The 72,089-nt window shown below is 37.3% G+C and overlaps 2 protein-coding genes across 2 annotated transcripts; one reads left to right on the forward strand and one right to left on the reverse strand.

Annotated features, from left to right (window-relative positions):
- The first annotated feature begins 16,799 nt into the window (after positions 1-16,799).
- Positions 16,800-28,907, forward strand: LOC145094108 (K(+) efflux antiporter 2, chloroplastic-like). Its single transcript, XM_079032389.1, has 21 exons — positions 16,800-16,967; positions 17,874-19,473; positions 19,588-19,759; positions 19,853-19,943; positions 20,115-20,251; positions 20,642-20,701; positions 20,821-20,940; positions 21,131-21,199; positions 21,285-21,350; positions 21,729-21,818; positions 22,913-23,017; positions 23,087-23,215; positions 23,591-23,800; positions 24,502-24,651; positions 24,939-24,992; positions 25,128-25,186; positions 26,237-26,303; positions 26,426-26,602; positions 27,787-27,843; positions 28,364-28,438; positions 28,519-28,907. Exons 2-21 carry the CDS (start codon positions 17,948-17,950, stop codon positions 28,639-28,641), a joined length of 3,537 nt encoding a protein of 1,178 aa, XP_078888515.1. The 5' UTR covers positions 16,800-16,967; positions 17,874-17,947; the 3' UTR covers positions 28,642-28,907.
- A 1,850-nt stretch (positions 28,908-30,757) lies between these two features.
- Positions 30,758-36,091, reverse strand: LOC145094109 (transcription factor MYB17-like). The gene is made up of 4 exons (XM_079032390.1): positions 35,782-36,091; positions 33,169-33,325; positions 31,878-32,007; positions 30,758-31,590 (listed from the first exon to the last, which is right to left on the reverse strand). Exons 2-4 carry the CDS (start codon positions 33,299-33,301, stop codon positions 31,002-31,004), a joined length of 852 nt encoding a protein of 283 aa, XP_078888516.1. The 5' UTR covers positions 33,302-33,325; positions 35,782-36,091; the 3' UTR covers positions 30,758-31,001.
- Between the last annotated feature and the right edge of the window lie 35,998 nt (positions 36,092-72,089).

Below are 72,089 nucleotides of genomic sequence, written 5' to 3' on the forward strand. Positions count from 1 at the left end.
GATTTTGTAGTCTACTGTGACGCGTCGAATCAGGGCTTAGGTTGCGTTCTCATGCAACGTGGAAGAGTGATAGCATATGCGTCCCTGATAGTTAGTTTTGTTTACTTCTTTTTATAGTTTATTTTAGCATATTTCAGTCATAATTTAGATAATTTCTATGCATATTTTCCCTTTTGTTATTTTATGACTATTTCGGGTACTTTCGAATCTTGTGAGCATAATTGCAGGTTTTCGGGCCTAGCGGAGCGGGAGTGTTCGGGACGTATGGGAAGCGATGAGATTTGGTAGACAAAAAGGATGTTAGGCTTGGTGATTGTGGAGATGATGCATGGAGCGTGCTTGATGATTATTTGAAGGCTTGGAGAGAAATAAACATTTAAATTTGCAAGATGCGGGAGTGTATTCAAGCATGCATAGATTATTAATCGGGCGAGTTTACGAGCTATGAATCATTTGGAGAAGCCAAATTGGGCTTAAATTGAAGAAAACTTGAAGAAAAATGGGCTAGAAGCTGATTGGGCTCGCACTGGGCCAAGTGGGCTAAGCTATGGAGGCCCAAAACCTCAAAGATGCTACATTCAGGGACCACCCGCGCAACCCACCCGCGCAGCAGCACGCGGGTCGCGCAAGGCTCTGCAGGGGTAATTTCGGAAATCCATTTGGAAGGCTATTTGAGGAAGGTTGGTGCCCATCTTTTGGATACTCTTGGACATCCGATTTTTGAAGATTCTCTCTGGAGTTTTGGAGACTTTTGAAGGCCAAGAACCCTTGAAGAACATCATATTTTTACCTCTTGATTCTTGCTTAATGTTTGGTACAAATTTCTCTAACTTTGTTTCTTTGTGTTTAGCCATGCTTGGCTAAACTAATCTTGGTTGACTTTTGGTTAATCCTTTGAACTTTTGTTGAATGTTGAAGAATCCATGAACATGTTCTTAAATCTTTATGGGAATGTTTTGTGTTTTAACATCTTATCACTACTTGTATGTTTTAGTTCATGAGTTTAAATGTGTTTGTGGTGATTAGTTGGCTAATTTCTTGATTAAGTAAAGGATCCTCAAATTAGCAAGCAACAGATGATTTTTGTGTTGTTTTTGCTTCACACAATCATAAAAACATTTCCTCCAACATGGTGGTGAAAGCATTTGTCCCCTCTTGGATTTGGTGACTTTTTGGTTCTTAATGCTAGTTGACTTTCACTAATTACATGCTATTTGGAATTAGTGACTTTGACTAAGGAAATTGTTATGAGCTTCTCTAGCCATTTCAACAATTAAGAAAAGTCTAGGTAATCTCAAGCTCCTTGGATTACTATAGCCAAATTAAGGATTTAAATCAAAGTATTGCACCATTGGATTCTAATGATATGTTCATCAAAAGTCAAAGTGAGGAAACTTTAAGTCAACCATCTCTCCCTTATTGATTTTACATCAAACTCTTATTTTTGTTGCATTTGTCTATTTAAATCATAGTTAGTTCTAGTTTGTTTCAAGTATTTCAAAACACCAAAACCCCCCATTTTTTTTATTGTCATTTTACAAGTATTTTTACAAAGAGATTTTTCATAGAGTTATAAATTGAACCAATCTCCGTGGATTCGATCCCTTTACCACTATACACTATTTTAGTGTGTAATATTTAGGGTTATTATTTGTGTTGGCCTCGACAACCACCAAATTTTTGGCGCCGTTGCCGGGGATTGGTTTTGATTTAATCAGTTTGTTTCTCTATGCCTACATCTCATTGTGCAGGTACTCTAATTTAAAACCCCGAAATTAAAAAAAAAAGTATGATTTGGAAATGAACACTCCTTGCACCGAAGACCAACTTTCTGAGCTAGCTCAGTTAGTTATGATGATTGAAAGTAACCAAAGTGTGCAGCCCACACCTCTTCTTTGTGATTTTTGCGCCCAAAATGGACATCATTCCGACATGTGTCCATATTTACAAGGAGAATGGGAAGAAGTGCAAGAGAAAGGAAGCTACTACCGGTCAAACCAATGGAGTTATGATCAGCCTCAACATGATCAATGGTGGGACAACAACCAAGTTTGGGGAAATAACCATTACCAAAACCCATACCAAACATGGGGAAATAACCAATACCAACCAACTCCATTGTTCCAAGAACCCTATCCTTACCCTCCTCAACAAACTGAAACGCCAAGCATGTCCTTAGAGGACATTGTGAAAAGCATTGCCACTTCTACCCAAATTTTCCAGGAAACAACTCAAGCTAGCCTCAAAAGCTTAGAGCAACAAATAACACAAATTTCTCAATCATTGAGTATAGTGGAATCTCAACACAAATTACCATCTGAAGAGAGCCCATGTCATAACGCATGTTGCATTCCTTTGATAGATGAGAAAACTTTTGATGGCCCAAGAGTGTTATATGAAGAAGAGGAAGAAGAAGTAGAAGTGGAAGAGGTTTTTAAAGAAGAAGAAGAAATTGAAAAAGCTGACAATGAAACTATAGAGGAAGTGATATGGGTTAATGAAAGAGAGGTTGAGCCACCCACTACCATTGAGAAACTAACTCCATTGGTAGACCAACCACAAGAGCTGGAAGCGATAAATTTATCGGACTCTTCAAAGGTTACCTATCCCGAGAAAGAAGACGCCCAACCGGTCACCTACTCAACCACCATGTCAAAGAGGGAAGAGTTGGTCACCTTACTGAACATGTACAAGAAAGAATATGGTTGGATGATTGCTATTATCAAAGGACTAAGTCCGATATGGTTCTCCCGTAAAAAGAAAGTCAAATACAAGAAAAGAGTCTCAATAGAGGTGTGGAAATTAAAAAATGTAGACATGGGGCAAATTTGCAAGGTTAATGGACATCGATTGAAGCCATTCAATGAAGGTTTTGATTCAAATGTCCAAGATGTCGTCCATTTGGACGCCCCAAAGTGTTAAAGTGAAGTTTGGAGGCGTCTCGCCAAAGACGTTAAAGAAGGGCATTTTTGGAAAACATTGTGTTTTCGTGTTTTTAATTTGAATAAATGAGTTTGGAAGATATTTTTGGGATTCAAAAGAGTTGTTTTTTTAGAAATCAAGAGTTTCTAGGTGTTTGGGGCCTTCCAAAGCAAGAACGGGTGAAAAACGAAGAAAAATGAAGCGAAAATGAAGATCAGCATCAGCGGGTTGCGCGACCCGCGTGCTGTTGCGCGGGTGGGTTGCGCGGCCAGGTGTGATGAAGCGACATTGGCCCAAGACTTAACTGCAAGGTCTGCGCGACCCGCGTGCTACTCTGCGCGACCCGCGCACTGTGCTGGGCAATTTGGGCTATTTTTGGCTATTATTTGATCAAGTGTTGACCAAAGGTTTTAATGAGTTGACCTTTTGACTTTTCTTGACCAACATTGACCGAAATTGACCCTTTTTGACCCATAGATTAAAATGTTCAGCTTCCCTCCTTCTTCATTTAATCATCTTGACCTCCCACTCCATTCCTCTCATATAACCTTCCAGCACCCACCTTGCCGGAAAATTCAAGATTGTCGGAGTTCTACTGGTCGTAATTTCACGAAACCACCGCCACAAACATCTCCCGTCATCCAATCCTCCGATTTAGGTCATTTTTGCCCTTACCTTAAGCATTGAGGACAATGCTTGTTCTTAAGCTTGGGGTGGGGCATTTCATTTTCCTTTTATATTTTTTTCATGCATTTTTAATTAGGTTGCATAACATTTTAGATTTAAGCTAATTTTCATTCATTTTTTTTAAAATCCAAAAAAATTTTATTTTTTCTTTTTCACCTTTTATATTTTTGCATAACATTTAGCTTAGGCATTAACATTCATGCATTTTTGTTGTCTGTTTATTCTCACCCCTGGATGCCATGGAATAGGTTCACAGTTATTGTATCATTATTGGTCCAGGATCTTGTTGTTATCTCACCCATCGAACCGGGACCATTAGCTGCAGTTTGGGATCTCATACTTGGGATCAGATGCTGGTAGCTTAAAGGGGTAAGTGATCATGGACAGGTAGTTTTCATGAAGAATTATGCATACAATACTAATGACTGTAGGATATACTATAGCAATGGATGTCTTAGCCTTGCGGTCACTACCGCCGAGAGGATCACACTTGATCATGTTTGAACCGTTAGGATGAAGCACTAGTGCTTGTCCCCGAGTAGAATCCATATCCGGTCTCTTTACATCACCATATCTTTTTGCGATTTTCTTAGGATTTTAGAGAAGTCTTTTAGTCCGCATGTGGACATTTTCATTATTTTTGGAAAGAAAAAAAAATTCACAAATTTGAAGAGGAGCTTACATTATATCTTTATGCTCCATACATGGTCATTTTCTCGCTGAGACCATTCGGATTATATTACTACCCTTTCGGTTCCACTTACACACTTTAGGAACCAAATTTTAAGTCAAAGGGTTTTCTTGTTAAAAATTCCGATTGTTAGTATATTACCTTCAAGTATGTGTTATCATATTGATACCTCCAAAAAGAAAAAAAAACAAAAACAAAAAAATAATAGAAAAAAATACAAAAAAATAAAATAAAAATCCAAGCGACGATTATCTTAGATGGGCGACCGGTTCAATTATTGAACAAATTTTCCAATATTTTGGTCATCCAACGTTTGATATTCATTTATTTAGGTATGTTTTATTGTATATAGATCGAGTTGTTTTTCGCAAATTGGTGATGTTAGGGAGACTGTCGAGTCAGATACTACGGGAGGTTTGGGCCAACACCAAGTGATCCGATTCCTACAACGATGCCCAAGCGATTAAACCTAGTTACACATGAGAGAAACCGGCAAACGTGAGATCAGAGTGTACATTTAAAGAAGAGCTCCAACCGAGCCCATCCAGCTGCTTTCTCCCTACTACATATATTCTTCATTGTATGCATGTTCCATTGAGGCTGCGACTGCTCATCCCTCCTTACTCACCTAAAGGAGTTGTCCTGGCTATGGTTTATGGTACCATTGTCATCGGATGAAAAATTCGTGAGGTAATAGCAAGATCAATTCTGACCATGTTGACTAACGGTGATCAGGTTCTGCGGCTCTATCCATTCTTTTTATTTTCTCTAGAATAGTTCATCCCAAGTTCATTTTAGTCTTGTCTTACTTGAGGACAAGTAAGGTTTAAGCTTGGGGTGATTTGATAGTTAGTTTTGTTTACTTCTTTTTATAGTTTATTTTAGCATATTTCAGTCATAATTTAGATAATTTCTATGCATATTTTCCCTTTTGTTATTTTATGACTATTTCGGGTACTTTCGAATCTTGTGAGCATAATTGCAGGTTTTCGGGCCTAGCGGAGCGGGAGTGTTCGGGACGTATGGGAAGCGATGAGATTTGGTAGACAAAAAGGATGTTAGGCTTGGTGATTGTGGAGATGATGCATGGAGCGTGCTTGATGATTATTTGAAGGCTTGGAGAGAAATAAACATTTAAATTTGCAAGATGCGGGAGTGTATTCAAGCATGCATAGATTATTAATCGGGCGAGTTTACGAGCTATGAATCATTTGGAGAAGCCAAATTGGGCTTAAATTGAAGAAAACTTGAAGAAAAATGGGCTAGAAGCTGATTGGGCTCGCACTGGGCCAAGTGGGCTAAGCTATGGAGGCCCAAAACCTCAAAGATGCTACATTCAGGGACCACCCGCGCAACCCACCCGCGCAGCAGCACGCGGGTCGCGCAAGGCTCTGCAGGGGTAATTTCGGAAATCCATTTGGAAGGCTATTTGAGGAAGGTTGGTGCCCATCTTTTGGATACTCTTGGACATCCGATTTTTGAAGATTCTCTCTGGAGTTTTGGAGACTTTTGAAGGCCAAGAACCCTTGAAGAACATCATATTTTTACCTCTTGATTCTTGCTTAATGTTTGGTACAAATTTCTCTAACTTTGTTTCTTTGTGTTTAGCCATGCTTGGCTAAGCTAATCTTGGTTGACTTTTGGTTAATCCTTTGAACTTTTGTTGAATGTTGAAGAATCCATGAACATGTTCTTAAATCTTTATGGGAATGTTTTGTGTTTTAACATCTTATCACTACTTGTATGTTTTAGTTCATGAGTTTAAATGTGTTTGTGGTGATTAGTTGGCTAATTTCTTGATTAGGTAAAGGATCCTCAAATTAGCAAGCAACAGATGATTTTTGTGTTGTTTTTGCTTCACACAATCATAAAAACATTTCCTCCAACATGGTGGTGAAAGCATTTGTCCCCTCTTGGATTTGGTGACTTTTTGGTTCTTAATGCTAGTTGACTTTCACTAATTACATGCTATTTGGAATTAGTGACTTTGACTAAGGAAATTGTTATGAGCTTCTCTAGCCATTTCAACAATTAAGAAAAGTCTAGGTAATCTCAAGCTCCTTGGATTACTATAGCCAAATTAAGGATTTAAATCAAAGTATTGCACCATTGGATTCTAATGATATGTTCATCAAAAGTCAAAGTGAGGAAACTTTAAGTCAACCATCTCTCCCTTATTGATTTTACATCAAACTCTTATTTTTGTTGCATTTGTCTATTTAAATCATAGTTAGTTCTAGTTTGTTTCAAGTATTTCAAAACACCAAAACCCCCCATTTTTTTATTGTCATTTTACAAGTATTTTTACAAAGAGATTTTTCATAGAGTTATAAATTGAACCAATCTCCGTGGATTCGATCCCTTTACCACTATACACTATTTTAGTGTGTAATATTTAGGGTTATTATTTGTGTTGGCCTCGACAACCACCAGTCCCGCCAACTAAAGGCGCACGAAGTAAATTACACGACCCATGACCTAGAGCTGGGAGCCGTGGTCTTCGCCCTGAAAATTTGGAGGCACTACCTGTACGGTACAAAGTGCACCATCTTCACAGACCACAAGAGCCTCCAGCACATCTTGAATCAGAAGGAGCTGAACATGAGACAACGAAGATGGGTGGAATTGCTAAACGACTACGAATGCGAGATCAAGTACCACCCAGGCAAGGCCAACATGGTAGCCGATGCATTAAGTCGGAAGGAGTACTCAAATCGCCGTACGAAGACACACTCGATAACCATTCAATCTCATCTGGCCACTCAAATTGCATCAGTCCAGTCAGAGGCTATGAAAGCAGAAAATAGAACTAGCGAGGCATTGCGCGGGATGGAAAAGAACCTAGAAGCAAGGGAGAATGGGGTATACTACTTCATGAACCGTATTTGGGTCCCAAAAATCGGAGGATTTAGGGAGGCCGTTATGAAGGAAGCCCACAAAACACGATACTCCATTCATCCCGGTTCGGACAAGATGTATTTGGACATTAAACAACACTATTGGTGGCCTAACATGAAGGCGGAAATCGCGACTTATGTTAGTAAGTGCCTTACGTGCGCCAAAGTAAAGGTGGAATACCAGAAACCTTCAGGATTGTTACAGCAACCGACAATCCCTGAGTGGAAATGGGAGGGGATTTCTATGGATTTCGTGACCAAGCTGCCCAAGACGTCGGACGGACTGGACACCATATGGGTAATAATCGACCGACTGACGAAATCTGCCCATTTCCTGCCAATCAAAGAATCCTACAAGATGGAGAGACTGACACGTTTGTACCTACGAGAAATCGTAAGACTCCATGGAGTGCCAAAATCTATCATCTCGGATAGGGACAGTAGGTTCACATCGCGCTTTTGGCAATCACTCCACAAGGCAATGGGAACTCATCTCGATATGAGCACCGCGTATCACCCACAAACGGACGGTCAAAGTGAATGAACCATTCAAACGCTGGAAGACATGCTTCGTGCATGTGTGATAGACTTTGGAAAGTCTTGGGATACCCACCTACCGTTGATCGAGTTCTCATATAACAATAGTTACCATTCGAGCATCAAGGTGGCTCCTTTCGAAGCACTGTGCGGGCGTAAATGTAGATCACCGTTATGTTGGGCCGAAGTAGGTGACACCCAGCTAGCAAGAACACATACGTCGGACAAGGCACTAACGGGACCGGAGATCATTCGCGAAACCACATAAAAGATCGTCCATATCAGAGCTCGATTACAAGCATCGCGTGACCGACAAAAGAGATACGCCGACAAACGGCGAAAGCCCTTAGAATTCCAGGTCGGTGATCGAGTACTGTTGAAAGTCTCACCCTGGAAAGGGGTTATACGTTTCGGAAAACGGGGAAAGCTGAACCCGCGATACATTGGACCTTTCGAAATTGTCGCCCGAATAGGCCCGGTAGCCTACAGACTGCAACTACCCGCGGAGCTAAACGGGGTACACCCTGTGTTTCATGTCTCTAACCTGAAGAAGTGCCTATCAGATGAAACCCTTGTCATTCCTCTTGACGAAATCGAAATCAATGAGAATCTCCTGTTCGTCGAAGAACCAATCGAAATCATGGACAAGGAGGTGAAACGTACTAAGCAGAGTCGCATCCCGATCGTGAAAGTACGGTGGAACGCAAAGCGTGGGCCAGAATTCACGTGGGAACGCGAAGATCAAATGAAGCAAAAGTACCCTCACCTATTCTAGCATTCTCAAATCTAGCTTTCAAACAGAATTTCGGGACGAAATTCCCTCTAACGGGGGGATGATGTCACAACTGGAAATTTTGTGTCATGTAATCTATACACTCAAGCTAATGTGAATCAAAAGCTTAAGAACATGTGTAACACCTATGATTATGACATCAAAAACTTCAATCAAATACATCATACAAAGTACTACAAATAGTCATCAAACAATTGGAGACCTTAGAAGTCCTTGTTTAAGTCCATTTTGGACTAGGACTTCCCTATTGGATCCAAATGGACCAATAAGCTTCCAATTAGACTATCATGGGCTTAGAACCCTAATTGGGCTCTAATTGGACCCACACTAATTTATTTCAACATTTTGGGCCATGTTGGGCTTAGAATGAAATGAATTAAAAGCCTTGACACATGAATAACCTAAACTAGTCCAATAAAAATATAAAAATCCTACCACATTCTTTTAGACTTAAAACATACCCAAGATTAACTCTAATATTGGGCTTAGGGACAAAGGCCCAAATTTTTCCTTTTCCCTTCCAAATTCTCGGCCCAATGCCCAAGCCCAAGAGGAAATGGAAGAGTTGACTTAATGCATGCCACCTCATTATTAACCAAAGGGTATCTATGCATGGAACTCATACTTCCAAGCACATATCACTTCAAAGATCACTTCTCTTCTCTCCTCTCTCTCACTCTCGGCCACATTCAAACACACACACAAAAATTTACTCATTCTTCTCTCAAAGAAACTCTCTCCTTTCCTCTCCATAATTTCGAGATTCTAAGAAGCTTTCAAGAGGATCTTTCAAGCTAATCATCATCTTAGGTAAGTATTTACTTATATCCATGATCTAGCTATTTCATTCCATCAAAAATCTCTCCTAAATCTATTCCAACTTGTGATCATGCATCTTAGAAGTCACCAAACTCGAGACCTACCAAGGAAAGGTGCTAAGGCCGAAAATCACTTCATTTTTCCTTCCACTTTCTCTTCAAAACCGAAACCACACTAAGGTGAGCTTCATACCCCCTATTTTCTGTTTTTATGAGTTTTGTGGGGGGGGGGGGGAATACAAGTGAAAGTGTAGATCTATATGTGTTTTGTATGCTTTGTATGATTTCCATGCTTATATGTGTGCTTTTGTGTGTTATAATGTTGGATCTAGCCACAAAACCCCTCAAAACCGAGACATACTTTATGTTAAATGATTCTAGCATCAAATATATTTCTACATACAAAGTGTTCCTAGAAAAATAGCTAAATGGCTTAGTAACATTTTCTTTGGGCTAAAAACACAATTTTTGGACCTAAAATGTGAAAAATACAAAGTTAAGGGCCCAAATTGACATTTCACGAATTCTGATGGATGAGGTGTGTCAAAACAGTTTCAATAAAACAATTTCTGGAAATATACTCATTTGGAGGATTAAAAACATAAATTTCAAGCTTAATGGGCTAAAAATGACATTTTCGGCCCAATGAGGCCCATTATGCGAGATTTTCTGTTTTGGAGGGCCAAAACTGTGTTTTTCTGTAAAACAGTGGACTATAAGTGTTTCAAGTCCTTTTCAAAGGTTTAAAATGTTTTTTTAAATTTAAAAAGGACCAAAGTTGCAAAAATTTTACAATTTGGGCCAAAATTGTCGAAGTTGCGAAAAAGAAGGGCTATTACCGAGAAAACTGCAATTTCAGGGACTAAAACTGTTTTCTATGAAAAATATGCTGAAAAATATTAATTTCAATAATTTTTGGTGTTAAAATGTCAAGAAAATTGATTTAAGGACCAAACCGGAAAGTATTTAATTAAAGGGTTGAAAAAGTAAATTTTACAAACAATGAGGGGCTGAAAACAGAAAACTTCCAAGGCTAATTCAATACACGCAATTTGATCAAATGATGGCACCGCGACTATCGACGAAATACAATACACTACAATATCAAAAGTCGTTGTTAAACGAATTGGTTCGGTCTCGAACCAATGAAATCCGAAACTACTAACACGACGACACTACGACACTACGATTCATACAAGTAACGTTTGGGAATTCAATATACATGCGAGTGTGCACAGACGTCTACGCACCATCTTTGGGCCCCAAAAGTGTAAAATCTTGTTTGTTGGGCCTAGCTAGCCTAATGACCTGATCTTAAGGCCCGAAGACCTCTATCTTACGAAGTGTTGGGTTTTACCGATCTGACACAACGTAAAAGGACTTTCAATGGCTTGTATACTACTGGTCCCCAAGGGTCCTTTGGTATTGCTAGTAAAGTCTACATTTCATGCGAGGCGGGTCTGGGACCCCTCGTACATTTTTATCCCCAACCGGTTAATGGAGTCATCGAGGTCTTCGTGTCCTCTTTCTCTTCGGATGTGGGACTACACATAGTCAGGGCGATTGGATAACGTGATTAATACGGACGACGCCTACGGGGTCGTTAGTATAGCTATAAACTGGTCGTTTGTGTAATGCGTGTTTGTAGCAAATAATCATGCTAAAAAATAATCCAACGTCGCCTGGGACTGACACTACGCGCTATGCAATGGTTTCAATGTGACTTCATGGAATTCAAGGAATTAGGAAAACATCGGGTTTTCCTAGGGTTTTCAATACATACAGATTTGAAATGCATACAATTTCAATGAACAATTTTTACAAGTATAGAAACAAACAAGCATACCTATGGATCTTCACAAACGTTTTCAAAAGCATTTCTTTTCAGAAAATATCGGATTTTCTGGTGGTTTTCAAACGATACGAAACATTGTTTTTCTTCAAATACCGCTTATGAACTCACCAACATTTCATATGTTGACGTTTTTTCAAAATACTTGTATTCTCAGGGAACCAGTGAAACAAAGGAAATCATATTCAGTGATGGCTTGCAGTTTATTTATGTACGAATCGAACAATTTATTTTTGGGAATGTAATGTTTAAACAATGTACTTCATGTAAACTCTACTGGTTGTACTATATTAATGCATGGTGACGAATGTTGTTACGTTTCATATATATTCAATGTTATGGTATTCAATTGAGTCACGGCAGCCCCCGAACGTTTCCGCCGCCTGGTTCGGGGGTGTGACACAGTTGATACCATTAAATGCATCTAAATCATGGTTTATTATACCCAAAAACCGCTTGTTAATGAACCAATAAAAACCGTTCGGTTCTTAAAAAACCGGATTTAACCAGCTAAAAACCGGCTCAATATGTAAAAACTGAATTTTTATGACTGAATCCGGTTTACACCGGGGGTAAGTAGCATGAACCGGACTTGAATTAGTCCGTAGAAGCTTTCTTGAAAACTTGAAAACTAGAATATATATTAATACAATGTTTTTCTTTCTGAGCGATCTAGAACTTTTTCCCACATAAAAGATACTATGCACCCATCTTACATTCAATACATCTCTTTTCATTTATTTTTTATTTTTCTAATTATATTATTATTATTATTTTTAATTAATTACATAAATGAACATGTGTTTAATCATTAATGGCTATTTTACAAAATCTTTTTTTGTTTCACCTCGATTATAAAGTAAAAGTGATAATCCAACATAAGTTTTTTATTTAAATTCATTGGTATTTTAGTTTTAGATGTTTTTTATATATTGTATATTTATTTAATTATGATGTAATAATGATATTATCCGGTTTTTTGGTCCGGTCCGACTGGTTGAACCATAGAGCCGGTAAGACGACTGATTCGGTGACTGATCAGGTTTTCAAAACATTTGCTTAAATTATACACCTTTAAGGTTTTAACTGAGAGTAATTGTTTTAGTTCCATTAATTTTGTCATCGGGTCATCAAATGGAAGTGGATTCATACACAACGTGTGACACCGTAAATTTTCAAACAAAATTTTCATTTAAAATCACATAATTCTCATAACACATTTCACAAAAATCTCATTTACTTAATTTACAAATCGCAACTCCATAATTGTTTGATTGATAATCCAGGATCCTCAAAACATAACTCTTTCACTAGTGTGTTACAATCAAGCTGATGTCTTCCCGCGATCCTGAGAAAAACCTGAAACACATATCACATAACACGGTAAGCATGAAGCTTAGTGAGTTCCCCAAAATACCACACACAGCTCATTAGCCACTCGAGGCTATAACACAATAAGACCCTTCGGTCAATGTGTCTCAGTGGGACCCTTCGGTTCCACACTTGGGTGGACCCTCCGGTCCTAACTTAGTAAGCACAGAATAATACATAGCATAAATCACATATACATAATTGCAGGATATCACAATACTCAATATAAACACATAAGACCCTCTAGTCACACAAGAATTACCACTCTAGGTAAAGTATAGTGAGAAGACTCACCTCAGATGATGAACATCCCCTATAAACACTGATGTTGCATACTAGCCTCTATCTCTGAGCCAAACCCACAATTAACCCAATTAGGAACTAAGTCCAAACTTTCACTCATTAGGTCTAAAGGTAGTCCACTATCCAGCCCGTCAATAATCTAGAACCCATTGGGCCCACCAAGGCCCAATAATAAATGGGCTCTCCCAAGGCCCAACTCTCAAATCTAAATGGAAAGCCTAACTCAAGTGCCCAAAGCACACACACACATACACACACACACACACATATATATATATATATATATATATATATATATTCCTTTGACCCAAAACTCTATTGCAACCAACCCAAATTCCAAGCCCAACACTCAAGGCCCAAAATGACACTTAGCCCAAAAGTCCACAGTAAGGTTATGCGGGGCGTACCTCCCTTGGTACACTCAACGTACTCACGAATCCAGATTGGCCATCGAGGACACTTGGTCAGTACGTGGGGCGTACTGGGATTACACTCAGCGTACGACCCAACTTCACTCTGTCTACTCATTTGGTCTTAATCAGTTAAGACCTTGGCTCATATCATAGATTTGGACTCCCTAACAGCTCTTACTCCATAAATTCAGTGACTTTAAGCCTTGGCATGGCTGATAAGGTCACAAACACACAAAACTCTCACTCTCTTATCTAAAAAGGCTCATATCTCATGCATGGCTTGAATCTAACTTCCAAGTATTGATTTTTATGACATTACACCACGAAATACACTCAAAGGGGCTGATCATAGTCTATGGAGCTCAAATATCACATAAAGTCTCCAACTTTTGGGACAAAACCCTAAAATACTCTACTAAGATGCACAAATCAAAATAGTGAGAAAGCTTGAAGTTTTATACCTCTATATGAAGCTCCCAACATAGATATGCTCAGATCCAAGGGTCTGGACTCTCACTCCTTCTTCTCCAAAGCTTATTCTTCACTCCAAGAACACACAAAAACACTCAAAGGCTCCCAAATGCACTCACAAGCTCCATGAACGAAGGTTTAGGGTTTAAGAGGGTTTTCCATCTGAGGATGGTGGCCAGGAATGAGACCATCTTATTCTTTATATAGGGACACCCTTCAACTAGGGTTTTTCATTCAGTGCCTAGTACGCCCAGCGTACTAGATGGCTCCGCTTAAAATTCGCGCGCATGAGTATGCTAAGTGTACTCACACGTACGCCCAACGTACTCGACTGCCACATTTCTCAAATAAGGGACTTATCCTGCCAAAACTTCAAACTTCCATAGCTTCCTCGATATAACTGATGGGTTTTAGCCATAAGAACATCCTATGTGCTCATACAAACCCTAATGCTTGGATATAGGTTTCTCTATTGTACATGCAATTCATCCAAGACTTTAAACCCTAGATCTAGCATATGATAATCAATATTAACATAACAATGGGTTTAAGATATTACCTTGATTGTTATGTAGCAATAACAATCACAAATCCTCCTTGTAATGACTTTAGAAAGCTTAGAGTCACAAATGTAACTCCTCTAATGGTTCACAAACACCAAGAGTAAGAGGATGAAGAATGAGGAGAGAAGGAGGCTGCCCAAAACATGTACAAACCTTAATGATCTTGTTCACCACGTTTTTGGGGCTTAAGGGTCCTTTATATACATGTAGGCTATTAGGGTTTTGAACTAGGAAACCCTAAACTGACTGCTTAAACCCTAAGCAGCCCATGGACCCTTCCTTAATAAGCCTTGGATGATTTCTAATGGGTTTCCCCATAGAATTCGTCTAACCTTATATTATAAGATTATCCATAGCCTAATTGCAACTATCTTATAATTACAATTCCAGTCTTCTCTTTTAGCCACAAAATTAATTATCAATTAATTATTGACTAATACTAATAAAACAATATGATTTCTCCTTTAATATATTATTCTCATAATATATTAATAAATCATAATTAATCCTCTCTCTCCATAATTCATTCTATCAAGTTGCTTTGGTGAAGGCAACCCAAAAGGACCATGCACCATCGGGTGAAGTATATACCAAAATAGTTATGGACTTAGACACTAATCCAAAAATAACTCTGATTCCAATGAACCTCATACCTACGGAAAGGTGTCGAGATGCCCTACGCTTCTAGCAACTCGTCGCAACCCCGAGGCTTCCTCATGCCCGGGTTGCAGCCCACAAACCTTAATCTCAGACGATCTGAAACAAGATGTTACACAACGGTTTTTCTGTAACACCCATAAAATTCGAGCCAAATTAAAACATTTTAATTCATTCAAAAACCATTAAGTTCATACATTTGTTTTCAAAGTGGTTTAAACATCAGAGTATTTCCCCATAACCATATCACATAAATCATAAAACATGAGGAGCGGTACGATCACGCCTTCGCCTTGCCACGATCTCCTGAAGTACCTGAAACAAAACACTGAACTGTAAGCCTGAAAGCTTAGTGAGTTACCCCCAAAATACCAACCACACATAAACATACTCATAACATATCACAAATAGAACAACCATGCACATCGGGTCTACTGTGTGACTGGTCTCCCCGCATCGGGCCTTTAGTCCACCTGGTCCACCCTCCGAGTCTAGCCATGTACATTGAGTCTATAGTGTGATTGGTCCGCCCGCATCGGGCCTTTAATTCACCTGGATCTAAAATGTTTTAAAATGAATAAAAATAATTTTCTTCGTAAATGTTTTGATAACGTATTTAACATGTTTTACTGGGAACAAATTCCGCAACATTTTTATTAAAAGATGTATTCTGATTTTATAAAGCATAAACAAAAATCGGTATTTTCTAGCCGTGAAAATGGGGATGTCACAGATATACAATAACATTTTTGGTTATATTGTCGTCCTTGTAAACTTGCTTGCACCAATTCAATATGTATGGACAAATGGAAACAATACAAAACTCATAAACCATGATATATTAACCTTTTTTTGAAATTAGATAATCCAATTACACAAAAAAAAACATTAACCAAATCATAAAGACTACATATTCCTACATCAAAGACTACATCAAAATAAGATCAAATCATAAAGACATTAACCAAATCACAAAGACATTAACCAAATCACAAAGACTACATGAAAATAATGCCACTAGTACATTAACCCTATGACCAAGACCACACTTCCTACATTCAGACACCACATCAAACTCTAATCAACCATGTTTCAAGTAACGAATTGCAAAAAGACCCCAAATGAAGAGAAGTATTAACTGATACATCCTTGTTTGCATTGTAACTTGTTGAAGGGATTATTGGAGCTTGTTCATAGATCTAAGTATCCCAAGTATCACTTCCACCGATCTAAGACGTGTGGGCTCATCAAACCACTCAATCTAACCGTACCTCCTCTCATTACAAACGTATGACCAAAATCACCTTCCAGGGTTGCGACCAGACCACGATGTGACGATAACAAGATCGCAATTTCCACATGCGCATATTAGCATTCTATTGCGTTTACTCCGTTCTTTATAAGTCACAGTGGTCGATCACATTAGGGGGAAGAAGAGAGTAATATACCTCTTCGGATAATTGTTCACAAACAATCTTTTTAGGTGAAATGATTAAAATACCCTCATGTGCAAGCACATGGGACATATTAACGTTGCTTTAGACGGACATCCAACCCGGTTCGCGTCAAAGGTACCATCTAAGGGAAAAAAACTTTCGTAAGGACCACTTTAAGAAAAAATACAAACTTAAATGACCATTCGTTTAATTTACTCTAAAATTTATAAAAAAAAAATAATTACTGTTATCAAATTTATACGAGATACAGTACTCAATTTCCTATTATATTAATCTTGTATCCAACACTCACTGCTGTAATCCGTTTATGTCCGACCCGATTAACAAGCTCAGCCCAGATTTTTAAGGCATCTTTTACTCTTTTAGTATATTCTTTCTTTTTAGACACAACTCTCTCCTCCTCTTCCCCTGGGCCACTGACGTCATCATCCCTTCATCATTTCCATTTTTAACCTAATTTTTTCCTGAGAAAATCCGCCATTGATATTTTTCGAGCTCAACCTTCCGGTCTTACTCCACATGTAACGATCGATCAGTAAGTTTTCACTTCATCTGCACAAACGTATACAGTTCTAACTACACACACATATACATGTTCTTTTAAGTTTATATTTCGAAGTAGAATGTAGAACGGAAGCTTGATTGCGGTTAATTTGTTGATTATTTTAGTGTTTTCTAGAGCATATTTAGCCAATATTGAAGTCAACTTATTAGAAACTAGACATTGGATGATCGAAACTTTTGTTATTCGAACACGAATGAGCTGTCATCTGTACATAATTATTTCGAATTTATATAGACATTTTATACAGATGTCGTTCGATCGATACATATACAAAAATTTGAACTGGAATGTACGATGATAGCTTGATAATTGATTAGCTTTGAGTAGGACATGGTTGTGATGTTCTGTAGGGTACTTATAATGAATTATGAAGTCGAGCTATCAAGAATTGACTTGAAATTTGACATGTCGAACCTATCTGCATATAGACATTCACACATGCAGAAAAAAAGTGGTTGTTTTGTTATTTTTGAGTTGGTATGTAGGAATGATGCTTGTTTTTATATAGAAATTGAGATAGAGTATATGTACTATACTTGAGCATGATTTCTGAATGGATATATATAAATATTAAGTAATTTGTGATTGTGTGTTTTTGTTTATTTTGAAGTGAAATTTGCTTAAGTTACAGTAGTAGAGTTTTTAGGTACATCTGAATTCTAATCCAGTTTGTTTTTTAATATTTTTTTGGTGGCAAATTTGACGGCGATAAGAGATTCAACAACTATTGAATCTTTGACTTATGCTTGAAATTAACTACACATATTGTACAAATTAGACTTTGGATGACTGAAATTTGGATTATTAAGCACATGTATATAGCATGCATGTTTGATTCTTTTCTGAAGTATGTGTGAAATCAATTTGCTTCAACAGGTGAATGATGACACAAAAAGGAGAGTTGGTTCTATCAGTAGTTTATAGTTAGAAAGTGAAAAGGGGAGGTAAATATGGATATTTCATGTAGTTTTCAAATCCGTGGCAGTGAAGGTACTAGTTATAGAGCATTAAAGCAGCTAACTGTGCGCTCAAGGTATGATTACAAATTGTTTGGCAACACACGGCTCGTGTTTGTTGGGCCTAGAAAGAAGTTAAAGAAATTGATTTTGTCTAGTCATAGTGGAGGTGAGTTGAAAAGTTGTTTGTGGAGTTATAGTAAACCGAAATCCACTGTCTGTATACTTAAGACATCAAGAGGAGTTAAAGTAGCATGTCAAGGAAATGATTCAATTGCATATATAGATGGGACAGAGAGGGATGTTGATTTTATTGAGAGTAGCAGTGAAGAGAACCCAACAGGGGACACTAATTTTGGTCCAGAAAAGTTAAATGACGAGGGGGAAGATGAGGAAACAGAAAACCCAAGTGTTGATGAATTAAAGAAAGTGTTGCAGAAGGCACTTAAGGAGTTGGAGATTGCTCAACTTAACAGTACCATGTTTGAAGAAAAGGCTCAAAGGGTATCAGAAGCAGCAATAGCACTAAAAGATGAAGCTTCAAGTGCTCAAGATAATGTCAATTCAACTTTGCTTTTGATTGAAGAGATTACAAATGAAGAGATTGCTGCTAATGAAGCTGTTCAGAGAGCTGCAATGGCACTATCATTGTCTGAGGCTAGGCTTACATTGGCTCTTGATTCGCTAGAAGTTGCTAAAGAAAGAACAAGTATGGAAAATGAAAGTGAAGAAAAAAATTTAAATCCATTGAGAGAAGAAGAGGAAGCTGTCTTTATTGCTCAAGAAGATATAAGAGAGTGTCTTTTGACTTTGGCAAACTGTGAAGGAGCATTGTCTCAGTTGCAGAATAGGAAAGATGGGTTGGAAAGAGAAGTGGAAACGCTTAAAGATCTTGCAAAGAAAGCAGAGATGGAAGCTTTGAGAGCTGAAGAGGATGTGGCAAATATAATGCTTTTAGCAGAGGAAGCTGTTGCTTTTGAACTCGAGGCTACAAAACGTGTTAATGATGCTGAAATTGCATTGCAGAAAGCTGAGAAATTGCTTCCCATCTCCCCTGTGGATACCTCTGAAAGTTTAAATGAGGATTCAATGGGTGAGGATGATAAGGGCATTCAAGGAAATTCTGTGGAGATAATTGTTGATGGATCTATTGAGGGTTCTTCCACCACTGAAGATGTAATAGATAGCCAAATGTTTGAAGAGTCGAGATTTTCTGATGAGAGTGAACAAGAGAATGGGAAACCAAGTTTACCATCTAAAGAGATGGAATATGAGGCAGAAAAGACGAAAAGTCAAACAAAAAAGCCAGAAACACAGAAGGATTTGACCAAGGACACCTCACCATTAAATTCTTCTAAAACATTGTTGAAGAAGTCCTCCCGTTTCTTTTCAGCATCGTTTTTCTCTTCTGCAGAGGATGATACCGAGTTTACTCCTACTTCATTTTTTCAATGGCTAATTGATTCCACAAGATCACAAATACCTAAACTTGTGCTTGGCTCTATGCTTCTTGCTGCAGGGTATAAATTTCTTTCTATTTCAGTTATTTAAAAGAAAAAAAGAACTAGTCACTTACTAATATTTGGTCCTGAAATTCTTTTCCTCTTATCATGTGATGACTATATACATGTCAGTTTTGCTTTTTATGCTAAACGGGAAGAAAGAATCCATCAGCTATTTCAACAACCTGACATTATCACCACAAGTATTGATGAAGTTTCATCAAATGCTAAGCCATTGGTCAAACAAATAAGGAAATTACCAATGAGAGTCAAAAAGCTTATTGCGATGCTTCCTCATCAAGAGGTATGCTGCTGTTTGCCATTTGTCTCAAGTTGGGCAATGAATGTATTTAGTTTTGTGCTTTATGCTTACTGATCTCATGTTTAATCTATTCAGATGAATGAAGAAGAAGCTTCCCTGTTGGACATTCTATGGTTATTACTTGCCAGTGTTATCTTTGTTCCTATATTCCAGAAACTTCCTGGAGGTATATTTATGCTAACATTGTTATATGCTTTATCTTTGAAATTGCATGTCAAAATATCAAATGATCATGTCCCTAAAATCTTGTTTATTAGTTATTATGTTTTTTTTTTTTTTAAAATAAATCTTGATCATGACCTAATCTTTTGATTCTTTCATCTGATTGTGTCTCCAGGCAGTCCTGTTCTTGGGTATCTGACTGCTGGCATCTTGATTGGACCATATGGTCTTTCAATTATACGCAATGTACATGCTACAAAAGCAATAGCTGAATTCGGAGTTGTTTTCTTGCTTTTCAATATCGGTCTTGAGGTTAGTATACCTAAGTCTGATTTAAGTTTGGGGCTAAATACAAGAAATAACAACATACCATCATTTATTTGCTTAGTACAGCATCCTACTTTCATTTTTTTCTACTACAACATTGTATTTTCAGTTTTTTTTTATTGAGGCATTGTACTTTGAAAAATATACTCAATTATAGCAATGCAAATTGCTTTATATTTGAATGGTATTGCTATAATTGAGTAGATTTTTCAAAGTACAATGCTGTAATAGTATGAAATGAAAAATAAAATGGTATACATTGTAATAAACAAATAAATGAAAGTACGTTGCTACCTCTTGCATTTAGCCCTTAGTTTATCTTAAGTTTGTGCATCTGTATCAGAAGAAAGTTGATTAAAACCGTAAACTCTGCAGCTTTCTGTTGAAAGGCTGAGTTCCATGAAGAAATATGTTTTTGGATTAGGTTCTGCTCAGGTAATTGCAAGCATTTGGTTTTTATAATTATTAACAAGCCTAAATCATTATTTGTTTTTTTTTTTTTTTTTTTTTTTTTTTTTTGCATTACTTCCAATATTTAAATCCTTGTTACACAGGTCTTGGCGACAGCTGTTGTTGTTGGAATGGTTGCCCATTTTGTTTGTGGACAGCTAGGGCCTGCTGCAATTGTCATTGGTAATGGCTTGGCACTATCTTCCACTGCTGTTGTCCTCCAGGTAATCACCAGTGCTTTTGTTGGTTGGTTTATTAAAGTACAATGGCTTAATAAGAAAAAAAATGAAAATACAATGCTGTAATTGGAAGAAAGAAATGAAAAGAGAATGCTATAATAAAAAATAAATAAAAGTACATTGCTATTTCTTGCACGTATCCCATTAAGTTAATATCAATCTTCTACTTGTACAGGTATTGCAGGAACGAGGTGAGAGCACATCACGCCATGGACGAGCTACATTCTCTGTTTTACTTTTTCAGGTATGTTTTCTTGCTCATTCTCTCTATCTTAAGAAATCATGCTCCTTTTTATTTTTATTTTTTTGATTTGTCTCTTTTTTGTCAGGACTTGGCTGTTGTTGTTTTGCTGATTCTCATACCTCTTATTTCACCAAATTCGTCAAAAGGAGGGGTAAGTATTTTTATCAACACACACCATTCATTTAATGACTATGCTCTTTAAGTCAAAACCAAAACCAAACCTAAACAATCGGTTTCTAGCCCAGTTCAACTGGATCTGTTTTTCATATGGGCATGCAAAAAAAGTTGAAACCTAACCAAAAATGAGAAATTATGGAAACCAAAAAACCCCGAACTGAACGGAAATATTAAATATTCAAAACGTCTGTTTAATTGAATAAGTATGTTAAAAATTAAAATAAGTAACATGCATTTACGGTTTCCATTGAAAATTTATATATGTTATGATAATGATGTCATATTAAGATACTGTTGGGTTCGGTTTTGAAACAAAAACCCGTAACTAATATGTTGTTTCTTATGCTCTCAGATTGGCTTCCAAGCAATTGCTGAAGCTCTTGGATTGGCTGCTGTGAAGGCACTTGTTGCTATTAGCGCCATTATTGCTGGAGGACGCTTGGTAAACTTTCTATACATTTTATGAAATTTATTACAACATCTGCATTTGATTCTTAACATGATCCAACTTGTACCCTTCTTTAATAATTTCATTTGCTTACATAAGGTCATAACCTTTACTCTCTTAGGGGTGTTTGGTTAGAATGTTTTTGGAAGGAATGGAATCTATTAAACAAATTGGAATTTGGAGGATCCATAATCTGTCACGTGTTTGGTTGGCAGGAAATGAAATGGAATTCAATAATAAAAATTAATATATATTTACATTTAAATATTTAATGTTAATGTGTGTGTGTGTGTGTCTATATATATATATATATATAATTGAATCTTTTACATTAAACAATAATGAAGGTACTTTGGTCTTTTAAAAAAACTAATGCATGAAATTAAATTTCCTTCCGCCATCCCTAGGAATAGTTGAATCCATCGAACATGGAATTTAAAGGATTCCAACGGAATTGATTTCCATCCATTTAACTACCAATGAACCAAACATGGAATGGAATCTTAAATTCCAATTCCGACAGATTCCATCAGAATGAGTCTGCAAACCAGACACGCCCTAGTTCCTACACCCTGATCGAGACCCAAAAAAATTGTTGCATGCTCCCTATAAGATCCCATCTCCAAAGTATAAGATGGGTTAGAGTTAAATGCAAGAAATAACAGCATACTTCCTTTTATTTCTTTACATAGCATCTAACTTCTGTCTTTTTCTACTACAACATTGTATTTTCATTTTTTTTCTCATTACAGTATTTTACTTTGAAAAATCTATCCAATTGTAGCATTGTACTTACAATCTTTTTCATATTACGATATTGTCCTTTTGAAAAATCTATCTAATTATAGCAATGTAAATTGCTTTGTATTTGGATGATATTGCTATCATTGGGTGGATTTTTCAAAGTAAAATGCTGTAATAGGATAAAAATGGAAGTATGATGCTATATAATAAACAAATATATTAAAGTAAATTGCTATTTCATGCATTTAATCCATTATAAGAAAACATGGTCAAAGTATAATGATAGAAGTTTTGATGCATTTTATGGGCAATTGTTAGCTTATTTCCCCTCTTGCTACTTACAGTTGCTTCGACCAATTTACAAGCAAATTGCAGAGATGCAGAATGCAGAAATATTCTCTGCAAATACTCTCCTGGTTATCCTGGGAACTAGTCTCCTTACTGCAAGGGTGAGCACACTTAATTTAACTATCTTTATATTTAAAAAATCATTTTGTCATTCATATTTATTTTCACAGGCTGGGCTTTCCATGGCACTAGGAGCATTTTTGGCTGGTTTGCTACTTGCAGAAACTGAATTCTCTTTGCAAGTTGAATCAGATATTGCTCCATATCGTGGCCTTCTATTAGGCCTCTTCTTCATGACGGTATACCTTCTATTGAACTGAATGCCACATCATCAGTTGTCGGACTGAATGCCACGTCATCAGTTAGTTAGTTCCCTTGTTTGTATCTTGTATAAAAATCCTGAACTCGACATCTCAGGATTCATACAATATAGTGATATACAAACAAGGAATTAACAAACTGACTGATGACGTGGCATTCAGTCCCAATGAATGAAAAACTCTATAATTAAGCTTGTACTTGCACATGTATTCCAAAAAACTCCACAATAGGAGAGTTGACTATTTGGTAGCTTAATATGACCCAATAAGCTCCCTATTGTGGATGTTCTTATCTAGAATTGTACCATTTACAAAAGGAAGGGGATTTCAAAGGACTTGAATTTTTTTTTTCAGGTTGGAATGTCAATTGATCCAAAACTTCTAGTTTCAAACTTTCCTGTTATTATGGGGACTTTAGGGCTTCTGCTTGTTGGGAAGACAATACTTGTGGCTGTAGTTGGTAGGCTTTTTGGTGTCTCATTGATATCTGCAATCAGAGTTGGTCTTCTACTTGCACCTGGTGGAGAATTTGCATTTGTGGCCTTTGGTGAAGCTGTCAATCAGGTATGTAATCTAAGTTGTGACGGGATTGGAATCGAGATTCCATTCCATGGTGTGTATGGTTGACAAATGGATGGAATTCAATTCCATTTGAATCCTGCAAATTCCGTGTTTGATGGATTTACAATTCCTAGGGGAGGCTAAAAGGAATGCAGTTCCGTTCTTTTTTATTAAACGACCAAAATATGCTCGTTATATATCGATAATGAAAAATAGATAAAATATTAAAAAATGATTTAGTTATTTTGTTATTAAATTCCTTTTCTTTTTCTGCCAACCAAGCACATGAGAGATTAGGATTCCTTCATGTTCCAATTCCTTTGATGGATTCCATTCCTTCCAAAAACATTCTTCAAACCCACACCCTCTGCAAACCATTCTTCCCTTTTTATTAAATGACCAAAATAAATACCTCATTATATTTTGAAACTAATAAATTTAATTATTTATATCTACATAAACAAAAGATAATTTAAATACAAATAAAAATTCCAAAATCAATAATTTCTTTTATTATTCAATTCAATTCCATCTTGTTTCCTGCCAACCATACGCTTTTCAGATGACAGATATGATTCCTTCAGATTCCAATTCCCTTGACAGATTTCATTTCTTCCATTATTCCTTTCTTTAAGCCATGGAACTGGATGGAATCATATTATAGTTAATATGTTTATAATTTGTAATTTTATGTTTCTTTTCAGGGTATAATGACTTCTCAGTTGTCTTCTTTGCTATTTCTTGTGGTGGGGATTTCAATGGCTATCACACCATGGTTAGCTGCTGGAGGCCAATTAATAGCATCTCGTTTTGAGCAGCAAGATGTCCGTAGTCTATTACCTGTAGAAAGTGAGGTAATATATAATATCCCAAAAATTACTTTTCCCAAATGTATATATATGTAACTTTATCTTTTAGGGGGAAATTAGAAAATGACACAAAAAGTTGGAGGGAAAGCATTGGACATGGAATTTAGTATGTAAAGTGCTTTTTGAGTGAATCTAGTTACTATATGTCAAGAAGGTTTCAGAAAATGGCATCACATCTGTAGATTTATTTAATAATGTGATTTTGGAAACTACATGGATCAAGTCTTTTGTTCATTTCTAATTTCTTGTAATTTGATGTATCCTATTTTCAGACGGATGATTTGCAGGATCATATCATTATATGTGGTTTTGGACGTGTAGGCCAGGTATATTCTAATCTTAAAATTTTGTTTTGTTATTAAATTTAACTAAAGTTCATAAGATGGACATGAACATGATGTTCGTGACTATTTTTATGTGATGTTTAAATATTTTTATTATAACTTTTTTGGTTCTTTCAGATCATTGCCCAGCTGCTTTCTGAAAGGCTTATTCCATTTGTTGCTCTTGACGTGAGGAGGTATGGAGTTATTTTACTTTTATGTTCCTTAGGTGTCTTCTCTCACCTAACTCTCACACACTTATCACATCTCTTCGTTATTCTTTTTATAATTTTTTTGGTTAACTTTGAGAAATAGCAATGTACTTTCACTGATTTGTTCCACTTTTTCCTATTACAGCATTGTACCTTAGAAAATAATATACACAGTTATAGCAATGTCATCTGAATACAAAGCAATTTTCACTGCTATAATAAGAAACAATAAATAAAAGTACAATGCTACAATTGGGTGGATATTTAATAACAAAAAAACTGATAGTACAATACTGTAATAGAAAGAAATGAAAGTTGGATGCTATAATACACAAATATATGAATGTACATTGTTGTTACTTGCATTTAGCCGTTACCGTTTGTGAAGTGTATAATAACTAGCCTATACTGTTTCTCTCACCTAACTTTTACACTTATCCACATCTCTTGCTTTTTTATAAATTCTTATGCAAGAAATAGCAATGCACTTTCAATGATCTGTTTATAATTGCATCTTTCATTTTTTTTTTCTTATTACAGCAATGTACTTTAGCAAATCTATCCAATTATGGCAATGTCATCCAAGTACAAAGCACTTTTCACTACTATAATAAGAAAAAGAAATTAAAAGTAAAATGCTATAATTGGGTTGATTTTCCAAATTACAATGGTCTAATAAGAACAAAATTTGAAAGTACAATTCTGTAATAGAATGAAAAGACAAGTATATGAAAGTACATTGTACTTTAGAAAATCTACCTAGTTATAGGCTACACAAATGTCACTTAAATACAAAACCGTTTTCACTTGTATGATAAGAAAAAAAAAAAGTGCAATACTATAGTTGGGTAGACTTTTCAACGTATAACAATGGCTTAATAAGAAAAAAAATGTTGTTGTAATAGAAAGAAAGTAAGACACTATAGTACACACAAATCTGTGAAAGTACATGGTTGTTTCTTCCATTCATCCCTTACTTTTTATCAATTATATGATAAGTAGTCAATTGGCATCTAAAATTTCCATGATCACCAGTGATCGAGTAGCAGTGGGACGTGCACTTGACCTTCCTGTATACTTTGGTGATGCTGGTAGTCGAGAGGTGAACCGCACCCAATTTCAATTTCTATCACAACAAAAACAACAACAAAACAAAAACACATTTGTAAGAAATAGCACTGTACTTTCATTGATTTATTTAATGTTTATTGATTGATTTTTCAGGTTCTTCATAAAATTGGGGCAGAAAGGGCCTGTGCTGCAGCAATAACTTTGGATACACCTGGTGCAAATTATAGAACTGTTTGGGCTCTCAGCAAATACTTCCCCAATGTGAAGACTTTTGTACGTGCTCATGATGTTGATCATGGACTCAATTTGGAGAAAGCTGGAGCAACAGCGGTATTTTTCTCTTTACAACAAATACCAACCTACTTTTATTGATTTGTTTATCATTGGCGCATCATACTTTTTGAAAAATCTAGCAAACTTTTTCAAATATAAACCAATTTTCATTGCTATAATTCGATACAAGTTTTAAAATATGTTGTACTAATCGGAATTTATGTCTTAAATTATAGCCTCTATTTTTCATGAGTTTTTTATATTGCTCTACTTTATTCGTTGTTTAGTTATTTGGGCTAAATGCAAGAAGTATCAGGTTACTTTAATTTATTATTTTATTACATCCTACTTTAAGTTCTTTTATATTATAGCATTGTACTTCAAAATTTTATATCCAATTATAGCATTGTATTTTGAAAATTTATTATTAAGATGTTATACTTTGAAAAATGCACCTTGTTATGGTGGTGAAATTGGTTTGTATTTTGATGGCATTGCTATAATTGGGTAGAGTTTTAAAGTTCAATGTCATAATAGGAAAAATGAAAGCAGGATGCCCTAATAAACAAATCAATGAAACTACATTGCTGTTTCTTGCATTTACCCTTAAAGTTATTTTATTTACAAAGAGTAATGCAAGAAATAGCAAAACATTTTTATTGATTTTTTTAATATAACATCCATCATTATACTTTGAAAAATCCACCCAATAATGGCAATGTCATTGAAATACAAAGCAAATTTTGCTGTTATAAGTTATAACTGGGTAGATTTTTTGAAGTATGATGCCTTAATAAGAAAAAAAATGTAAAGTATAACAAAAAGAAATAAAGTAGTATGCTATAATAAACAAATAAATAAAATGACGTTGCTATTTCTTGCATTTAGCACTTACAAAATTAAAAAAATTAAACATGATACAAGGTCATTAGAAAATCAAATTTGTAATTTAATTAAAATCATGACGCTTTCCAAAATTTATTTTTCATTTTTTATTTCCATTCCATGATGAAATGAAAAAAAGAACACTCCCTGTTTGAGGAATGAAAATTAACAAAATGGGAAGAATCACATTGCTTCAAGAAACAACATTTTTCTTTACAATGGAATCAAGCATTCATTCCCTTCCTTGATCTTGACACTTGTCTTAATTTGGGTTTTGTATCATTATTGTTTTACTCTTCCTTTTCATAAAAATCCTTCACACCATATTAACTTTGAGTAAAAAAAACACGATGCAGGTTGTGCCAGAGACTTTAGAGCCAAGTTTACAGCTAGCAGCTGCTGTTCTTGCACAAGTAAGGCCTTGTTTTTTATACATTCCATTAAATGCTATCCGGTTTTTAATTTCAGGTTAAAAAAACCCATTTATCTGCTTTTTTTTTTTTTTTTTTTTTTTTTTTTTTTTTTTATGGAAACTATGATGATAATTCAGTGACTAAATCGATAAAATGGTATACATACATTATGCTTTTATAAAAATCCAAAAGTCAAAAAAATAATAATTGTTTAATTATACCAATTTTCGTTGCTATAATTGTTCGACCTTTTCAAAGTATAAAAAAGAAAGTAGAATGCCTTAGACTTGGTAAGAAAAAAAGCACAATGCTGAATAGAAGAAAAAGGAAGTAGGATGCTATAACACACAAATAAATAAAAGTAGTGTTATTTCTATTCTTGCATCTAGACCTATAAGGGCAAATTTCTAAAAAGTTGGTACTTAATGTTTGATTTTATCTCTAAGTAAATAAAAGTATTCTTATTTCTGCAATAAATGGATCAGAATTCAGAAACATTTTCTCAACTCATTTTTGATAGGCTAAATTACCAATGTCCGAAATAGCTGCCACAATCAATGAGTTTAGAACACGTCACCTCTCAGAACTAACCGAGGTATCAAATCATCCTTTTATTTTTCATCTTTTCTCAAGAAATAAAATGATTTATTTTTAATAAACACTTTTTTTTTTCAGCTATGTGAAACTAGTGGAAGCTCTCTTGGATACGGGTTTTCTCGTGTTGTTATAAAACCTAAATCCCAAACTTCAGATTTTATCGATGATAGCCAAGTCAATGAAGGAACACTCGCGGCATAAATAAAGAAAAAAAAAACTGAAATTTCTAGATGTTTATAGTAAATTTCGCCCCTTAAATACAAACTGTACAGGTAAAGATTTTCTATTCTCACCATTTGGAACCTTCTACCCATATTTTTAGGGTTATTTTGGACTGTGACTTGATTTTGTGGGGGCCAAACTTGATAATAGTTGGATGACGAAATTTTGGATTTGGTGATACGTTTTAATTTGTTAAAGACTTTCGAATTTGGTAATATTCAAGATACGTGGTCAATGCTTTATAATGTGATATTATGATGAAACAGTTGGATAACTGATAATGTACTTTCATGAGATATGGATTATAAAAACAATGGCTTTTGACTTTATACCCTTAATTTTAATTAAAGATAGAAAATCATAATTAAGATATACGAGTCAAAACACATTTTTATATGGATGGATCTTATGGAAAGCCTCTAATCTCTCCTAGGGGGGTTGTCTAACCTTATGCAAATCAGTCATCGACAGCTTTGACGCTTTTTTTTCTCTGTTATACAAAGCACCCTTGAAAGTCGTAAATTCTTGCAAATCTACATAAAATTGGTATTGGGAGTTGGGACTACTTGGTGCAAATTCTGTAATTTTGCTACCGAAGATGAAGATCACATATTCATTCGATGAGCTGTCATAAAATTATTGGGCCTGATGACAAAAAAAAAGCGATGTCCATATAGCTATTTCTCTGATATTCAAATGGGTTTTATAAACGATAAAATCTTCAACCCGGCTTCAAAACACAACACTGGCAAGTGATGTACAACTTTAACATCGGTGGACATTTAAGATGGCAAGAATTGTGTTCGAATCATGTTCTAGAATGTAATACTCATTTGTTTTATTTTTTTATTTGTTTTTTTTTTTTATTTCCACAACTCTTGTCTCCTAGCTTCTTGTTAGTTTCATTTGATATAAATCTTGCTGCCATTTAAAAAATAATATAGACGGTTTTTTTTTTTTTTGGGTGATATAGAATTATAGAAATACTGATACAAGAAGGTTATTTAAAATTTATAATATTTCAAGGAAAATATATAACTATAAAAGCTGTGAAATGGGGAGTTCCATTTTGGTTATATACCAAATTAAGCTATATAGTCTTTCGAATAATAGTATAGTAACTATTGTCTCTTTTTATTCGAACAAACTTTTAACTTTCAAATTTCATGCAATAACTAACCCAGTACAAGTGCTATTCAATTCAACTTGCCCCCAACCTACATGCACCAAACCTCCCCACCACCACCACTTGTTACTTATATATACTTTTGATTAGTTACATACAAAAAAATATTTTTTTTTATCCAATTTTTTTTTTCAGGTTTAAATCTAAAATTTAAAAAAGAATTCAAGAAATCCGTCCAGAGTGATACATTTTCGGTTAGCTGGTTTCCATTTTGACTTTTTTTTCCTCCACAAAATACCCAATATGTTTTTTTTTTTTTTTTCACAGAGGTCTATTGTCATTTTTTCCTATTTAAACTTAGTTACTATTATATTGTGATTTGATGATGAGTTTATGGTGATAATCATGATTAAGATGCTTTTCATGCTTAGATGGTAAATTTTGATTGCTAAATGGTGTTAGGCATTTTACGTACATGTTGCATCTTATGTATGAAGTTTATGGGTGAGAGGATTGTGTGGTGCACTCTTTCCGATGTTTTTGTAGGTTCATCTCTTACACACTTTGCATGTTTCGGGACCTGTTTTATCCCTTATGTCCCTAAGCTTGTCTATGTGGCCCCATACATTTATGAGGTTTTTAAGGTCTATTGAGGACGTTGGTGATTCTATATGAGTTTTCGCTATTGATGTCTTACATGAGAGGTGAAACAATCCTATGGACATGCAAGCATATGAGGGATGAAACAAGGTCATGATACATGAGTGATGAAACAAGCTCATCGCCCCATATACAGTTACACCCCTATTATATACTAAGCTTCTATAACAAAACGTAACTCCTCCTGTCTTCATATAAGTTAGTATTAAGTTAATCGAACACATAATTTAACAACAATCCATAGGCTTTATACATATATCCAAAAAAAGCCCTGGTGAACACAAAGAAAGCCAAAGAAATGCCAAAACGTAGATTAAAAAATTGCTAAATATCATTCATCATCATCATTGGTCCAAAACGGTCATAGCTAAGTTGATAACAGTTAGTTGTTTCACACCTAAGCTCATAAAAGCGTCATGATTATATATATAAAATTACAATACAACGAAGACCTCGTACTCAAATATCTTGTCTTCTTTCATAAAAACTGATACCAGAAGAGAACCTGTCTGAAACGAGCTGTCTGTCAGACAGTTTCTCTTCTAGTTCAACTTTAATTGAAATGTGCTTCCAAGAAGCTCATATCATTTTGACCAGGGAAATCAAAAAACAACTGTAACGCGGTATCCGACGAATCCTCAACTTCATCCGAGCTCGAGGAATGTGTGATTCCAGTGTAGAAATGTCCGCTTTTACCCTCGAATTTCAATTCCGATTCCAATTCCGGTTTGTGTACCGTTTCCATAGTCGTCCCGGAAACCGAGGCTTGTGAAGCCGGACTAGAACACACAACCTTATTCATGCTTCTAAATGAGTTCCCGACTTCGGAATGCCAAATCCGGAGAAAATAGTCGGCATTAGCGGTGTTGTTGATTCTTTTGTTTGTTATCGATGAGCTTAAAAGTAGAGACGATTCCATTGAAAGACGTGCTTCGGCCTCCAGCCTGGCACTCTCCCATTGCGCCATGTGGCGGGTGGACGGGGAGGCCGGTGGTCGTTTTAGCGGGCCCGATATGGCGGTCGGCTCGTGGGTTTGTGGGTCGATTCCGATGGAAAGAAGACGTTTTCGCAAGTGAGTGTTCCATAAATTTTTGATCTCGTTATCTGTTCTTCCTGGTATTTGGGCTGCAATTGCAGCCCATCTGGAAAATACAGATAAAATTTTAATATAAAGTCATAAATTAAAAAATTTATGTTCCCCAAATAAAAACCATAACCATTCAGTAACCCTCAGCAGTTAAATCCCACGCACATTGTCACAAGTCCTTTTCTGACAGTGTGGGCCAGGGCGAGCTGAGGGTTAGTGATGATTGATTATATCAATCCATTTGCATAGCGCAAATAAAAATCCCAATCCACATTGGGATTAAGACTCCAACACTGTGTCCCTTTTGCAGAAAAGGGACAAGGTTTTGAGTATGAGCAGTACCGATTGCCGAGAATGGCATGCAGTTGAATGACGAGTTTTTCTTCTTCGGGGCTAAAGGGACCGCGCTTGATGTCTGGTCGAAGGTAGTTTGTCCACCGGAGCCGACAACTCTTACCACACCGGAGCAAACCTGGAAAATTGTTTAAATAATTAATGAATTTTCTGATATAAAATATATTGGTTCTAATTTTGATGTGCGAATAGTGATAGAATGGACAATACAACAAAAGTGTACTTTCATCCATGTGATGTCAATAAGATGCATTTAAATCCAAGTCTTGATATTATGTTATATAATAATATATAATAAGAGATATGCATCGACCCCACACATTTATTTGTCTGTTTTGTTGATGACACAAAGAGAATATGAATCAATGATTACTCTCTTCAACATAATCCATATCCATACATACAAATAAACAATCTCCTAACACATTTCATGATTTTTTTTTTAACTTTTGATATATACAATAGTTAACTTAATAGTAAGATTACAAACATGTAATTATTATATTAGAAAAAGATTACTAGGTACGTAGTATTTAAAAATATTGATTTACATGTAGATTTTCTAATTTCTTAACCAAAATAATTAAGGATTAATAAAAGTATATAAGATAGAATGATTTTTGAAAATAAAGGTAAAAATTAATTATCATGACTTTAACGAATATTAACCACTAGCAATCTGCTCCACAAAAATGGGTTTTCTGACATTCTAGAGCCATAATAAATACATATTTATTTACTTTTATTTTTCCAAAACTAAGTATTGGGACTTTTGTTATAAAATTTTATCTGCTTCACAATATGAATATGTTTTTCGTTTTTTAGTTGCAAAATAATCAAATTTATCTACTACAAAATTAATTATTACGAGTTAAAATGTTCAATATTCATAAAACTGAATTTTTCCGACCTCTTAAAAAAAAATTCAACAAATAATTAATTTCTTAACTTATAAAAAAAAAATTAAAAACAAAATAAGCATTTTTTTTTTGCATAATCACAAAAATGAAACGAAAGTATATATATGTAAAAGTACCACTTTGCGATATATGATTTGCTCGATTGTTGATTTTTTAAGGTAAAATTCAGAGGGAGAAATTTTGAAACCAAAATCGAAGCAAAAAATGGAGGTGAATAACTGAATATCATATCTTTCGATCATTTGATTCTTTTAAAGATTTTGAAATCAAAATCGAGTAGAATGCTATGATCTTCGATCAAAACAAGTTTAACCTAGATTTCATGGATAAAATAGCGAACGAGATAAACAGAAACACACCAGCGAGTTTTGGTAGAGATCGCCAGCTTCCATGGCCGTTCTTCTTGATATACTCAATCAACAGTTCGTCTTCTTCTTGAGTCCATGGCCCTCTCTTCAATCCTGTCTTCTCACAACAAGGTGCTCTCCCCATTTTCAACGACTCTTAATCAAAACCCTAGAAATTTAAACCGAATCAATGTACATATGTAGGGGAAGAACTAAGAAGAAGAGTATATATGATTTGAGCAATAATTATGGAGAGAGAGAGAGAGAGAGAGAGAGAGATATGGAGATTTGAGAATGAATTTGAAAAGAAAATGTGTGTTGGTGTGTGTGGGGGAAAAGACATGTCAAGAGAAGAATCAAAATCTCAGGTACGACGACCGGCGAATTACATGCCGACACTATTTGCATTTATTGATCGTATTTATATATCTCCCTCTCTCTCTATTATCATATTATCTTCAAGAGTTTTGCAAAACACGATACAGAAACTATGTATCAGCATATTTGGTAATCGGCCTTCATTACAACGACGACAAACCGGTTAATAATTTAGGAGGTCGTATTAAAAACTTGTAACCAAATCATTTATAAAGGAAGTTTTTTTTATTTAGAAAATGTTTGGACTATATATATAAAATATCCAAGTAGAAACAAAAAAAAAAAAGTTAGAAACCACTTCGTAGTTATTAAACTGTGAAAATATGTACAACCTATTAAAATGAATGTGTGTCATAATCGTAAATAACACTAGATCATTGCAGTTATTAAACTGCAAACTAAGTTAACTCACAACTATTTAAACTATGAATGCATCTCAATGATTTGGTGTTTTTTATAAGAGAAAATTACAAAGCTAATCATTTTCCTTAAATACTTTTTAGTTTTTAGTCAAAAATTAGCATTTATTGCAAACTAGCCACCGAAATCGTAGGTGATTAAGAAAACCTACGGTCAACGCATGGTTGACTATAGTCAATGTTGTGTTGACTATTCTTTTCGAGCAATGGACTATTATTTCGTGGGGCGTCTTCTGTATCAGGGCTGTTAGCCACAATATAAAAAGTTGAAAATTTCGTTTTTGCTCATTTTTTGTATTTTTTAACTTAAGAAAACTCTTTCAATGAAGCCTTCAAAGAACGACTATATATTCTTTCGAATCTTGGACTTTTTTTTGTTTTTTCTTATTTGCGATGAGATTCAATACATAGGGTTTAGCTTTTTTGGAAAAAATCGAAAAAATAAAAACAAAACCGTACGCTTCATAAGATACCTACGATGCACAAGCAGCCAATGCACAAAAACGTGCATTGATTTACTTTTACACCGTAGGTTTCTTATGAAGCCTACAGTTTTCGTAATTTTTCCGTTTTCTCTTTTTTTGTTTGTATATCGTATACAATAACATATAGTTGTGATGCGGTGATTTTTTTTACAAAAAATGCAAAAAAAAAGGGAAACCGTAGGTTTCCTAAGAACCTACGATGTACAAGCAATCAATGTATGTTTTGTGCATTGACTGTTTATACATCGTAGGTTCTTATGAAACCTACGGTTTGGGAAACGGTAGACTTATCAAAGGATATCATAGGTCATTTAGAAACCTACGGTTTCATATGGTATTTTGAAAAAAAAAATCTTATATACTTATACATAAACTGTAGGTATTAGGGCGAAACAGTAGGTGATTTGAGATACCTACAACTTCAATGACTATTTTGGAATAGTTAGTATTTTTGGCTAAAAAGTAATAAATAATTAGTAAAATTGGCAAGTTTAGTCATTTTTTTTTATAATAAGTTTCAGCTTAATGATTTGTATTCACAATTTAATAATATGTGAATTTTGTTCCTAATCTTAATTTTTTTTTCTTTTTTTTTATTTGAACAAATTGAGATGTTAGACAAAATTCATAACAAAATTTAAAACTTACGTCAAAAATTTAAAATTAAACTATGACACGCTTTACCGGTATAGTAGAGGTGGAAATGAAAAATATTGTTTTTCATTTATAATTAGTTAGATTTGTAGGCAACTTAATGTCAAACGTTAAAAATAGTTGATTTTTTAATACAATTTTAACCTAATAATTTAACCGTTATCATTTTTCTTTATGGTATTATTTGCAATGACACAAATCTAGTTATATGATCCTTAAACATTGATCAGTTTTATTATTAATCGACACAAAATAAATTATATGATCCTTAAATACTTGATGATAAATAATTCATCAAACAATAAAACCTAATTATTACAATTTAAAATAATAACTCAACTTGTTTTTTTTTTCTCTAAATGCAGAAGAACAATAATGGCTAAATAATTTTTGGTTATTATTTTTCGAGATCAATTAATTGTTCTTTTGAAAAACCCTAGGAGATAGACATGTTGAACCAATACTTTTTGCAAATAAAAAGCATTGAAAAACTGAATTTAATGTGTTGCTTCCTCTTTTACAAGCTTCCGCCCCCATCAGTTCTTACAAATCGCCATTAAATTCATGAATAGCACTTGATAATAATTGCAAAATTAAATGCAGTAGAGAGAGAAAACAACGATATCTAGAGAGAGAGAGAGAGAGAGAGAGAGAGAGAGAGAGAGAGAGAGAGAGAGAGAGAAACTTACTTGAAGTTATAATAGTGATAATAGGTCGTAAGAGCTGAATACGCAAAGCAACGAGGAGAAATTTTGCAGGAAGGAAGCATTAATAGCGGAGACTGGATTCGAAAACCAAAAAGACACAATATATATTATTGTGTGTGTGTGTGTACGTCAGTTGTGTTGTCGCTTCAAATCATACATATACATACATGTATGTATTGTATGTATATGTGTATGTAAAGATATTGTAAGTAGAGGTTGCAGAGGAGGGAAAGAGAGCATTAATGGCGATGATAGCATTTAATTGGAGACTGAGCGGAAGGGAAGGACCAAGGGGGCCATCAGCCATCTACATTCTACACCTAAACATACATTCCGTATACACATGTAGGCACATGTAGAGTAAATAACTAAATGTATAAGTTTTAAGAGAATATAACAAATTAATACATTTTGGTTGTTTTTTATGGTCTAACGATTATAAATAAAAGAAATTCTAATAAGTCAGGGACATACCTATTTGGTGTTACGGGTGACACGGATAACCTTTTAAATTTTATCGTTAAGTGTAAAATTTAGTGTAAATTCGTTAAAATCCGTCACGAATCATTTGGAAATCTGTCAGAAATAAGTGTAAATTTAATGTAAATATGTCGGTGTAACTCTTTTCTGACGGAAACTGCTATTGGAAAATGAGTTTTTTTTAGTATTTTTTTATGTATCCGTCACTAATTCAAGCTTAACAAACTAAAACTATATTGGTTAGTTTTATTTACTATAACAAGTTAAAGTAGTCATATTAGAATAAAATTGTTGAAGTTGATTGGATCTGTGAAGGATTCACGAATACTAAGATAAAAAATGGTTAAAATATCATGCTTTCATGTAATTTTCTTTAATTAACATTTTTTCTATGATGATCGTATTTATACATACAAACTCCTTTTTTTTTAACCTTTCATTTGTTTGATCAGTAGTTAGATCAATTCTCAACATTTTTATAGTTCTCAAGAATATTCATCGATAAGTTGGTGTAACACTAGGTTTCAGATTTGCTTTTTCATTCGGGGCTGCAGTCCAATCTTCAGTGGTCATGAGGCTTAGGGCCTTGGGAAATGAAGAATTTGTCCCTTCTCGAGTGTGGGTGTTATGGTCCAAGTGATCCAAGTGTTAGATTGAGTCTTCGGAGGCCAAGGGTATTACCATAATTTGATATTTCGGTCTTTTATGGATTTTGGGTTTTGTTCGGGAGGTTTTAAGATGAAGGTGGGTTGTTAGAAGTGTAAAGCTTCTCGCCAACTTTCTGTGGATATACAGAACGTCGAAAACGGATAAGGGATGCAAAAGTTATGACCATTTGAAGTTAGAGGGGTGTTGGGCCAAAACGGATACGCATGGCGTACAAGGGAGGTACGCAGGGCGTACATGGGAAATGCGGATGCAGGAAGATTTGGGAACGCATGGCGTTCGTATGATCAGATGGAAACCCTAATTTAGGGTCTTGGACCCTATTTAAACACCTTAAGTCCCAGCTGATGTTGGCCTCATTTCCAGCCTCACGCCTTAATCTCGAAACCCTAGAGCCTCCTTGTGAGTTGTGAGCTCATTGTGTGTGTTTTATGCTCATTCAAGGAAGAGAAGCTTGGTGCAAGTTGGTGATTAAAGTAAGAGCTTTTAGATATTGGTTCTCTGCTCCAATTCCAACACATTTAAGGTATAAAGCTCTAACCTTGCTCATTAGAAGCTTAGATCTAAGTTTTTATGGATTTTGGTCCCATGGTTGAGATCTTGTAGTTATGGTCACTCAAGAAGCTTTGAGTTGCTTCTCTTGGTGTTTATGATGTTTTAGATTCATAAAGTTTACATCTTTAGAGTTGTATAAGTGCCATGCATGAGATTAAGCCTTTTTTATGGAAGTTGAATACTATACCTTGAAGTTGGGACCTTTTGGGGCATGCAAAGCCACCAAGTCAGCGACTTTATGGTTCTATATGATCTTTAGGACTTGGATCTAGGTTATGGTTGTGTGGCTTTAGGCATTAAGTGCTTAATAAGCACTTTTGGGCATCAGTGTGCGAACGCCTATGTAACGCCCAGTTTCCTGGTACGTATTTAACTTAATCATTTATGCATCTTAGAAGGGCTACTCGACGAGTTGGTGGCCCTAACTCGTCGAGTAGAAGGCAATAAGTGAGCTACTCGACAAGTCGGGGTCTTAACTCGACGAGTAGGACAAGCTGGATGAAACCCTAATCTTTAGGGTTTGCACCCTATTTAAGCATCATATATGGCCTCCACCCCAGCCTCTATCACCTCCAAACCCTAATCTCGAAACCCTAATCCACCTTGAGTGATCTTGAGCTATTTCTTGTCATTTTGCCTTTTGAAGCTTGTGGAAGAAGAAGAAGTTAGAGGACTCAAGAGAGAAACAGTAGATCCAAAAGTTTCATCCCTTTAGCTGCATGTTCTGGTAATAAAGCTTTAAACTTGATCACTTTCTTCTTAGATCTATTTATGACCTCTTTGTTGGATTAATGTTTAAGTCCATAACTATAATTGGTAAGACTTGACCCGACTCGGCATGGTCCATTTGGGTTGCATGGCATCATGCATTTGGATAGACTATCATGAGAGAAATGACACTTAAGGTTTGTTAATATATTATAAGTTATAATATATTAATAAGATTATTTAATTAGTATTGATCAAGAATTAATCTAGAATTAATTAAGTGATCAAAAGAAGACTAATTAAATATATGGGTTGATTATGTAAATCATCCATACTTGTATAGTGGGCTAATGCTCCATGGATTATCAAGTTGGGCTAAAACCCATATGATGCTCCATGGATGCTCCATGGTGTATTTGAACCAATGGATCCAAGGAAATGGAAAGCCATGACAATTAGGGTTTACCCTAATTATTACAACTATATAAGATCATATTCTTTGACAAAATCGACACTAAGTTAGGAAGAGAAGGGCTAGCCGATTTTAGAAGTGTTCAAGTTTCTCTCAAGTTATTCCAAGTGCATTTGGTGTTGTGTGAACCATTTGAGGTGTCACACTTGGGGCACTAGGCACTCAAGCTTCATGAGGACATTCTACATCAAAGAGGTATGTATTCTATCTTATTATATTCATTGTTTTGTATGCTAGATTAAGATAATACCTTGGAAGTTCATATTTGCATGTATAATATAGAAAAATAGATCCAAGGTATTTAGGGTTGCATGTACACTTGGGAGTGTTAGAATGCTCAAAACCCAACACTCTTTATGTGGGTTTTGGTCCAAGATTGCTAGCTTGTGGGTAAGGATCGACCCAAGAGTTACTTTTCCAGATCTAGTGCCTAGAGGGGATGTGAAGACATAAAGGTGCAACTTTATGTCCTTAGAGCCCCCATGCAAGTGCTAAAGACGTATTTATGGCCTTTTGAGCTAAAAAAGGCCATGCATGGAAGCAAGCTTGAGACTTTTCGTGGTTATCTGATAGCTAGGCCCTAGATCTAGGTTTGCATGCGTGGATTTGAGATTCTAAGGCTTTTTGGACAAGATCTATGTGCTAGAGGAATTAGGGTTTTAGCTAAACCCTTCAAAAAGAGTTATCAACGGGTAAAGTTGGAAACTTCAAGGTCATTCCCAGCGAACAAGTGAAGTATTCTCACCCTTAGAGAACAAGGGCTTAGAAAGGTCACCCTTAGAGAACAAGGGCTTAATCTATTAAGATGGCCAATCAGACAGAAGGACTTGTTGAGTCCATGAGGGAACTCGACGAGTCGAGTCGTGTTGTCCCGATTCTAGTTTATAGTAGAACTCGACGAGTCTGTAGAGGGACTCGACGAGTGGATTAGCCAAGTCGCGAATGAGCAGCTCGATAGGACTCGGCGATTCGGTGGAGCGACTCGGCGAGTTGAGTCGCGATTCCAGGATTTCTGAGTTATAGAATCGACGAGTTGGTCAACCTAGAATGTTGTCTTTGACCAGAGTATGGACTTTGACTGGGGGTAGAATGGTCATTTTACCCTTAGATGGATTTTTAGTTTTCTGACTAAGTAATATTGTATAGAGGTAGCCGGAGAGTCGTGGGAGCAGCTAGCAGAGATTCCTCACGCACGAGTTCAACATCCAGTTTGAGAGGTGAGTCCTCTTCCAATAGGAACGGGTCTAAGGCCACAATGCCGGCCCGTTTGGTTGTTAGTAGTTCCGGACTACGGTCTGATGTCGGGGCGGTCTCGAGAAGAGTATATGTATGCTTGATGTCTTTGTGATTCATGCATGTTATGTGTTGTGTGTTCCGTGGCAAGCCCGATGCGTGTTAGTTTATATGATATCTGTTATGTGTTCCGGGCTTCGGTCCGATGTCGGGGTAAGCCCGATGTATGTTATATGCTTATGTTATGTGTTTATGATATATGATATGTTGTGTATGTGTCGGGGTAAGCCTGATGCCGGGGCAAGCCCAATGCCAGGGTGAGCCCGATGCCAAATGTGGTCTGATGCCGGGGTGAGCCCGATGTCGGGTTCGTCCCGATGCAGCTGGGCGGTGTCCTATAGTTGTGTTATCTGTTATATGATATATGTGTATGGTATGTGGTAGGTTGGGGGAGCTCGCTAAGCTTCGTGCTTATAGTTTTCAGTTTGGTTTCAGGTACTTCAGCTAGCAAAGGGAAGGGCTCGGGATGATCACATGGCACACACCACAGTTTACTAGCCTAGGAGATTTACTCTGATATTTGATATGAGATTTTGATATGTTGAAAGACATTATGATATTTTGAGATACATGGTTTATGATTTCATACTATAATGATGATATTTATGGTTTTAATAATGATTTAAAAACGAAAATTTTGGACCGTATTTTTGGGATGTTTCAACCTTGGGTCGAGGAACGCCCAACGTTCTGGCTAGGGCTCGTGATCTGTTCACTGGTAACGAACACCCAACGTTCCACAAGGGAATGCCCAACGTTCGACCAAACAGTGGGCTTTCCTTGGGCCATTTTCTTGGACTTGTTGCTTTGGGCTATAGTGGACCATATGAAATCAGCTTTGGGCTATGTTTATGTTTGGGCTTTAGGGTAAAGCCCATTAGAGGAATTTGGGTCCAATTTGGAAAATTAGGCCATAAGCAGGCCACTGGTGGGATTTAGAAGATTATCTAGTGATGGAATTTTATGTTATGTGTCACACCCAAAAACCGGAACGACGGAAACGTTCTGGGGCGGAGGACGTCATGTAATGTATCACAACAATGTAAAGTAGTAAACAAGCAACAACATCATCCATTGCATTAATAGTATAATTTTATTTACAAGTGTGTTCTTTCATGGTAATAACAACATAATGAATACTCAAAACAAAAGACGAGACTTGACTGCTCCGTCTTCTCTAAACCTTGCATTGGTACCTGTCTATTTGTGACCTGAGAATACAAGTTATTTTGAAAGCGAGTATCAGCTTTAAAGCTGGTGAATTCATAAGTATTTAATGTCGTTATTTATATAAGTATTAATGAAAAGTCTTATAAGTAAAAGTGTAAACGTTTGAATTCCCTAGAAAATCCCATATTTCGTACTAGTATAAAAAGGTAGTCTTCTACCAAAACTAGACTGTTTTGAAAGTAGTCTTCTACCAAGACTTAAGTGAAAGAAAGTAAGCAAGTAAGTAGTCTTCTCACGAGACCCGCTGTAAGTAAGTAGTCTTCTCACAAGACCCGCTGTAAGTAAGTAGTCTTCTCACGAGACCCGCTGTAAGTAAGTAATAATATGATTGGTACTCCCTATTCTACGATTGGAACTAAAGGTGACTTCCGCAACGAATCGCTAGGTCGAAATCCATATTTTTTACCAAATCATATATAAGCCAAATCTATACCTATAATAGCTTACTAGGGATATATGAACGTATACCTTTGCTACCCAAAGGTACTGAACTAACTGATTAGAACTATTATGTCCGTATACGTACACATGATATATAACTAAATATCTAAACGACCTTCAGACGGATACCCAATACCCACCAGACCACATCCCAACGAGGAAAATGAAATAAAGCGGGTTAGCCTTCCTAAGTCCTTTAAACATTACTTATATAACTATACATATACAGGCATGCTTTTAACAAGGTATCTATGTAAAAGTATCCATGTAAGTTTATACAAGTAAGTGTATCCATGTAAGTGTATCCATGTAAGTGTATCCAAGTAAGTGTATCCATGTAAGTGTATCCATGTAAGTGTATCTCTTCATATAGCATCTAGTATAGACTCATGAATGAACTGAATCTGGTGTATTCCTTGTACTTGGAATGGTAAGTAGTATCTCCTAACTATACCGATAATAGTTACTAGTAAGGTACAAGTATAACGAAGGTATACCTTTGCTAGCCAAAGTACTAAACTGACTGAGGGTACTTTTATGTCTATATATGTATACATGATATATAACTAATAGTTGAACAACCTTCGGACGGATAATCGATACCCTAAAGCCACATCCCAACGAGGAAAAGGAAATAAGGCGAGCTAGCCTTCCTAAGTCCTTCAAGCATTACTTATATAACTATACATATACAGGCATGCTTTTAACAATTTAAAAGTATAAAAGAAGTTTTGTAAAACATTTAAGAGTTTTGAACAATAAATAAATAATAATGACTTGATGTCATTTTATAAAGCATTTCGAAAGTAATTCTTTTGATAACAAAGTATAACAGAGTTTTGAAAGGAAACATACAGAACATAATATAGTTTAATAAAGAGTTTTAAACAAGTAAAAACGTTTTAGAAAGCTATCTGAAGTAATCTGTTTGATAAAACAGCTAAAAGTGTAGTAAATCCAGTGGTATGCTGGTTATTAATCACATGTGATTGATATAATAACTAGCATAACTTAACTTGTATCCCCCCCATAAAATCATTTAAACACATTTAAAACATTGATTAAAGGGTATGAACTTACCTGTAGTGAGCGGATCGAAAGGAAGTATCAGACAAGTGCTTGGTGTCAAGTGAAGACTTAGACACACACAGTGACCCTAATAACATATGAAGACATATGTATATATCAAATTAGTGATTATAACACTAGCTAAACATGTATAAACATCCTATTGCGAGGATAACACTTTGGTCAAGTGCTAGGAGGCCATCGGGTTGCAACAAAGGAGTGCAAGGCCTCATACGGGAGTTTATGGTCAATGGACCATCTTTGTTGGATTTTACGGCCCATGGGAGTTTACTCCTGGCCGTAAACTCTCAATTGGTCACCAAAAGAGGCTCAAAACTCTAAGGGCTTAAGTGGTTAAGTGATCCAAATCTTTAAACAAGTGTTTGGGTGGGTTTAAGGTCCTAAAATGACCTTGTTTGTTGTTTACGACCCTGGGACTACTTCCCCATGAGTTTACGGCTGTAAACTCATGGTAAGAAGTACCATTTCGTGAATTGTGGTCCTTAGGTCAATGGTTTAAGGTTCTATGTCACTAACCAAGGCTTACTAAGGTGTTAGGGTGTCATTTGCACCCTTAAAAGGGGTTTACAGCCCAAGAACATGTATTGGCCGTAAACTCCTTGAATCCTATGATTTCTTATGTTTTCTAAGTTCCAAATATGATAGAACTAGTGTACAATGAGTTGGATCAAGAGTACTTACAATCTAGGAGCTTGAATGGTCGGTTTTGGACAAGAACACTAGTGTGTGTTCTTGGTGTTTCTTGAAGATCTAAGAAAACATGATTTTTGTGGATGAAATCATGATGAATGCTAGATTAAGAGGTGTATCAGCTAATAAAGGATGAATACTTACTTGTTTTGAAGATCTAGGGTGATTGTTGTTATGATAGTTGAGAGATAATGAAAGAAAATCCGGCCAAGAATTGAAGAAATGAGAAGAAATGACCCAATGCCCTATATATACTCTTGAGTTTACGGCCACATGAGTTTACGACCATAAACTCATGGTCTTGTGGCCGTGAACTCATTTAGATGGGGTTAGGATTCGTTTTGCCACACTGTGGTTCTAGCGGGTACTTTCTAACACTTATTCTTTAAGTGTATTTGGCTCAAAACTCCTTAGAATGACTTGTAACTAGGCTAGAACTCTGTACTAATGATTTTGACACTCAGTTGAGTTGATTTACTGAGCTTTAAATAATAAAAATTTCCGGGTTGTCACATTATGGTTTTGGGGCTTAGTCATTATCCAAATTAGGCCAGGGGTAAAATGGTCATTTTACCCTAAGAAAAATTATTAGATTTTGATTGATTGTTATTTTGCATTGATAGCTTGGGAGTCATCAGGGCAACATCAAGAGATTTCTTTATGAGAGATTTAGCTTTTCGAGGTGAGTCTCCCTTCGTAGAATTCGTGGGTCGAAGGCACCAAGGCCGGCCTACTAGTTATGTTGTAGTATGATGATTGTCTTTGTGATAATTGTCGGTTGTGCATGTATTGCTTGATGATTTATGTGTAATATTATGTGGTAGTGATAGAGGTGAAATAGACCCGTTATCCGGTTGAAATAGAGCTAAGGGGGCATGTCGAGCACCCATATATGCTCGGCAGTATCCAATTGAGATAGACTGAAGGGGGCAGGTCGAGCAGCTATATATGCTCGGCAGTATCCGGTTGAGATAAACCGAATGGGCAGGTCGAGCACCCAGATATGCTCGGCAGTATCTGGTTGAAATAGACTGAATGGGTAGGCCAGCACCCGTATATGTTTGGAGGTATGTTTGTTATGTATGGTATGTGGTATTTGGGGAACTTACTAAGCTTTGTGCTTACAGTTTGTAGTTTGTGGTTTTAGGTACTTCCGGTTCAGAAGGGAATGGTCCAACTTAATCGCAGCGCATACACTCATGTTTTCCGTAATACGTGATTTCAGGAATGAACTCTTATAATTGTTTTATTTTGAAACACTTCTAAATGTTTGAATAAAGGTTAAATGAATGTTTGGATTATAATAAAAGTGAAAATTTTACCCTATGATTTTCGGGATGTTGCAATTGGACGTTGTTATACATTTGGTACCTAATGAACTATCGAAGATGTAAACTTTTATCAGAATTACAATCGAAATACAAATCCAGATATAATCATTGTAGTTTTCAACTATTATGGTTTTGATCCCCTCGTCCTGATATATTATACTATCTTGCATCAGATCACTAATTATAAAAATTTGATTTGTTTATGAAGGAGCTCATGATCATGAACTTGTCAAACAGTTTTCCTGAAATTCTAGGTTACACACGTCTTAATTAGGCTAGATAAGATAATCTTCATAATGTTTACAAGCTGTTAGTTCAAATGCCAAAGAGAATGATGCATTGTGATTTGCTTTAACTATGTGACTAACATGACTATCGGTAACAAGTGCACATTAGGATTATCAACAACATATGTATTATTTCTCCATTGTTTCTCTCTTTGTAGCACTCAAGATCATGGGTGAGTGTAAGTTATGGCTAGGTGAGTCTGTTGGGTTATGAGAGTCCTTAGACAACGAAAGGTACAACAAAAGCAACATTAAAATCATAACCAATTAAGGACCTTTGTTCACCAGATCTAGGCAACTGATACATAAAGCGAAAACTAGAAATATAGAATACATATACTTGTGTTCTTCGGTTTCTTTGATTTTGCTAATTGATTGGACTAAGATGACCCAACATAGAATCCCTCTGTTATTATCTCACCCAAGATACAAACGTCAAGACTGAAACCACCTTAGCTGAAAGCACACCACGAATCGGGACATGTTTGAATATGTTGAATAAGGTGTATAAGCCAATAATTAAATTGGTATATTCTTGTAATTAAAAACAAAGTTCTTTTTGGGTTGTCCTCATAACTAGAACTTGATTAGAATGACATTTATAGAGAGATGATGATTTATTAGATTATTATATGATTAATAAACTAATTGAAAATTATGAGGAAATAATTTGTTAATATATTATATGATTAATATATTAATTGGAAATAGAAAATTGATTTGTTAGTTTATTATGATTAATAAATTAATATGAAATAAATTAGAATTAATTAATTAATCAAAATTAATAAGGAATTAATTCGGGATTAATTGGAATTAATTAAAGGTCCAAGGGTTAAATTGTATTGTTCATAATTGAGCAAGAAAATAAAATTCTAGAACCCATATAAGGGTGAACGGAATTAGGAGGGTTTTTTTAGGTTTCTAGAAGCCTCATGTTTGTAAATAAGAAAATGATTTGAATTGGGATTAAATCTATTATTGAATCATTTAAATCTTGCTTTGTCCCTAAGTTAGCTAAACTATATAGGACCCCTTGCGATCTCAGGTTTATTCATACTCTTCCTTGGAAGATACCTTGACTGAAAATCTCCTCTCTCCTCTTGTCTTTTAGTTCTAAGGTTTGGATGTGAGCTATCAGAGGCATCATCCTTTTGGTGCCAAGCTTTCTACAACCTACACTACAAGGAGATTGAAGTGATTTGTTACTACAAAAAATCAAAGGTTTTTAACCTTAATCCCATTATTTCGATTTATATTAGGGTTATACAAGTTTAGTTGTTCATTGTATGTTGCTATCAAGGTGTATGACATAGATTTTTTATAGGATGCATGTACTCTATTAAATGTTAATTGTTTTCCGCATTATACAAATTTTGTTTCCTATAAAACACATTACTGGTATCCGAGTTTAGGCTTTTCAAACATTGATTGCACATGAGTTGAATCGAACTAAACTTTTTTTCGCAAAATACTGATCTCACGATGTGAGAGTATAGTGCTCACGACGTGAGCACGATTTTTTTTCCAGATTTTTGGTAATTATCTTCCTAATATGATTTATGGTATTATTTTTGGTAATTATCTAGTATTGATTCTGTTACATTTTGAATTTTGAACGTCTTGCGTGATAATCCATAAAACCCTAAATATTAGGAGATATCCTTATTAGATAATTTTTAATTAGATAAATGAAATTGAATTACCCCTTATGAATTTTATAATTAATTTAATTGCAATGCAATTAAAGATATTTATAAATTCATTATATGTTTAAATTGATTAATTAATTATATGATAATTTAGATAATTAATATTTAAACCTTGTATTTTAAAAGGATTTAAAATACACCTTATACTATATATGATTAAAAGTTTAGTATACTATATGTATAAGACAAGTCAGTCAAATCAATAGTAGGCTCATTCACGAAGCCATACTCTTAGGGGGGATAAAGAAACGACCTATACAATAACAGTCATTGGGTGTCCATCCTCACCCACTGCTCATTTGTATAGTGGATCGTCGTTATTCGAACGGGTTTGATATGACATAACTTCTAAAAGTATGATACTATAAAGTAACTAAACCTTTTATAAATCTCACTCTAGTTACTTTAGAAAAATGTGAAATTGTATGCTAATCCATGAAAACACACACCACTCTTTATATGTCATTAGTGGAGTGTGCATGACTAATTGGCACACTAATTTAGGGCTATAAAGTTGAGGTGATTGACAAATAGAAAATTATCATTATTGATGGAGCGTGTGTGGTTAGCCGACACATTAATTCAAGATGATAAACGACCTCGAGGTTGTCAGACAGGTTTGCATGGTTGTTCACATCTTAATTATGATACTCGGCATCCCAGTAACATTGGTAAGAGCATAATAGATATTAAATATGACATTGATAAGATTTAATGAATCTTAAAGATCTAGGAGTTTCATATGATGTAAATTGGTGAGATGATTCTACTTACCTAAATTAGATTCGAACTTGATTATGACATCCTTCTTCAGAAGCCAAATCGAAAATATAGATCCTAACCTTAATTTAAATTATGGTTAATAATTAAGGATTAAAATCAACTAACATGAATTATATCTTCTCCCGAATTCTATATGTCAAGACAAGACAACGATGGTCTTCCTCTTTCTTATAGAAATGTTTTTCCTCGTTCTTTTGAAGATGACCTTCCACATTTTGATAAAGGTGAAGATGATCTTCCCCATACTCACAACAACATCATAAAAAGGGAATGAATCATTTTCAACTATGCTTTGTGGTTATTGGATATGTGGTAAGATAATATTGTTATAAATTTTAATTGTTTATTTAAATTTTCCAATGTTTTTATAATTAATTCTTTTATTTTTCAAAAAAAAAAAAGAATGTCGCTTCATACATTCATAGCGTGCATGCTACCTGTCATCTTTATAAGTAGTGTCCCTTTAAGAGGGGACTACTTATACACAATGTTTATAATAGTTGCTATGGACAGATACAACTAGAACCTGCCTATAACATTTTATTCTGGGCGTGACAAATAGTGTCGACTCTTGTACGTGGTTCCCGATGAGATTGAAGGAAGCTCTTGGGGATGTTGAGGAATTATTATTCATAACCAATATAGAGGATTGATAACTTTTTCCTAAGGTCATGTATTCCTTATTTCATATCATGAGTATTGTTGTAAAAGTGTGAAAATTATGATTGTGCGCTCGAGAGTTGGTCGAAACAATACATTTAAACCTTTGTTTTGGCATACATACAAATCATATACAAATGATTTTCAAGAAAACTACCGATAACAACGCTCATTGAGGTTGTTTGTGAGTACACTCAACAAATTTATATTCAACACGGTGACTAAGGAGGTAAAATACTATATATAATTTCTAGTTGTAAAATGACCGAAATCATAATATTTCTTTTTTCAGGGGGTTCATTGGTGTACTCACGCCGTATGCAAATATGGTGCTTCATAGGAGGATGCACAAGTCTGTTCAGTGAAAGTAAAGAAGGATGTCGTCTGAGATGTTGTCTGACATTTTTCAAGTAACAAATTTTAGGAAAACTTGTGTTGTAGATCTGCAACTTCATATGTTTACATGTGGAAAATGGTGCAGTCGTGGTATAACATGATGTTATGTTCATACTGCAACACATTATTTAACCTACAATGACTTTTACCATATGGTGCAATTGTATTGGAGGTCTATGTATACTGAGTTGCATACCAAACGAAAACTGTGCATCCTCTGCCACCTCCTTCTTAATAGAAAATACCGGTACCAATAATGGTCGTTTTAAACCCTAAGTAATCGAATAATTTATGTTTTATCGGAAATAATTATATTTGGATATGGAATTATGAAGTATGTCTTCTTCAAAATTGGGTTTTTAACAAAATTTTCACTTTGTAGCTTAATTTGGACCTAAAAAAAGTATGTATTCCCGTAATCCAAACTTGGAGTTTGATATGTTCATGGATAACCTTTATTAAGTAGAACACAAACAAAAACATTTCACCTCGAAAAGAGTTCGTATTGAATAGTTACGAAGGTTCGAATAAAAAAATAATAAATAAATAAAAACTTGAATTTTGTAAGTGTAATTGTGACAACCCAAATTTTATTCCGTTATATTACCCCGTTTCCGTTAACGGAATATTCCATTTTATAAAAGTTCCGTTAATTTGAAGTCGGCAAATAAATAAATGTTTTATTTATTTATTTATATCTTATGTCGTTATCGTCGTGATAAAATAAATAAAGACAAGTAACTTACATTTCCATTTGATTGGAAAAAGTTAATTTTTATTACGACCATTTAACCCGGATAAAAAGTTTAAACCTCGTTAAACACTAGTATCGGGTAGTCGTATACCGGGTGCAACACTTAGGGCATATATATAGGGAGTTGAATACTCCATAGGACTCTTTACCACCGTAAACCCATTTCCTCTCTCTACCCTCTCTCTCAAGCTCGTTTTCGACTCAAAACCGCGAGTTTCCGCCTCCAAAACGTAAGTCCCCTTACCCTAACTTGTTCTAAACATCATTGGTTGTGGTTTTAACCCAAAAATCGAACATATAAGCAGTTAAAGAGGAGTTTACGGCCTAAGAACCTCCTTAGGCCGTAAACCCCTTAAATGAGGCCAAATGTCCCAAATTTCCTTCCTTTAAGCTTAGAAACTAGTTGGGGATTTAACCTAGGAGTGTTTAAACCATAAAACAATAATTTTTAGGGCATAAAAGAGAGTTTACAACCCAAGCACATGCTTAGGCCGTAAACACCCTCTAACCATGCATAAATGCCCAAAAACACTTCCAAATCATGTTTAAGCTTGAGATATGACTTAGGGAATTTCCATTTCGAGTTTGGAACAATTAAACATCATCATTTGAGGGGCAAACTAGAGTTTACGGCCCAAGCATATGCTTAGACCGTAAACTCCCCCAAACCATGTCAAATGAGAGTTTAAGTCCCCTAAATGGCCCTATAACTTCACTAGAAATTGTTGGGGTTGAAACAAGGACCTTAAAATCAAAGATTGGAGGGTGCACAAGAGTTCACAGCCTAAGCCATGGGGCTTACAGCCGTAAACTCCCAAGGAGTGGCCTTTGGGCCGTGAACTCCAAGGGAGTAAGCTCTTGGACCCTTAGACACCCCTTTGGCCTTGTATAATTCCCTAGAACCACTTCTAAATCCATATGAGACTTGAAAGATATCAAGAACACTCCTCCCATGAGTTTACGGCCGTAAACTCATGGGGGATGTGGCCTCCCAACCGTGAACTCACATAAAGTGAGTTTTAGGAGAGTAAACTCCTTATCCGAGCCATACACACCCTTAAATGTTACCCGGGACACCCCTAGCACTTAATTAAAGTGTTTTCCGCACTTTAGGATGCGTATACTTGTTAAATTAGTTTTATATGTACTAATTGTATGTAAACATATGTTATCATATGTTAATAGGTCACTAAGTGTGTTCAAGTCTGTACTTGACACCGAGCACCCAACCGACACCTTCATTCGATCCACTTACATCAGGTGAGTTCATACCCCTGAATGAACATTTTTAAATGTTTTTACATGTTTTATGGGGGGGGGGATACAAGTTGAACATGCCAGTTATCATATCAATCACATGTGATTGATAACCCGCATGCACAAGGATTTGTTACACTGTCAACTGTTTTACAAAGAATGATTTTGTAAATGGTTTTCCTAAAATGTTTTCACTTGTTCAAAGCTCTTCTCAAATTTTTTCTTGCACTGCATGTTTTATTTCAAATTCCGTTACAGCAACATTATAAACAAAGGTTTTCTGTACTTAAAATGATTTATCAAAGTTTCATTTAAAACTTATTTTACAAAAGAATACCAAGACGTGATTTTCTCAAGTATAAAGGTTTTCCCAAGTTTTTCATCAATGTTTTCTCCCATGTTTTTATACTCCTACTTGGTTAAGATACTACTGCTTCACTTCTACTTAGTTTAAACTCCTACTTGATAACGCTTTCACTTCGTGACACGCTTATACTTGTTAATGCTTCTACTTCACTTATACTTGTTAATGCTCCTACTTCACAATACGCTTATACTTCACGATACGCTTATACTTCACGATACGCTTATACTTCACGATACGCTTCTACTTCACGATAAGCTCCTACTTGTTAACACTTATACTTTGGGAAACACTTCTACTTCGTTAAACACTTAAACTTCGTTAAATGCTTCTACTTAGTTAAATGTATGCCTGTGCTTGTGTATATATATATATATATATATATATATATATATATATATAAGTAATGTTTAAAGGACTTAGGAAGGCTTGTTCGCCCTATTTCCTTTTCTTCGTTGAGATGTGGTCTGGTGGGATCGGATGTCCGTCCGAAGGTCGTTTGATCATTAGTTATATATTATGTATACAAGCATAGACATATAGGTTTACATTAGTCAGTTCAGTTGTGAGTCTCTATCATTAGTCCAGTATTTTACATCAGATCTCACTACACGAGATACATCTTCAGTACACGGCCTTCTTCGTTGTCAAGTTGGTAACCAGAGTCTCTTGTAGGGAGAGCGGACATTGTGTGTATAGATCTATACGGGATTGACACCCCCGCACCCTGACTGCTAGCTACAGTCCACGGCCTACCAAGCCAAGAGGTGACAAATGTCACACTTACACAGATGCTTGCAGGGCGTCTAGTTCTCTAGTGTCTATCAGTATGGTTACGAGTATCTCGGGGTTACCTTATAATTCATGGTCTTAAGGTAACGGGTTTTTAACACTTTATTCACTGTTTTAGACCGTGCTAGATGTATCTTTCATTTGATACTGTCTAGGGTCTGTATTCACTGTTTTAGACCGTGCTAGCTGTATCTTTCATTTGATACTGTCTAGGGTCTGTATTCTCTGTTTTAGACCGTGCTAGCTGTATCTTTCATTTGATACTGTCTAGGGTCTGTATTCACTGTTTTAGACCTTACTAGCTATATCTTTCATTTGATACTGTCTAGGGTCTGTATTCACTGTTTTAGACCTTACTAGCTGTATCTTTCATTTGATACCGTCTGGGGTCTGTGTCTGTTTTTGTTAGACTGAGCCAGGTGTGTCGTTCAGTTGATACTCTCCTGGAGTCTATGATTCCTTTTGCCTTAGTCAGCAGTCCTCACTGCTGAGGTATATGTTATTTTCCCTGATATTCTCCTACTTTCTTTAAAATCAAATCCCGTATTTTGATAATGATAGTGTTTAAGGGAAAACTAACTTTTTACAACATAACTCTGTCCAGTCTTGGTAGAAGACTGCTTTTAAATTAGAAAATATAGGATTTTCTGGAAAGGACTCTAATACACTGTAGACTCTAAAACTACTACTTTTATAAAGTTAATTTGAACTTACACAAATGACACTAAATACTTATGAACTCACCGGCATTGTAAAAATGCTGATACTCGCTTTTCAAATAACTTGTATTCTCAGGTCAGCAATAGACAGGTACACCCCGGAGCTTTTGATGAAGACAATTTAGTACCAAGCTGCACCTATATTATTACTTGTATTACTTTGATGATGTATTGTAATGTAAACCATGTAAAACTATAACTATTAATGCAATGGTTGTTGTACTTTGATTACTATACTACATATGTTGTGATACTTGACATGACATCATCCACCCCATAACGTTTCCGCCGTTCCGGTTTTGGGGTGTGACAATAATATATAGAAATATATCCAAACAATGCACATATTTTAAAAAAAATGGCAAGACAATAAAATCCTTTAGAAAAAACAATATATATATATATATATATATATATATATATATATATATATATATATACAATGTTCTAAAAGGCGCGCCATGGCGGGAGGCGTGGCTCCATCGTTACGAAAAGCTTCATAACGTTGCTGTTAGGCGTGGTGTGTGGCAAGGCGTGATATGGCGCGCCATGGCGCGTTATAGCGTGTTATGGCGCGTGTTTTTTCGTTTGAGACACAGTTTTTTTCTCTTTGTTATGTCTTTTCTAATCGGAGATACAAGTATTGTGGTTTTCGTTAAATTTTTGTTACTAGTTATTGATCTAACACTTCTAAAAAGTAGTTATATGTAATATAAATTTATATTTATGTGGTAATATAATTTTAAATTAATACAAAATAGCCGCCTTACATCACGCCTTGAAAAACGTCATGGCTCGTTAAGCTTGAGGCTTGACCTTGCCGTCACGCCACGCCTCACGCCATTTAAACCTTGTATATATATATATATATATATATATATATATATATATATATATATATATATATATATATATATATATATAGGTTTAGGTTCTATGGAAAAAAACCCTAAAAATCATAAAAATGCATAAAAAAATACTTAAAGATCACAAATTTTTTTTAATGCTAATAATTTCTGATCAACCCTGGATTTTTGTAGTCAATGTCCCCAAAATGATGTTGTTTTAGACGGAAAAAAAGGGAAAATCCCAAAAAAAGCCCACATATTATAAGTGAGTGCTTAAAAAAACCCTTCTAATATTTTTTTGTACGATTTAACCATCATTATTTACCAAACCGTGTAACATATCTTGGTTATCCAGTTACCCGTTCTCATGGTGCACGTGTAATACACCGCTTAAGAATGAAGCTACCCTCTTCTCTCTCTAACGTATCATCTCTCTCTCTACTCTCTCTCTCTCTTTCTCCCATTTTTCTTCTTTCTTCCATTTCTTCTTCAATTGACTGCCAAGAACCATGTGTCATCCGCCACCCATTGGTCACCGAATCACTCCGCTCTCCGCTGCTCTCTACAAAATTAATGGATGGGGTGCGCCTTACTTCTCTGTTAACTCCTCCGGCAATGTCACCGTCCGTCCACATGGTTCCGGTACCATGGACCATCAGGAGATTGATCTCCTGAAGGTTATGAAGAAGGCGTCTGAACCAAAATCTACCGGAGGTCTCGACCTGCCGCTTCCACTCATCATCTGATTTCCGGACGTCCTCAAGAACCGCCTGGAGTCGTTCCAGTCGGCGTTTAATTGTGTCGTCGAGTTACATGAATACGGCTCCCATTACCAGGGAGTTTATCCCGTAAAATGCATTCATGACCAGTTCGTCGTTGAGGACATTGTGAAATTCGGTTCCTCTTTCAGGTTCGGATTGGAAGTCGGATCCAAACCGGAGCTCCTTCTAGCCATGAGCTATCTCTTCAAAGGAAGTTCTAACTCTCTCCTGATTTGCAACGATTTCAAAGATGTTGAATACATCTCACTAGCTTTGATCGCTTGAAAGCTTTCATTGAATACTGTGGTTCTTCTCGAGAAATAAGAGGAACTGGATTCTATTATTGATATGAGCCGAAGACTTTGTGTTCTTCCCGGTGTAAGAGTCACTTTACTTCTTGCTGTGAAGTCAGAAGTTACAATCTTGAATGGGAAAAAAGGACGTTCTTACATTACAAGAGTTTCTTGCACAACCTGCTTTAGATTCAAGAAGTTTGCTTTTAAGTGTTCATATACTGCTTATTGATTAAGTTGAGTGTTGGTTTGATGCATAAAGCTCTCAAGTTAATAAGGGCTAGTGTACAACCAGAGATAGGACATCACATCCTGCTTATCGATCAAGCTTGGCTGCTAGTTTTCTCTTTGATTGTCTCTTCCTTTAGTTGATGTTGATTCCTTAAATATAAATGGTTCAAGGATGACATTTGATCAATGATAAAAAAAGACCATTATTGTCATCTGCAAAGCAGGTGCTGGAATCTAGCCATGAACAATACCCTGTTGGCGAATCGATTTTTTTTACGTGAAGGAGGGTCTCGTTTTTCAACTTCAAATCGACCCTTTCTCATGAAGAATTTGAGAAAGGAAAAGACGATTTGTGTAGGACCCTTCTCAAATGAAGCATCTGATTCTATAGCTTGAAGTATATGATTCTATAGCTTGAAGTTGAGGAAAAAGAAGATCAATATGATGGATCACCATTCGAGATGTAGCACCAACCGAAAAGAAGTAGAAGAACAACTTCTGGAGATGAGAATGAAACACACACTTTTTTAACCTTGAAAAGATTTAAAAGCACGTCATCATTTTAACCCTTTTCATCCAATTTAACGCCACGTAAGCTATGTTACCGGTAGCTTACGGCTAACCGGTCACAAAGCATGAAAACAATCGAAGTTAGAAAAAATAATGGTTGATTTATACAAAAAAATTATGTAAGGGTTTTTTAAGCATTGGAGTATAAAACATAGGGTTTTTATGAGATTTTCCCAAAAAAAAAATCTACAAATGATGTAATCTTCGAAAATTATGGCTATATGTTTTTTTTTTTTTTTTTAATAAAAAATTACTCTTATAGTCTTTTGCTCTATTTAAAAACGACTTAAATAATTAAAAATAAATACAATTCTATTTCAACATTACAAAAAACTGAAAAAGAATACATTTATCACTATTTTTTAACTTTTGTCTATATTTGGGGATTTGAATAACAGGGAACCACATAAGTCAATGACGTCAAACGGGAAACTATAATTCACCGCGTGGAACCCACCGAAAAAATATTTAATGTAGTCAAAGAGTCAAACCATCATTATTACGTGTCCATGAACCTATGGATAATGCATAGCATGTTTTCCAATAAAGACAATAACTTTCGTGCATACGTGTAAATTTACATTATTAGCATTAAGGGTCAACAATCCCGAATCGATCGAAATGCTGAGTATGGAAGCGGATGAAAAAAAGATACCGATTATTTAACTGAACTAATATTATCGATACTAATACAAGAAATGGAACCAATTTTCGATAATGGTACTGACGATTACTGAATCCTGAATTTCATGATTTTTGAATTCCAAGTAGTATCTCATCTCATATTAGTATAAACAACGATATTCGGTACTGATTCAGATTAGAAATTCCGGTACATTTTCACACCTCTAATTTGCATATTCACATGGAAACAATGGAAATGGAAAAATAAGTACATATCCAAATTAAAAAGAAAAATGATGCGCTCATAGTCCTTATTGCTTATTATACCTCCTAAAATTAGTTAAATCAATTAAGTTTTATTAAATCATGTTTTAATTTTAATTTTTTTATTTTATTTATGTACCCTTCCTATTATTTATTGTAACTTTTTTTATTTGATTTTGTGATCTTTTATTGTTTTCTTGTTTTTTATGTTACCAAATCGATCGAAATGTCGAGTATGGAAGTGGATGGAAAAAGATACTGAGTACTTAACCGAACTAATATTATCGATACTGGTACAAGAAATAGAACCGGTTTTAGATACTAACAACGGTACCGACACTGTTTGATGAGCCTGCGTAAAGACCTTGATTGGTGAAGGGCTTAAAAGTTAGGTAGCTGCTGATTATTGAATCCTGAATTTCATGATTTTTGAATTCCAAGTACTATCTCATCTCATATTAATATAAACAACGACATTCGGTACTGATTCAGATTAGAAATTCCGGTACATTTTCACACCTCTAATTTGCATATTCATATGGAAACAATGGAAATGGAAAAATAAGTACATATCCAAATTAAAAAGAAAAATGATGCGTTCATAGTCCTTATTGCTTATTATACCCCCTAAAATTAGTTAAATCAATTAAGTTTTATTAAATCACGTTTTAATTTTAATTTTTTATTTTATTTATGTACCCTTCTTGTTATTTATTGTAACTTTTTTTTATTTGATTTTGTGATCTTTTATTGTTTTATTGTTTTTTATTTGATTTCTTTTTCAGCCACGACATGGTGAACCCTCACCACGACGTGGCGATAAGCCTTTGGGCTGCGGGAGTTTAATGAACCACCACGACGTGGTGAAGGGTACCACGACGTGGTGGCCGTTGTTGGAGAAAACCCTAAAGTTTAGGGGTTAAGCACTATTTAAACTCCTTAATATCTCATATCCTCCCTCCCTTCAGCCTCCATCCAAATCGTCCCTTGCAAACCTTAGATCCCTTGTGTGAGTTTTTAGCCCTAAAGTGTGTGTATGTGTGTGTGTTTGGTGCTAGTAAAGGACCAAGGTGGTGGAAGATCGTATTGGGAGTCCAAAGCAACGTGGGTTCAGGAGTTTATCTTCCTCAAGCATCTCAAGGAGGTATACACTCTTCATCTTTAGGAGTTAGTTGATAGATCTATGGGTTTTATTCACTTTTCTCTATGCCTTGTTGTTTTGGGAGGTTGAATCTCATAAAGCTTGCAACTTTATGAATCTCTAGACCATTTGGAGCATTTGGCTCTTTGGATCTGATTTAGATTTGAGTTTTGAGGCCATGCATGAAATCTTAGCCCTTTTAACCTAATTTGACCAAATAAGATTTCAAGACATGCATTGGACATGCATGTTTGAAAAGCACCGATTTTTATGATGTGTTTGGTGTTAGAAACTCTTATGGAGCCTTTGGGCAAGTGATCTTAAGGATTGAGTGGATGTTGATTAAGTCATGGGATGTTTTTAGCCTTAAAGTTGAGATCTATGCATTTTGTAGGGTTCTATTGGATAAAGTTGGAAAATTTATCCATATAGACCCTATTATGGACCAACCCTATTATAGACCAGATCTGAGTTGGAGACCCTTTGGATCAAAGGAAATGGCTGAATACATTAAGCTGCTGAAAGCCCTGTTACCACGGCTTGGTGGCGGGGCTGGTTGCGACTATTTTGTCGTATTAGATGCCACGACCTGGCAAGGGCTACGACGACCTGACAGTCAGCTGAGTTAATACTTTTTTGCTTTTTGATTGTTTGGCCCAATTTGATCCAAGGGGCATTTTGGATTACGTTTCAGAATTAGTCTTTGGTAGTTAGGTGTCAGTTAGAGCTGAGATTCGGAGTCGGAACCTCATCAGCTATTGTTCAGATTTTGAGGTGAGTCTTCTCACTCTATATGCAGGTCGAAGGCACCAATGTCGAACCATTACTTTTGGTGTAGAATGTTAGTTGTCTATCCGATACTCGCATGAAAGACCAAGATTTGGCCCCTTTCAGTTATATGAAAGACCAGGATTTGGCCCCTGACAATTATATGAAAGACCAGGATCTGGCACCTGACGTGTAACATCCCAAAATTTAAGCCCAAAAATTTCATTTTTGATTAATTAATTCATAAAACATTCATTAAGAAATATTGTATAAACACGTCATCTCAAATCCAAGTATCATGTTTGAAACCCACAACCATGAACAAATGTCATATCAGAGTACAATCCCAGAAAAACACCGTGCGGAAATCATATGTGAGTGTGTGTGATGCCGTGCTACGCCGCCGGCTCCTTCCCCTTGGATGAAGAGGTACCTGAAACCAAAAAGTGAAACCGTAAGCACAAAGCTTAGTGAGTTCCCCCATCATACCACATACCATACAATACCATCGGTGTCTTTCAACCGGTAATCATCATCGGTATCTTTCAACCGGTAACCGTCATCGGTATCTTTCAACCGGTAACTGGAGACTATTCCACGCCTTAGCACTAGCATACGATACCAAGATAAAAGCACACATTCAGACATATCTGGGTACTGACCTACCCCTTGGTCCTAAGGACCACTATCAGGGAAACTATCCATATCATGTAACATATCATACAGATATAACTCATAACCAAATGCATACTAGACCAAGATAAACTATCACAAAGACAATTATCTCCTAAATACTCCTCAATGGTGGGCCGTCATTGTGGCCTTAGACCCACCCCTACTAGAAGGTAACTCACCTCGTATCTGCTGAACTGTGCGGGAATCCTCTGACTGCTGCCACTGCTGCTCTAGAAATCCACCGGCTAAAATTTCCACAAAACACTTAGTCAGAAACTGACATCTACCCTTAGGGTAAAATGACCATTTTACCCTTTGACCAAATCAAAGTCAAAGTCAAAGTCAACTTCCAGTTGACCTGACTCGCCGAGTTGACTCGTCAACTCGCCGAGTCCCTATCCTTCCATCAGACCTCATACCCGTCTTTACTCGTCGAGTTAGGCGATGACTCGACGAGTTTTCCTTCTAAATGAACACCGACTGAATCCACATCCGACTCTCCGAGTTGTATGAACAACTCGTCGAGTTCATCATCAACTGACACTCATGTCCTGACTTGACTCGCCGAGTTGTATGAACAACTCGTCGAGTTACTCTTCATCCTATGAACACGTTCTGTCCTCGACTCACCGAGTTCCATGAAGATTGTCTTGGACTCGCCAAGTCCGTTCTTGCACTCGCCGAGTACCATGAATTCCCATAACACTCTGCTTAGTCCAGAACGTTGGGTCACTCCCCGGGACTCCTAAAACCCTTCCACACTCAACTGGTCCTTATGACCCTCACTGATATGGGACTAAAACCCTTGGACTCGCTGAGTCCAGGAATGGACTCGCCGAGTCTATCACATTCCTTACTAAGAACTTCGATTTCTGATGTACAACACTTAACCAAATGATAGATCCAGGCCCCCAAACTCGATCTAGCACGTAAGTTACAAACTTTACGTGCATGCATGGGAAATTAGAGCTTAAAAGGCTCTAAAATGGTTCTTTTGTTGCATGGGGCCTTCCTTGGTGCAAAAAGCAACCTAGATCTGACTTGTGGCTCATAAAATCACATAATACAAAAGCCCAAACCCCCAACCATGTTTGCAAACATGGTTGGCCACCAAAAATGGCTTATAAAAGCCCTAAATCACCCCAAAGAGGGATCTAACCAAAGAATGAGCAAGGTTCAGACTTTATACCTTCCAAAGACTGCAAAAAGGTGAAGCAAACTTGAATCCTTCAGTCCGCTCTTGATCCTTCTATGCTATTCCTTCTTCCTTGAGATCAAAACTCACAAGAATCACTCAAAAGGCCTTAGATCTTCACAAAAACGGCTAGGGTTTGATATGAGGAGTGTTTGGGAGCATAAAGGGGGAAAGGAGGCTGCATAAGGTCGTTTAAATAGGGTGCAAACCCCTGGATTAGGGTTTTTGCCCAAACAGCGGCTACTCGCCGAGTCCGCAACTTAATCCCCGCGCCTCATCCCGCTTCTACTCGGCGAGTCAGTCCTTCGACTCGCCGAGTCCAAGGTCAAAAATGAAAAAATAAATGAAGATTTAAAAACAGAATACATACCAAGAACCATGTGCTACAAATCTCCCCACTTATTTTAGACTTCGTCCTCGAAGTGTGCCGCTCGATCCTGAAACAACTCGGGGTAGTGCTCCATCATCTCACTCACCGGCTCCCAAGTCCATTCCGACCCCTTCCGGTGCTGCCACTGCACCTTCACGAGTTCTACTCTTTTGTTCCTCAGATCCTTCGACTTCCGGTCAAGGATCGCCACAGGCCGCTCGATGTAACTTTTCTGCCGACTCTGAGCAGTCTAAAGCCTGCTCCGGACCTGCTGAATCTTCTCTGTCGTCGCGAGCACTACTTCGGTGCTCCCCATGACTCTCTGGCCAACCTCGCCCCAACATATCGGGGTCCTGCACCTCCTCCCATACAACATCTCAAAGGGAGGACGGTCGATACTCGCATGATAGCTGTTATTATACGAGAACTCCGCCAACGGGAGGTAGGTATCCCAACTACCTTCGAAATCTAAAACGCATGCCCGCAACATATCCTCCAGAGTCTGGATGGTCCGCTCGCTCTGGCCATCCGTCTGCGGGTGAAAAGCGGTGCTAAAATGCATACAAGTACCCAGCTCGTCATGAAACCTCTTCCAAAACCTAGAAGTAAACCGCACGTCTCTGTCCGAAATCACCGAAACTGGCACTCTGTGTCGCGCCACCACCTCCCTGAAATAGATATCGGCCAATTTCTCGGCCGAGATGCTCTCTTGAATGGAAATAAAGTGGGCGCTCTTGGTCAATCGATACACGATGACCCATATCGAATCCATCCCTCGCGCGGTCCTGGGAAGTTTCGTGATAAAATCCATCGTAATATCCTCCCATTTCCACATCGGGATATCCAACGGCTGCATATTTCCGTTTGGTCTCTGATGCTCGGCCTTAACCTTCTTGTAGGTCAAGCACCGCTCCACGTACCATGCCATATCCCGCTTCATGCAGGGCCACCAATAGTCCAGACGAAGATCCCTATACATCTTCGTCGCCCCAGGATGAATGGAGAATCGGGATTTGTGCGCCACCTCCATCATGACCTGGCGCACTCCTCCATGATAAGGGACCCACACCCTACGGTGAAGAGTCAATAAACCCCGGCTATCATAGTCGAAAGAGAAAACCTGCCCCACAATCCGCTCACTCTTCCGATGTTCCTCCTTCATGGCCTCCTGCTGAGCCTCCCGGATCCGCTCCAGAAGCGAAGTCATTACTGTCATCCTTAGACAGATATCCCTGATCGGCGCTGCCTTGCGGCTAAGCGCATCAGCCACGATATTGGCCTTCCCCGGATGGTAGAGGATCTCACAATCATAATCCTTTACCACATCAAGCCACCGACGCTGCCTCATATTTAGATTTGGCTGGTCCATGAGATACCTCAAACTCTTGTGGTCTGTGTAAATCGTACAACGAACCCCATAAAGGTAATGACGCCAAATCTTGAGGGCGAACACAACAGCCCCCAGCTCCAAATCATGCGTTGGGTAGTTCGCCTCGTGAGGCTTCAACTGCCTCGACACGTAGGCGATGACATGCCCTCTCTGCATCAATACTGCTCCCAAACCTGCGATGGATGCATTGCGGTACACAACAAAATCCTCCATGCCCTCTGGCAGGGCTAAGATTGGCGCCTCGCACAATCTCTGTCTCAGCGTCTCAAATGCGGCCTGCTGCTCAGGCCCCCAACAATACACCACCAACTTTTTAGTCAGTCGGGTGAGCGAAACTGCTATCTTGGAGAAGTCCTGAATGAATCTCTGATAGTAGCCTGCCAAACATAGAAAGCTCCGAATCTCAAATGGAGACCTCGGAACCTCCCAATTCATCACGGCCTCTACCTTGGCCGGATCTACCAAAATCCTATTCTGGTTGACAAGGTGCCCAAGAAACTGCACCTCGCGCAACCAGAACTCACACTTGGAGAACTTAGCATACAAGTTCTCCCTCCTCAAAGTCTCCAGAATCCCCTGCAGATGCTCCTCATGCTGCTCCCGCGTCTTGGAATAAACCAAGATGTCATCAATAAATACTATCACAGACCGATCCAACATCGGTCTACACACACGGTTCATGAGATCCATGAACGCAGCAGGAGCATTGGCGAGCCCGAAAGGCGTCACCACAAACTCTTAATGGCCATAACGCATCCGAAACACGGTCTTTTGTACATCCTCCTCTCTGACCCTCATCTGATGATACCCTGAGCGCAAATCAATCTTGGAGAACCAAGATGCTCCCTGAAGCTGGTCAAAGAGGTCATCAATCATCGGGAGTGGGTAGCGGTTCTTCACCGTTACCTTGTTCAGCTCCCGATAATCTATACACATGCGATGCGTCCCGTCCTTCTTCCTTACAAACAAAATCGGGGCTCCCCAGAGTGAACTGCTCGGTCTAATGAAACCCTTGTCAAACAGCTCCTGCAGCTGTGTAGATAACTCCTGCATCTCAGGAGAAGCCAACTGATACAGCGCCTTGGCTATCGGAGCCGCACCAGGAACCAGGTCGATCCTGAATTCCACCTGTCGTTCCGGAGGTATCCCCGGCAACTCCTCGGGGAATACGTCCGTAAACTCTCGTACCATAGGTACATCGTCCACCGTTGCCCTACCCGTTTCCCGGGTATCCATAACATACGCGACATAACCTGCGCAACCCCGCTGGAGGTAGCGCCTAGCTCTCGCTGCTGAACATAAAGTTGGTCCTCGCTGTGGCCTCTCGCCTTGAATCACCAGCTCTCCCCCACTTGGGGTCCTAACCCGCACCAACTGCTGCGTGCAGTCGATCACTGCCCTATTAGGGATGAGCCAATCCATGCCTATAATCACCTTTTTCCCACGCAATGGAATGGGAACCAAGTCTACCAAGTTGCGCTCCTCAAATAACCTCAGCACACAATCTCGAAATACCGTCGATGCCCGCATCGAACGGTCGTCTACAATCTCTACCTCTAGAGGGCAATCCAACATGCCCGAAGACTCGGAAAATCTCTTGCTAAGAGCAAGAGACACAAATGATCGGGTAGCGCCCGAGTCAAACAACACCAGAACTGGGATGCCGTTCACATGGAACGATCCTAAACAGAGCACATATCAATAACACAAACACAACAAAAGAAGATCAGAGGGAAAGAATCATACCCATCACCAGATCGGGTGCAGCGCGTGCCTCCTCGGCTGTCAGCTGAAATGCTCGGCTCCGCACCACTGGAACCTCTGTCTTGACCTTCCGGCCATCTGTAACCCGCGCCTTCGCTGAGACCGGCACTGCTGCTGACGCTGCAGTCAGTCTCAGGCAATTGGCCCTTTTGTGTCCCCTCTGATTGCAATGGAAGGAAATCAGGTCTGTCATCTATACCGCAGGGGCAGGGGCAGTACAATCCCTGCCAAAATGCCCCACCTTGCCACACTTATAGCAGCCCGAACCCGGCCCAGTGCGACAAACTCCCTCGTGTGACCGACCGCATTTCTCACAACGGTCCCATCCTGCCTGGCCTTTCGGCCTACCATCAGATCCCCTGGGCTTCTTCCCCGAAGCCCCAGTCGTCATCCCCTCCACTGCCTTCCTCTTCTGGACGTGCTCCAGATCAATCTCCCTTTCCCTAGCCCTGGCAATCATGGAATCCAAGGTAGGGCAAGCCGAAAAACTAACATGCTCCTGAATGTCAGCTCGTAGCATGTCATGGTAGTGGGTCCTCCTCATATCCTCATCACCCGCGTACTGGGGCACCAGCAATGCCCTCTCCCGGAATGTAGCACCTGGTTCCTGGTATGTGAAATTTATCTAAGTGTTTTGCATTTTTAGCCTTGGACTCGGTGAGTTGTAGGCCCGACTCGCCGAGTAGAGACGAGATATGGAACATGTTTAAGTTGGCGACTCGGCGAGTCCATATTCTGGACTCGGCGAGTCCCCGCTGTCTGATGAAACCCTAATTTCAAGGGTTTGCACCCTATTTAAATCATCTTATGCGCCCCCAAGCTCTCCCCCTTCAACCTCAGAGCTCCCTATATCGTCCAAACCTTGTTCCTTGTGAGATTGAAGTGCTTTGGTGTGTTTTCTTGAAGATTTTTAGAGAAAAAGGAGAGTAGATCAAGAAGAGAAGAAGGAGGCCAGACATCTTGGTGTTATTTCAGTGATTCCTTGAGGTGTAACTCAGTTTCCCTCTGTTTTCATGCTTATAGTCCCTTAAAGCTCCATTAAAGTCCTTCTTGAGCCATTTACCAAGCTTGGATATGAATTAGGGTCTATGATAAGCTGATTAACCTTTAGATCTAGGCATGATTGAGCTCCGGGAGCTCGGATCCACTGCCTTTATGAAGCCATATTGCATGAAAGCCCTAGATCTACTCTTTTAGTGCATTTTGAGCCCTAAAACCTTCATTGGTGTTTATTTACACGTAAAGTTGGAAACTTTACGTGTTAATCAAGCCCTAAGAACCCAGATCTATGTATGGAATGAGCTGGGTCCAAGCAAAATCGAGTACATAGTAGTTGCATGTGGTAGATTCGGCGAGTCGTTCATCGGACTCGGCGATTCGAGTCGCGAATCCCCGAGTTTTCCCTCTTTTCGTGTTTGCTGAGTGGAGTAGTGAGTCATGGGGTGTGACTCAGTAGGTCGGAAGCCAGACTCATTCATGAAGAAACTCCGCGAGTCAATTCCCTGACTCGGCGAGTTCAAGGCAATCTTCTTGTCTCAAGAACAGACTCGGCGAGTTGTTCATACAACTCGACGAGTCTTAGCATAGTATGTTCTTCGGATGAAGATGAACTCGACGAGTTGTTCTTACAACTCGGCGAGTAGGATGAAGGACTATTGGACTTTGGTGTAGAAGGAAAACTTGTCGAGTCAATGCCTAACTCGACGAGTAGAGACAGGATTATGGTCAATCGAATGGATAGGGACTCGGTGAGTTGGCAAGCCAACTCGGCGAGTCGGGTCAACTGGAAGTTGACTTTGACTTTGACTCTTGGCTTGGTTAGGGGTAAATGGTCATTTTACCCTGAGGTCGGTTAGCAGTATTTGACCGAGTGTTTTGTGGGAATTATAGCCGGAGGATTTCCGGGGCAGCAGCAGCAGCAGAAGACAGTCAGTCGCAGATCAGTAGCTACTTTGAGGTGAGTTACCTTCCAGTAGCGGTGGGTCTACGGCCACAATGTCGGCCCACCAGTAGGAGTTGTATGATATATGATTGTCTCTGTGATATTCATCTAAGGTTGCTACTACATGTGATATGTTTATGTGCTAGTATGATATGATGTTATGTGCTAGTTAACGTAAGGGGAGATAGTCCCCAGATTACCGATCGATAGGGCCGAAGGGGCGGTCGTGCCCAGCCATGCTAGCTAGATTATGTGATATGTGTTATGTGGTAGTAGTAGGGGTGAAATAGTCCCCAGTATCCGGTCGAGAGGATCGAAGGGGAGACCAGCACCCAGATATGCTAGTCAGTATCCGGTCGAGAGGACCGAAGGGGAGACCAGCACCCAGATATGCTAGTCAGTATCTGGTCGATAGGACCGAAGGGGAGGCCAACACCCAGATATGCTAGTCGGTATCCCGTCGAGAGGACCGAAGGGGAGGCCAGCACCCAGATATGCTAGCCAGTATCCGGTCGAGAGGACCGAAGGGGTAGGTCGGGCACCCAGATATGCCTGAGAATATATGTGTGTTATGTGGTTATATGGTATGTGGTACAGTGGGGGAACTCACTAAGCTTCGTGCTTACAGTTTTCAGTTTTGGTTTCAGGTACCTCTTCTTCGAAGGGGAAGGAGCTGGCGCGGTAGCGGCACATCACATACATGCTTTGTATTCCGCACTATGAGATCTTCCTGGGGATTTGTACTCTGACATTATTATGTTTTATAAAATGTTTTTCCAGACACACGATATCTTTTATGAAAGGACATGTTCAGTGAATGTTTTATTTCTAATGTTTTGCTAAGTATATGTTTTAAAAATGAAATTTTTGGCTCGTATTTTTGGGACGTTACAAGTTGGTATCAGAGCCCTGGTTTGAGGGATTCGGACGCACCTTCGGGGGTGTCTGAACTCAAATCGAGGGATTAAAAGATTTTAAAGAAGAAAATGTTTTCTTAAAAGCTAAGTAAAGAGTTTTAAGAAGGAACGAAGTGTGTGATGTGCGCGACCGGCCGAGATCAAGTAAGTATTCCCCAAAGTAACCATACAAGCTTATGTTATGTTTATGAATTTCAGTAGAACAACATGCTAGAATAGGACTAAGGATCTAGGAGTGATGCCTTATGTGCCTGCTTTCTGTGCTTCAGTGTATGAAAAACTGCATGCTAGAATTGAGTAGACAACAGTAAGATAGTTTGTTTAGGTTATGCCTGGTAGTATGGGTTTAGCATTGTATGCTAGTTTAGTTTCTCTCTATGAGGACGGATTTGCTTGAGATTGTTTCCTGTTGTCTGAATGCTGCTTGCTTTGTGCTTCGTGGGACTCTGAGTGATGGGAGTTAGACATTAGGTGAATACGTGACGTCACATGTGATCAAGGTTGAATAATCCTAGAGTGCTGGATTTGGCCCTATTGCGCAGCTCTTTTCTGAGTCTAACCGTTGTAGAGCCGAGTCTGATACTCAAAGGATTATCTGAGCCTCACCACATGTGATGGTATTCAGGTAATGGCTAATTGTCATTACGAGGAGGCCTTTAGCAACTGAGGACCGGGTAGGGTGGAGTTATAGATTTTTCTAGGGCAAGCCTAGGATGAGTAAAGCAGTGATCAGCGGTAGTGAAAGGGACCTGGTGGAGTCAAGGCAGTCCTTGGAAAAGGTACGGATAGATGTGGAAGGTAGTATGGTCCCGTACTACTGAAAGCAGAGGATCCGTACCCGAACCGAGGAAGGCCAAGATAAGACCAGGGAACTTGTAGTAGGTGTGTTCCCTCCAGAGGTATCAGTATCGCTAATGATTATTATTTATGTATTTCAGAATGGTGGTACTACGCTTGAGGCCAGCAGTTGGCAGTTCAGGAGAGGGATCGGGTTCGGGATCAGGTTTCGAGCAAGTAGATGAGGGGCTACGCGAGTTCATCGAGTCAGAGATCACCAGAGGCATCTGATGTGTGCAAACTCATTTAGTTTTAAACCTACGTTTAATTATCAAATAACACACAAAAGGCAGTGAACCTATCAATTGTGGTATAGTTAAATAAGCAGGGTATCGATCACAGGGAACGGCAAATTAAAACTAAAAACTAATTTTATCTAAGTTAATTAATAAGTAGGTGTTTTATCTAGTTTTACAAGACTAGAAACTTACTAACTATTACTTACTTAAAAACAAAATACTAACTAGATTCAATATATGGAAGGGAACTTCTGTTTAGTTCAACTTAGCTGATTCTATGGTTGATTTCAAGGTAATGGTGCAATGGATTAATTCTTTCGTTGGTTACCGATTCAAGTGATTAGATTCGCATTCACTACACTAATCCTTAGCAAATAAACTAACTTAAACAGTGGCCAGTTGTCTAATTTAATTAAATTTACTAGATTAATTATTCGGGTTAAGTTAGACTTGCAATAGTTAACTAATTTATTCTTTTAATTAACTTTTTGTTTGATGGTCATCTCACAAGCTTGCACATGAATTTACTCAATTTTCTTATTAATTCTAGTTTCATATTCATTAATCCTAGACATATGGCATAGTGATCACATAGCATATGAGGTTAATAATCAATAGATGTTCATGCTAATCAATTATCTTCCTATTAACAAAAAATTAATTATTATTCACACACAAGGTTCTTTAGCAAGCTAAAATAACAAAAATTCACCAACTTTAGAATTAATCCTACCAATCAATCAAACCATATTGTCAACTTTGTATCCCCAAATAGAAGTCTAAAGGTTTTAGCTCATAATTGAAGTAAATAACAGTAAACAAACAGAATCAAATTGTTTAACCATAATGATAAACGAAAGATTAAGTAGAATGATGAAATTTGCCTCAATTCTCCTTCGGGATTGAATTCTAGCTTATGACTTCGTCTTCCAGGGTTTTTCTGACTTCTTATTCGCAGCAAAGCTCTTGTGAATCGTCCCATAATTTTTCATATCGTTCTGTGAAGTTATCTTTATATATATGAATCGACTCGTCGAGTCATGTGGCAACTCGTCGAGTCCATCTCACATTCCACGTATTGTGATAACTCTCTGGGATCCCGAGTATTTATCTTCTCGATTCTTCGATTGGACTCGCCGAGTAGTCGGCCCTACTCGCCGAGTAGGGGCTTTTTTCAATGTTTTTCTTCTTTGTTCCATTCTCGAACTTCTAACTGTTCCACCCGCTTCCTTTCGCTTCCGAGCTTCATTTTTGGACCGAAAACATAATTCAAACACTTTGAAGTACCTTTCGTCCATAAAATGCAATAATTTAGCTAATAAATGAATAAAAATGTATACTTAATATGGACTAATTATGCACATATCAAAATACCCCACACTTGTCTTTTGCTTGCCCCCAAGCAAAACTGAATTTTAAACACATTAGAATTACATATGACAATTCCAATCTAACCCAGCCATTATGCCAAGACTGCAACACATGCATTTGTGTCTAAAATTGTCCTAAGTACCCCCCATATTCCAAATACTCGCAATCCTCATAAACATTCCCCCACTCACCCCGAACTATGCTCATTTTATGCAACCCTCCGAATCCATCCGCAGAAAACCTCTTACCCTCAAGGTATTTTTAATTGAACAACCCAAGCATACATAATCTAGAATTACAACTTTTCGATACCACTATGGAGCTCTCTTGAATTCTTTATTTCCTTGATAATTTGATCTTCGATCTCTTTGAATTCACCACCTCTATTGTTTGATTTTTGGTATCTTCAACTTTTTGAATTTCTTGGAATTTTGATCTTTTGATCTTTTGATCTTCACTTTATTTGCTCCAAAATTCTTCAACTTTTCTTGTAATTCTCTCTTTTTTTACATGTACCTCACTTTTTTTTCACTCAAATCCCTACATGCTTAAGTAGGGGCACTCAATCTCAACCTTCATTGACTAACGATAACAATCTTCCTGGATACATTTTAGGTTTAGGCTGCTAAACATATTGCATCCCTCAAGCTGAGCGGGGTCGTGTTTTTGTCTCATGATTTCACTGGAATAAGGAAGCCACAAATGCACTAGAACGTATATAGGCTCAACTAAACATTTGAGTTTTCATACAATTATCAACACAATTCTAATATGGAATCCTAATTTGCTTTTACCAAAATTTTCTAATTTAAATCCCTAAGTAATATTTTTGGTATGCAACAATTTTTCAAAATTAGCCTAAATTAAGATTCTAAATTTTCTAATATGTGACTAACCCCCTACCCCACACTTATTTTATGCAATGCCCTCATTGCATATTATGCATGATAAAAACATAAAAAGAGAATAAAGAGGGAATTGGAACAAACTCCCCTGGGATAGCAGTCGATAGGTTGATCACTTTCATTTTAGCTCCAACTTCAATTGACTTTAGACATGGGAACAACTCATCCATGTCTTAGGTGTCAAGTCTCGTGTGGATCGCTCCAAATACGCGGAAAAACAGAGTAAGATCTTCAAGAATCAAAATGGAAAGAATAAATGGTCAAGTGGTACTCTTATCAGCATCAAATCAGCAGCCCTTTTGGTATCAAACTGAACGAGTTTTCGAGTATATACTAGACTCGTCAAGTAGCATGGCGGACATCTTCGAATATGCGAGATTACATAGCAACTCGTCGAGTCAGTTTATTGCACTCGACGAGTAGACCGCTGGACGAAAAAAATGACATTCTGCATTTGTTCCAGCCTCCAATAAATCTTCAAAAATTTTCCTCGCTTTTGAACTCACTCGCTCATGTCCATAAGAACCGGACTCGATACTTTGACTCTAATGCTTCCTTTTCTTGACTCTCTATCACTCTTATAATCCCCTTGACTCTATAACTCTAACCCTCCTATGCAAGCATTCCTAATTCAATTCTGAAAAATAATCAAGGCAATCACACATTAAGCAAAACAGTAAAAAGTCTTAACACATTCAAACAAACCAATTAAAAACAAACAATAAAAATTGAAAATTGTTTAATAAAAACGCAAAGAAATTAATCCTCCTCCTCGTCATGATCCGACGCTGCTCCACTTCCTCCCGCACCACTCCTTGCACTAATCACCTCTTCCCACGATGGAATATACGAAAAGTTACCACCATTGATATTCGGAATGTTGAAGTGGTCGAAAAGCCGGATATGTGATTGATTACTAAAATTGATTCCCCCCGCCATTTGATCTTGTAACCGCCTCATCTCCACGTTGTACCAATCCATTGGTACTTCTTCATTATCAACTGGAATCACTGGCGGCTCGTCCTCCACATCCCACTCCCTCCTCGATCGGACCCTCCTTCCCGGTGCTTCGGGACCAACTTCCGGATCATCATGTGGAATAGCATAATGACCACCACCATAGTCTTCAATAATCCTGGCCCGCCGGAAAAGAATTGGATTGAATGGAGGTGTGGGAGTCATCGTCATAAAGTTCCATGCACCACGGGTCATCAACCCAAACGAGTTGGCTAGCCGGGTGACAAACATACCACCATTAATTCGAGAAGTTTTTCGATCCTTGACCGCACCCTCCGATAGATATGAAGCCAAACACCAAGGAATATTGCAAAAAATGTCGGGTGTGATGATGCTCCATAAATAGAAGACATCAAGGTTAGAAACATTGTCATCATCCTTCCTTTGGTTAATAGTGGATGAAATGAGACGATCAATAAGGCGGTGTGTAGGCGATCGAATACTCCCCTCTTGTGCCGATTTCGGGATATAAACTTTGTTGCCAATCGTGTTCCACCAACCCGTGCTCATCACTCCATCGGGAAACACCATGTGGGATTGCTCCAAAAAGGCCCGAAAGATAGTTGTTGAGACCAAGGGCTGGTCATAAATTCCCAATCGACAGGCAAGGTCGAGCACAGAACATTGATGAAATTCACCCCCAAGGCAAAAACTAAAACTTGTTGGGTGATAACAATCCACTCCCCCCATGAAAGATACCGTGGAGAAGAACTCTAGGCATAGCTCCAAATACACCGGCTCTTGAATTCGAAAGAACCGGATCCTCCCCTCACAAATCATCGTTTCTCCTTCGTGGGTAAACTCCTTTAAAAGATAAGGATCTAACTCCTCTTCATAGCGTACATTTTGCAACCAATCCCAATCTATCCTATTGGGCACGTAAATCTCTTTCTTCCTTATGTCGGCCAACTTCTTCTTCCACTTCCGCATCGTTGAAGCGGACTCAATTTGTGGGAAATTCAACCAAGGAAAGTTCCCTTGGTGTCCACTAGAACTCTGCCCCCTATTGAACATTATTTCTGCAAAACAAAGATACAAAACCCAGAAACATAGATTAAAAGTAGTCATGCATGTGTTCCCCGACTCGACTCATCGAGTCGCAAGAACTGCACGAGTCAGTCGGCGGGTCGGTCTAAATTGGACCATGAAATCTCAAAATTACTTCAAGGGTTTTGTCTAGGCACATTTTTATAAGGTATTAGGCAGGAATACGTATGCAAAACAACATAATTCATGAAAAATCGAAACCCTAGAAATCTACTATTTTTCATAATCGGGTTTTTCTATGCAATTTCCATCATGGATAATCTTAGAAGCATACTTTTAACAGAAAAGAAGAAGAAATTTGTTACATTTTGTGATGAAACTTGAGAAATTTGAAGAACAATGGAAGAACACTTGAATGCTTGAGAGAAAAGGTTGGAGAGAGGCGCACGGCGAGTGTGTTGTGAAAAAGAAACTGATTCATTAGGGTTAAAACCCTAGTTAC

This window comes from Lactuca serriola, chromosome 3, assembly GCF_051521515.1.
Source record: "Lactuca serriola cultivar US96UC23 chromosome 3, Lser_US96UC23_V15, whole genome shotgun sequence".
Classification (NCBI taxonomy): domain Eukaryota; kingdom Viridiplantae; phylum Streptophyta; class Magnoliopsida; order Asterales; family Asteraceae; genus Lactuca; species Lactuca serriola.

Coding starts and splice junctions, on each gene's coding strand:
- LOC145094108 (XM_079032389.1), top strand. CDS start 17,948: ATGGATATTTCATGTAGTTTTCAAATCCGTGGCAGTGAAGGTACTAGT. Junction 19,760..19,852: donor CGATGCTTCCTCATCAAGAG/GTATGCTGCTGT, acceptor TAATCTATTCAG/ATGAATGAAGAAGAAGCTTC. Junction 25,187..26,236: donor GTTGCTCTTGACGTGAGGAG/GTATGGAGTTAT, acceptor CATGATCACCAG/TGATCGAGTAGCAGTGGGAC.
- LOC145094109 (XM_079032390.1), bottom strand. CDS start 33,301: ATGGGGAGAGCACCTTGTTGTGAGAAGACAGGATTGAAGAGAGGGCCA. Junction 32,008..33,168: donor ATCTCTACCAAAACTCGCTG/GTGTGTTTCTGT, acceptor ACAATTTTCCAG/GTTTGCTCCGGTGTGGTAAG. Junction 31,591..31,877: donor CATGCCATTCTCGGCAATCG/GTACTGCTCATA, acceptor TGTATTTTCCAG/ATGGGCTGCAATTGCAGCCC.